The sequence below is a fragment of the Crocuta crocuta genome, unplaced genomic scaffold (genome assembly GCF_008692635.1).
Source record: "Crocuta crocuta isolate KB4526 unplaced genomic scaffold, BGI_CrCroc_1.0 scaffold101, whole genome shotgun sequence".
Lineage (NCBI taxonomy): Eukaryota > Metazoa > Chordata > Mammalia > Carnivora > Hyaenidae > Crocuta > Crocuta crocuta.
Window position 1 is genome coordinate 3,982,038 of NW_027527956.1, and position 72,089 is coordinate 4,054,126.

A 72,089-nucleotide genomic window follows, 5' to 3' on the forward strand; every position below is an offset into this window, starting at 1 on the left:
CATAATAATACTTCCCTCAGGACAGGGAAATAGGATTCTGGACCTAACAGACCAGCGCAGTGGCCGGAAGAAACAGCCTTGTTCTGGAAGCAGTGTGTTCTGGGAGACAGATGTCCAAACCATGGAGAACTATGAGCATTTGATTTCCACTGACTATGATGATAAAGATGAAATAGCTGTTTGATAAATAACATTTCCACAATGAAAACACAGAAAGAAATACCAGAAGTAAATGAAAGAGCTATTTGTTGGATTCATCTACTTGATTACCACAACCCATAATGCTGAATGCAGCATATCCCCTGATAGGATTATTAGCAAAGGGCTCTCTAAATATTTGATGAGCTCATTGGAGCCTTACAGAAAATCTAATTTCCGGGTTATCACTAACAGCAGATTCTGGCTCTGACACTGCTTCTCTTTGCTAAGATGCAAACTTTAAAGCACTGCTCTATCTCAGCAAATTTCGACATTCTTGGCCAAGAGAAGATCAGATGCTAGGAAATAAACGTATTTATGAGGCCACCTCATGATATAGGATACACTTATCTTTATCAGTAAATTAATAGGAGGCAAAGTCCAAAACAATACGGAATTACCAAGAGAAAAGAAACCTACCTCCTTTCTCTTTAGCTCTGTTTCCACTATAATGATAGCTTTAGAAAACCTTTATCCTAATATTGTTTTCTATAATTCTAGGCATTTAATTTCCAATGTATATGCTGATATTTCTCTTGAAAACTGCAAAGTACAGAATAATTTAAGTACTGATTAAAGTCCAAAATACACGTAATCTCTTGAGTAAGCAGTGGATTACGCTACCATTATAATCTTGAAATCTCTTACCTTAACGATATTGGCTCTTCTATCATCAGTGAAAACCAGCTAGTAAAAATAGATGAGACTGAGGTGTAAACTGCTGCATGTGTACCAGAACTCAGTCCTACCATGTATTTTACTGTAAGATACTCTACACTAGGAACTCAGAGAATAGAGCAGTGCCTCGAACTTGTATCACATGACTGTGTCCAGGAGAAGGCAGACAGATACACAAAAAACCTAAATGTAAATTACTATTAATGCTTCAGAATATTCATATTCATTTGTCCTGAAAAGGCTTCTTTTTAAAAAAAAAAGTTTATTTATTAACCTATATTCATGATCATGAGATCACGACCTGAGCCAAAATCAAGGGTTGGATGCTTAACTGACTGAGCCACCCATATGCCCNATGTGAATGAAGAAAGGGTAGAGAGCGGGGGAGAGAGAACCCCATGCAGGCCCTGAGCTATCAGCACGGAGCCTGATGTGGGGCTCCGTATCACAAATCAGGAGATCATGAACTGAGCTGCAATCAAGAGTCAGTCGCTCAGCCACTGAGCCACCGCCATGCCCCCTGGAAACACCTTTGAGCTTGAAACAAAATGAGCAAAATCAACAGTGTTATAGAGGCTTGATATCTTCTTTCAATCCATAAACATAATATGCTTTCTGTAAAGTTATATCTCAATGAGATTTATGCTAGTTTGGTTACGTATTTTCTTAACTGTCCAGATTCCCAGTGCATGAAAAATCACCCTTGAAAACATGGGTTTCACTAGATTTTTTTCTGCTGAAAGATTATGGGACCATATCCCAAGTTAGACATCACACTAAGCTGAGCGATGTTCTTGCTACAACACACAAAAGACCATCAGTGCAATATTTCTTGTTTCAAGCACAGAATCAAGAGAACATACGTGTGCACATTCTCTTTCTCCCTTACCCTCTGCCTTGTGCTGGCTTCTCTCCCTCTCCCACTCATCTTCACACAAGTACTCGGACAACATTTGTGATATGAAAATTAGCTTTCAAGTCTTCCTCTCTTTCTTATCAGGGGGTTTGCAGTTTGAAAATTGCTGAGGAAGGTAACAGTTGAACTCTTGTTTCCGTTAAATGGTTAATAAGATTTTATAGTCAGTATGCAAGGATAAACTTTGATTGTGAGAGTGCATAGAATTACTGCAAACACAGTTTGCAAAATAGACTCAAACTTCCCCTGTGATGAGGACAGAGAAGCTTGACAAACAGAACACGTGAAGGCACTACGTAAGCAAGAACTTTTTTATTAGTTATTTTACTCTTTCAAATACCATAATTAAGCCAAATATCTTTTAACGTTAAGAACATAATTAAAAGAACTATTGTTCTCTCTCTCCAAAGTTCACCGTCTCATAGAAAGAAAAGCATATACGGTAAAAAATGAGTGTACTGTGTGGTTCCATGGAATGCCAGCTGATAGAGGGGCTCAGTCAGTTAAGCATCTGACTCTTGATTTTGGCTCAGGTCATGATCTCACGATCTTGAGATTGAGCCCTGGATTGGGGTCCACACTGGGCCTGGAGCCTGCTGTAGATTCCCTCTCTGCCCCTCCCCTTATTCCTCTCTCTCTTTCTCTCTCTCAAAAAAAAATGTAATAAAAAAATAAAAAAGTAAAAAGGTATACCCGGTGATATGGACAATAAAACCCAAAATAGCAGTGACTTTATCCTCCAGAAAAGGTCATTTTTTACACACACACAATGTCTTAAAACATATATGAGCTACATATGTGGAACAGGAGAAACTTAACAGAGGACCGGGGGGGAGGGGAAGGAGAAAAAAATAGTTAAGAAGAGGGAGGGAGGCAAACCATAAGAGACTCTTAAATACTGAGAACAAACTGAGGGTTGATGGGGGTGGAGGAGGGGGAAAATGAGTGATGGGCATGGAGGAGGGCTCTTGTTGGGACGGGCACTGGGTGTTATATGAAAACCAACTTGACAATAAACTGTTAAAAAATATATATGAGATAAAGATAGGGTGAAAGCGGGAAGTCTCTTCCCCACAGTGTTCCTCAGGGACCGTTTTGATAGTACCTTTAACTACCTTTACAGTCACTGACCCCATCAGCAGAAGAAAGGGGAGCCTGCAGACACATGTAGGGAGTTTCATTGTTGTGGCCTGGAAAAGTAAAGATCAATTTCAATCAGAGCGCTTTGGGAAGGAAACAAGGGCCACAGGGGGTGTAGCCTTCCATGTGCCCAGGAGGGAAGGGAATATAAATATTAATTAACTCCACTAATATTACCACCAGGAGTACTGCAGCAATGCAATAGGAGACCATTGACCTTCTCACAGTGTGTGAAAGGGGGGGTGGGGGGAACCCATTGGGGACATAGGAAATGTTCAAGACTCCTAGCCGGTCAATGGGCCAATGACATCTACTTCCTCCCTCAGCTGGTACCTGGCAACATTCTGATGTTACCTCAAGTAATGAACCCCCACAGGAAATCTGGGTCCTAATCCCCAGACCTGAAAATTTGCTACTTTGCATGGCAAAAGGGATTCTGCAGGTGTGATTACACCAAGGGTCTTGAGATGGGGACATTATCTGGGAGGATACCGTGGGTCGAGGTAATCACAAGAGAGTAGGGTGAGCTGACAACAGAAACCAGGATCAGAGCCACGCGACGCTGGCTTTGAAGATGCAGGGAGGGGCCAGAAGCCCGGGGATGCGCGTGCCTCTACAGACTGGAAAAGGTGAGGAAATGGATTTTCCTTTAGAACTTCCGGAAAGAACTAACCCACCTGACCCTCAATTTTAACAATATTTTTTAAGTTTTTAGGTGTTTAAAATAACTGAATATTTGCCTCCAGTTGTCATTTTTGGTTGGACATTAAACACATGTTTAGCAGGTTTTTACGAAATCTTACCAAACCTTCAGGGCCCATATCAAGCAGCAACTTTTCCACAAACCCTTCTCCAGAGACTTGAACAAATCTTGGAAAAGAGTAATGTATCTCTTCAGGTAGTTTGTAAATTATTTCCTTACACATTTTATATTTAATCTTTCTTCTTTTAATGAAACCTAAATAAAAATTTCTTATTTAATTTAACATATAAATTTTATTCTCTCTCAAAAGATAGATGATAGATAGACGGGTAGATAGATAGATAGATAGACTTTTTTTAAGTAGCTACTTTACAAAATGAGTTTCTTTAGAATAACTGTCCCAGTTTTGAAATTGGAAGGTTCCAAAGGAGAGCTTTAACATTTCATATTCAGTTTAGAGAATCAGAAAAAAAAATGCAAACATAAAATATCAAATAATGGCATTAAGACTATTGACTTCCACAAATATAGAGTCATAAATGTATGCTGTTTTAAGCCACAACATTTTTAGCAATTCGTTACAGGAACAGTAATAAGTGACTATATTTTGCCCCCTTTATTGGACACACAGGGCTTGTGCCACAGGTTCCTGATCAGTGTGTGGGGGATGTGCTGCGATGGCCTCAGGGTGACGTGAAAAATGGAAAACCACACCCTGAAAGGTCTCTCCTTGAGTCCATTCTCCCATTCATGTGAATGGCCTCTTTTGGATCCAGTCTTCCATTTCCCTGTTATGCAGTGAATTCTGCCCTCCTCTCACCCCCCTCTGAGGTTCAGAACTTAAAGTCCTAACCTCCACTACCTCAAGATTTGACCTTATTTGGAAACAGGATCATTGCAGATATAATTGGTTAAGATGAGGTCACACTAGAGTCAGGTGAGCTCTAATCCAATATGGCCAATGTCCTTATAAAAAGAAAATCTGGACACAGACACACATATAAGATTTCCATGTGAACATAAGACATGAAGGTATGGTGATGAGTCTACAAGCCATGGATTGCAGGCAAGCCACCAGAAGCCAGGAGAGAGTCATGGCAGATTCTCCCTTAAAAACCTCAGAAGGAATCAACACTGATGCCACCTTGATCTTGGATTTCTAGTCTCCACAACAGCCAGAAAATAAACTATTGTTTAAACCACCCTGTTTGTAGTTCTTTGTTTTGGCAGTCCTTGAGAACCAAATTGCCCTCACCATGACTCAGCCTTCTCTCTCCAGTGATTTCTCATAATTCTTCGGTCAGCTTTCAGAACCCATTAACTCTGTTTCCTTTTGCAGCCTGCCCAGGGTTGTATTAATGGGGAGGAACCCTCGGATCGCATTTTCTTCTCATCTCAGCAGAAACTGCCTGTTTACATTTTTAGCACGTACAACTTCTCAGAGAGTAAATCTGCATTTACTTACTAGTTTTTAGCATTTGACACAAAGTTCTTTTTAGAACTGATCTCATTTATTATGAGTGAAGTTTTCCTCTTAGACTCTTTTGCTGTTGTTAATAATTCATCCCTGTGTTAGAAATAGTTACGTTCTCTCTGACTTGTTCTCCGTTATTATTATTATTTTTTTGAACTTTTTTAAATCACCGTAAAGTCAGCTAACTCTGTCTCCAATGTCAGTCAATGTGAGGATGTCCCTGAAAGTTACATCAGTTTCTGTTTCACTGTGTCCCCTGTTATAATATATAATTGTATGAGAACATCAGCATAGAACTAAAATCTTTCTATCCCAGCNCAGAGTAAATATACATTTACTTACTAGTTTTTAGCATTTGACACAAAGTTCTTTTTAGAACTGATCTCATTTATTATGAGTGAAGTTTTCCTCTTAGACTCTTTTGCTGTTGTTAATAATTCATCCCTGTGTTAGAAATAGTTACGTTCTCTCTGACTTGTTCTCCGTTATTATTATTATTTTTTTGAACTTTTTTAAATCACCGTAAAGTCAGCTAACTCTGTCTCCAATGTCAGTCAATGTGAGGATGTCCCTGAAAGTTACATCAGTTTCTGTTTCACTGTGTCCCCTGTTATAATATATAATTGTATGAGAACATCAGCATAGAACTAAAATCTTTCTATCCCAGGTGTTTCTAGTCTTAACAAAGACATTGGCAAAAGACCATAATATAACACAAACTCAAAAGGATTTAAGTGTGGGAAAGAATACTTTTCACATAGGCAAGTTGGATGCCATAAAAATAATTTGTGTTCATTTTACGTTATGAATGAAAAAATGTTATGACTAAGTAAAACAGACAGAAGAATCTAAATAAATTCATCCCAGATAGTTTCTTTTAGTGGTAGCCATTTTATCATTGTGAATTGCAGGAAGTTACTGTAGTTGGAATTAACACTGTCAAAATCAAATTCATTTTCCATTGCTTGTTTGCACTAGAGAGCTCTTACCACCATAAATTTGCTTACAATATGCATGTTATGATGATGTCCTATGATTTTTGGTGATTAGGTGTTCTAAATAACGAATTTTTCGTCTCTAGTCAACATCTGTACCTGAAGTTTGTCACATTTTGTAGACTTTCGTCCAAATCTTACAATTTCTTTAGGCTCCATATTAATCACCAATTCCCCCATAAGTTTATCTCAAACAACACTAACAGATGTTAAAAATAGTAAGGATATTTATCTACATAGTTTAAAATTTATTTTAAAACATTTAATTTTTTACCCTTTTTTGGAAATATTATATATTGTTTGAATGCAAAATCTTTGAGTACACAGATCAGGACTTCTGTTTTGTTTCTTTCTTAGAATTCCTTGCATAGGGGTAGGCCCTTGGTGGGACATAAATGTAAATGTCCTAATTAACTTACCATGTCAATCTTATCTTTTGTATACACTTAAGAATGCTACTTCACAAAAATGGAATGGCTTTAGAAAAGTTGTTTTGTGTTTAACAACATAAAGTCCCAAAGGAAAGTTATATTCCATTTGAAACTTCATATTCAGTTGCAGGCCATCAGAAAAACTTATGAACATTAAATGTATCATAGTAGCAAGATTACAGAAATGGTTTCCTATAATTTTCATATATTTACATTTCTTAAGGTATAAACTCTGAAAAAGCACTTCTGCATGAAAATGAACATCTGTTAGTCCATCAAAAACCACTTATTGAACATATACAGTAGAGGAAAGAATGCTAATATATCATTTTAATAGTTTCAACAGTAATTTTCTTGACAGATGCTTCCCCAGGAGAATAAATATCATCTCTCTTCTGTAGTTAGATAACCTTGCTACATGGGATGAGTGCCGTGGTTTCCCTGTGGTACAACACAGGTTTCCCTGTGCTCAGGTTTTGGTTTTGTGTTTGTTTTTTTCTGAGAACATCAATTTTCCCTTTTACCCTGAAATAACATCTCAGATTGTGACTGATGGGATGGCAGAAATAATCAAACGATGACATTTTCAGCATCAAATGAAGCCGTAATTCTCTAAGTTCACAGATAATTCTGCAGAACTGTTTTTATACAAACACAGTAATTTTCTACTTATGTAAGTATATGAAGGCAAAAATGAGATGAATGTGAAAAGTATTATTAGCATCACATGAGTCATATATCATCAAAATGTCGCTTACAAAAACATCAGTGCAGAGATATGTCAAGTGAAAGAGATTGTCACCTGCCAGTCATCAACCATCAGCCAGTGGTAGAAGTAGAGGGGAAAGCAGAGTCTTGGAAAAAGCTATTATTATCCTTGAAAAGCAATTTTGTACTTCAGAGTGACTACAAAAGGGGTTGATTGTGTTAATTTTATCATCTAACGTGATTGATGATAGATCTACAGCGTTGTCAAAACCTCAACAAGCAAAACAGTTAAACATTTTTAACTACTGACATAATGCAAAGTAGAACAAAGCAAAAACAAAGGCCAGAGACATCGGGCTGCTGCCTCGAGCCTCCCTGTTCAGGTAGAAAAAGGGAAAGCAGCAATTTATACCCCATTTCAATTGTCCTCCGGAAACATTTGACAGCAGACTGTAAAATGAGGTAAATGCATCAGGGGTACACTGCACTACAAAGAGGCAGCAAGAGGAGAGAACAGGTGGGAAAAGCATGAGATTTAAAAATTTGGGAACTGGTTCTAGTTTCTGGTCTTCACCCAAAGTGTCCCAAGCCAGAGGGTAATAACTTGCATCATTGGATCATTCCCAACAGCCAAGATATGGAGACATCCTAAATGTCCATCGATGATGAATTCTGGAAGGGAAAAAATAGTTTCAAACAGAGATGGAGCCAAACTATTCGAGACTCTTAAACACAGAGAACACACTGAGGATTGATGGCAGGGAGGGGAGGTGAAAGAGGGGAAAATAGGCAATGAACACTGAGGAGGGCACTTGTTGGGATGAGCACTGTGTGTTGCATGTAAACGATGAATCATGGAATCTACTCCCAAAGCCAAAAGCACACTGTATACACTGTATGTTAGTCAACTTGACAATAAATTATATTTTAAAAAATGGGGGCACCTGGGTGGCTTAGTCGGGTAAGCGTCCGACTTTCGCTCAGGTCATGATCTCGCGGTTCGTGGGTTCGAGCCCCGCGTCCGGCTCTGTGCTGACTGCCAGCTCAGAGCCTGGAGCCTGTTTCAGTCTGTGACTCCCTCTCTCTCTGACCCTCCCCTGCTCACGCTGTCTCTCTCTCTCTCTCTCTCTCCTAGAAATAAAAAAAAAAAAAATGAAAGAAAGTGTGGTACATATAATGGAATATTGCTCAGGCATATAAAAGAAGGAAATCCTACCATTTGTCACAGTATTGGTAAATCTGAAGGATACTATGCTAAGTGAATAAGTTAGACATAGAAAGATAAGTAAGTATTGTATGATCTTGCACTTATGTGGAATCTAAGAATGTAGAGCCCACAGAAACAGAGAGTATAACGGTAGTTACTGTGGGCTGGAGGGTGGGGGGAAAAGAGATATCAGTCAAAGGGTGAAGACTTCCAGTTATCCGATGAGTAAGTTCTGGGGATCTAATGTACAGCATGGTGATTATAGTTAATCATATGTATTGGATACTCAAAATTTACTCAAAAAGGAGATCTTCAGGTTCTCACCATCAAAGAAGGCATCTCTGTGAGGTTATGGACCTCTAACGAGCTTGTCTGTGGTAATCATTTCATGGTGGGTACCTATATCAAAACTTCTTGCTGTGCACCGTAAAGCAATATGATTTTATCTGTCAATCATACCCCAATAAAACTGGACGAAAAAGGCACCATTAGGTAAATCATTTAACGTGTTATGTCTTTTGGCCTAGGAGTTAGGAGAGTCAGAAGTATTTTGAAATGATTTATCTTGTTATCACCATTCTTTGTGGCCATGGGAGACAGAGCAATTTAAGAAATGAAACGTGAGCCTATACATAAAGAAGGAGCATATTCACAACATAATGACGCTGCCATTAGAAATTTCAGAACCAGCCCCATGCGGTGATATGACTGATGGCAGCTGACTGAATGATTGATCTGGAACTATTTTTGTTTTTAAAAAAATTTTTTAATGTTCTATTTATTTCTGAGAGAGACAGAAAGAAGAGAGAGAGAGAGAGAGAGAGAGACAGCATGAGCAGGGGAGGGTCAGAGAGAGAGGGAGACACAGAACCTGAAACAGGCTCCAGGCTCTGAGCTGGCTGTCAGCACAGAGCCCGATGCGGGGCTCGAACCCACGAACCATGAGATCATGACCTGAACTGAAGTCGACTGAGCCACCCAGACCCCCCTGGAACTGCTATCTTTGGAGTCGAGCTTAGATTTGGTTACTGGTGTCCCCTGATTGTTACCCTTGGTGAGTCATCTAGAACCATCCTTAAACCATCCTTCTTGGTTTCCTCTGACATAAAATGTGAATAACAATGATGAACATTTTGAGTACTTTTGAGGAAATGTGGAGATAATTTATTAAGGTTTTTAGTACCGTACATGACGAGGTAAATACTCACTGAATTAGCCATCATTATCATGATTCTTTAATTGGAATATGTTCCTTGGGATTTTGTTCTATGTAACTGCTTCCCATAAAACTTTCTGTGATTCTGAAAATGTTCTACATCTACATCTACACTGTCCAGTACAATAGCCATTGAATCCATGGAAATATTGAGCACGTGAAACATGACCAGTGTGACTGATGAACTGACGTTTTTATTTTATTAATTTAAAATGTTATGTATGTATGTATTTTGAGAAAGTGAGTGCAAGCAGGGGAGAGGCAGAGAGAGAGGAAGAGAGAGAACTCCAAGCAGGCTTCACACTGTTAACTCAAACCCCCACAGGGGGCTCGATCTCATAAACCGTGGGAACATGACCTGAACCAAAATCATGAGTCTGACATTTAACTGTCTGAGCCACCCAGGCACCCCTTTATTAACTTTAAATCAAAATGGCCACATGTGGCTTCTGGCCGCTGTATGGGACCTGGGTAGTCTGGAGTCTGTCCTCATTCACACTGTCTACCTGGGTGATCCCACCTACGTCTGCAGCCTGGGCATGGTCACCTGCCCCCAGGCAACCCCCCAACTCCATCTCTCCACAACAGAGTATCTAATATTTATGGGACACTTTTTAGGCGCCAGGCATTTCCGAGAGCTCTGCGTGTGCTACCTCATTCCAGCCAGGCAGCACTCTTGTGCCATAAATACAATCATTCTAGCTCTGTTGCAGATGAGAAAAACAGGAAGGAGCAGATTCACGTTTGAATGAGAAGTTGAACAAAATAACCTTCATAGCTAATGCAGTGATCAGGGCATATGAGCCAAGGTAAATGCTTTGCCTAAGGACATGGTTATTTCGGACAAAGTGGGGACCAGAATGCAGGCGGGTTTCCTGCATCAGCACAGTTATGAAAACCTCCACCGGGAAACTAGAGATGCGAAGAAAGTTTACTTAGGAAATAGGGGAGGAAGGGCAGGAAGGATGTTAAAAACTGAAATCAACTTTGTTAGGGAAAGTGCTAGTAAAGGAAATTCTGTGTGACCAGTTCCAAGTTTATAAAGGATCTCTCTCTCTCTCTCTCTCTCTTTCTCTCCCTATCTCTCTCTCTTTATAATACACACACACATACACACACACAGAGACACACACACACACACACATTTTTAAGTTGCCCTCAAATGGGACTTTTCAATGTGAACTTTAAGGGAATCAGGTTAGTAATGAGACTTTTCTAGATTGTCTAAATGTTCATCGAAACTCTGAAGACTCTTTTAGCTCTCTGTACGGGATGCCAGACTTTAATTTGACTTTCATTTGAGTAATGTGCAAAGCATGTTTGAGAAGAAGTCAAAGAAAACCAATGAAAGACGAGAGAGAGAGAGAGAGAGAGAGAGAGCGCAACATGATGTTTATGCTTCCTTTTGTTCAATTTTAGAGAATAAAATATCTCTTGAAGCTACTAGAAAAGGACATGTAAAAGGTCATTTCTCAGCCAGTATATTAAGACTATATTTAATCTTTAAAACATCAGAGAATATAATTTTCTTCTAAGAGCTTATATCTCTTTTTTCTATCCCCAGAGCACGAGTATGTGCATTGATAAGAGGTTAAATGTAATAAAAATAATTAGACATTTCACAATGATTTGACTCTGTGTCATAATCATCTGACATGCACAAGGAAGCAATTCAAATTGGCCAGATTTACCAACAGAAAAACACCAGCTTTCTTTTCTAGCAAACTATGAATTGATTTAAAATTTTTTTCAAATGTCATCAAATCTCTTAACTACTATTTAATTTAAAAATATTCTATCATTATCATTGTAAGACACATGATAATTGTGTCTAGAAATATTTCTTCAGAATGAGAAAAATATCCATATTCTGGCAAGGAAACCATGCCTGTAACTACAGAAAAATGAGTTTTCTGTTATTTATGCAAATATATGAACTCCACACCTATAAATATCTCAACACGTTTTATATTTTCACACATATATTAGCCAAAATGAGCAGTAATCTTTTTTATAAGGTTTATTTATTTATTTTTTGAAAGAATGAGCATGAGCCGGGGAGGGGCAAAGAGAGAGGGAGTGAGAGAATCCCAAGCAGGCTCAGCGCTGTCGGCACCCGGCTCGATCTCATGAACCAAGAGGTCATGAACTGAGCCGGATCAAGAGTCAGCCGTTGAACCAAGTGAGCCACCCAGGCGCCCCGAGCAGTAATCTTTTTACTTGTGAATGAGATGTTGGTCTGTTTTACAGACTGCAAAAGCTGGGGAGCATCACTTCCCAGCCTGGACTGAATCCTGAGACGGAGCTGGAAATGGGGGTACAAAGCTACCAGGTTCGGATTCACCGTATTTGGGAACACTCCGAATACACTCAGAGAATGTGCTGTGTTCAGAACTTGAAAGACACGCAGAATGAGATCATCCTGGTGCCTCTGCTTTCGTGCTGCTTCTCTATTCCCCCCTTGTGTAAAGTCAGCACACCAACGGACCCTATAAATTCTCTTTCAGGAGGGAGGCCTTTTGACCACATCCATCGGTCTGGAGAAGCTGTCCCTCCAGATGCTCATGACAAACTAGCTACCTCTCTACGTCTTTGACCAAACTTAGAGATCGTTAATAGCAGAAGGGGAATGTCACTCACCTTCCAATCCCAGATACCTAAATGCTACATTGACAGCCACTGTTTAATTCAATTCTTCTGGGGAAAAACCACAAGTAGATGGGACAACGCATGCATGAATGAATATGAAATTGTCATGTAACACGTAACTTCGGCTTTGTGTGAAAGAATTAGAAACCCAAATTCTTCATAACCTGTCTTCTACTGAGGGTTTTAGACCCTTCTAGGATTCAAAGACAATTTAGAAATTGAAGTGCATTTATGTTTTCAACCTTGCTTTTAGGGAATCTCTATTATTCCATTACGATTGATTTTTATTCCTCCGTTGAGTCTCCATTACCCCATCAAAGGGGCCACGGCCAGGTCTTCTCAAGTCATAATCAACCAAAGCATCATTATCACTCAGAAGAAGGTGTGTGTTGGAGCCGAACCAGGCATCGAAGCTGCGATCCGGTGTGTGATGGGGTGAGGTGGTGACTATGGGATGGACTGAAGATCCGCAGCAGCAAAAGGGAATAAACGAGAAGGAAAAGTGCTTCCTGCCTGAAGAGCAGCGTAAGTGGATGAAACCTCTCTCTTCTTTCCATGTTTCCTTCTATACTTGGCTCATGACACGTGAGATGCTGATGGAGAATGCTCCAGAACTCTCTGCCTTATAGCCTACTGCCGGGCCTGGGATTACAGGGTCATGAATGAACTCAGTTCTAAGACTACTTAGGCTGACGTCCTACCACAGAATACATTTCTGCTAGATTCAAGAGCTCCAAATTAAAGAATGTTTATGGAATAAAAACTGCAGAAGACATTCTCGATTGGTGGGGAATGACTTTCTAAGCATCAGTCAGTGCAAGACTTCTTAAAAGATAAATAGACTTGACCGTTTTTTAAATGCTTTAATATCAAAAATGATCCAAATATTGTAAAAGGAAACAGAAATTGGAGACAGGCAGTTTGTACAAGTATAATCGACAAATTCTTGCAAAGAGACATTGTAAGATCAATAAAGAAACCCATCATGTACTCATTAGTCTCTCCAGTGTACAAGGCAGAAGTCACGCTGGATCTTCCCCTCCTTCCGCTGCTCCAGGGCGATGCATAACCCGGTTCTTTCCCCCTCCGTCATGCCTGTGTCCTGGCGGGTGCTGCCATGTGGCAGTCACATCCCCTCCACCATTCTGAGGTCCCTCTTCCTTCCTGGGACAGGTGCCTAGTGCCTCTGATGGCTGACTTCTTTCTTTTTTCTTGAAGAGCTTACTGGTTCATTAATTCCTCTCCAAACACATTACCGACATGGGTGGCATTTTCTACAATTCCTCAGATTACAATTTATTTTAAATTCGAGGCACTTGAATATTTTCGACAATGCAGTGGTACTGTGGTGTGTATGCGGATTCCTTTTCAGAACTGAGGCCTTCGTTCTTCTGCTTCTCAATTTGGGCTGCTGACGATTTGTGTCTGGTTTCTTCTCTGGAATTTGCCCTTGTCCCGGGGGAGTTGTGTTACTCAAGGCTACATCCTTGGGTGAAGGAAGCCCGCACCCAATGGCTGGTCCAAATGGGTGTAGGAGGGCCTGGTCTCTGTGCCTTAATTAGGGACATCCCTCAAGAGCCATTTCAGTGCGTGACTGACTCTTGTCCCAGCAGTGGGGAGTTCCACAGGACAGTGTTAGGTTCTGTCTGGACACTGGGGCTCATTAGTGATCCTTAGGGGCCTTATACACAGTCTCAGGTTTTTACCCCCCACCACTCCATCCAGAGGAATGCAAGTTGTTTCCTTATGGCACCTAAACTTCCAGAAGCACCTTGTTTATGTTCTCCTTCACTCCTTGCTGCCTTCTTCCACTAGCTCTCCCCTTTGCAGGGATTATTTCTCCCTGTTTTCTACCCTGATCCCTGCCCCTCCGAGGCAGCATGGGAGTTAACACGGTCTTTCAGAAAGGGCTTCCTCTTTCTAACTCTCAGACAACCGTCCTGGGATCCATCTTTTCTGGAAACTCTTAACCAGTGACTGAGCACGGTGGTGACCCCAGGAAGGGCCATTTCTGCCCTGAGGCTCCTGGCTGGGATGGCCATGGATTCAGCTCAGGCTCCTGGAAGGGGGGGGGTTCCTCCCTGGCCAATCCTGCCCCCGCACCCCGTTTCCCCTCGTAGGCGTGTTAGATGTGAGACCAGCATCCTCATCTGGAGGTTTTGCTACTATTGCCTCCTCTCACGTTTATAGCTCTCGGGCATCCCTCCCGAGCCCCAGCAAACCCACAAGCAGCTTGCATTCCCGACTCATCTCAGCCTCTGCCCCCCCCCGCCCCCCCGGAGGACACAGAAGGCAAAATCTGGCACAGCAAGGGACAGATAATAAGGATCCATGTCATTTGTGGTTTGAATAAATCAGAACCACTAAAACCACAGCTGAGAAGAATCCAAAGAAGGCAAAGAAAATTCATGAAAGAAACCCTGTTAAGACTTACCAGGAATCAAAATAATGTGACTTTGAGACAACCAAATTACCGAAATTGCATAAAGTTCTCCCGCTGCTTCCCCGGCGTGGGGGAGGGAGCTAAGCTCTCCCACATTTAGCTGTTATTCCGGAAATACAGTTGTGCTTTTCACACCACACAGTCTGATGTCATCGAAACGGCGTGGGAATTGGAGACTCAGATATGCGGTTGGTAAGAATCTCACAAAAGACCCTGAAAGGGACTCAGCTCCCTCTGGGTTCTGTCTCCATCTCTGTGTCTTTGTGGCCCTCTGTCTTTACATCTGTCTCCCACTGTATCTTTTTCTACTACTCTCTCAAATTTTTTTTCAGACACAATGCATTTAGTCCTGAAATTTAAAAAATTAAATAAAACATGGGGCGCTTGGGTGGCTTAGTAGGTTGAAGTCTGACTCTTGATTTCCACTCAGGTTATGATCTCATGACTTGCAATCTTGTGAATTTGAGCCCCAGGTCAGATTCTGTGCAGATAGAATATAACCTGCCTGGGCTGGTATTCTCTCTCTCTCTCTCTCTCTTTCTCTGAAAATAAACAAATCAACTTAAAACAAACCAAAACAAAGGAACAAATGATTTTGGTGATTGGATTAAAAAACTATTTAAATTTACATTTCTTTCAGTGTTTAAGCTTAAACCCTTCCAATTCATTTAAATAGCATCCTTAATTTGAAAGTTCTCAAAAGAGTCTATGTAGCCAAATTTTCTATGTAGGTAACTCTGAAGGAAATGTGCCCAAAGAGCTTCCCCTGTGTGAGGAACTTTCACTTCAGTGACCTGAAGCAGTTAATGAGTCTTTCTGAAAATCCTTGTAGATTTGGTGGGGAAAAAAACCCCCGACTTTAAAATAAGAAGGCTTTAATTTAGAAAACTCAGATCTATTATTTAAATAATCAGAAGACTTTCTGAGCCTCATGTTTCCTCATTTTAAAATAAGCCTGAGAAAAAGAATATGCACCTCACGGAAAGGTTACAAGCTCAAGCAAGACAATCTGATAGAATGGGAAGGTAAATGTCAGTGAAAGATGATAGATTAGAGAAATCCTACTTAATTCAAAAGTCAGTGCTTCAAAACAATATTGTAGGATAGGTTTCAAGGTTTCCTGTTTTCTTTAATTTTTAATTATTTATGATTAAGTAATTCAGGGAACATATAACAAAATGTGAGGGTGGGTGTCCTGCAAAGTTCAATAAAGCCACTTGATTTTTCTGTGTCCTTAATTTTTTCCAGGTATTATGGAAGTAGTCCTGCAGTTTAGAAACAAAACAAGACAAAGAAACAATCAACTTGATAAGGAGACTGAAAAGAAAGAAAATGTTTAACTTTAAAATATTTTCAGTATGAAGTTTGGTGAGTTCCTTATAGATTTTGGATATTAACCCTTGGTCTGATATGTCATTTGCAACTATCTTTTCCCATTCCGTCGGTTGCCTATTAGTTTTGTGGGTTGTTTCCTTTGCTGTGCAGAAGCTTTAATCTTGATGAGGTCCCAATCGTTTATTTTTGCTCTTGAGTCCCTTGCTTTTGGGGATGTGTCAAGTAAGAAGTTGCTGCGGTGGAGGTCAAGGAGGTTGTTTCCTGCTTTCTCCTCTAGGGTGTTGATAGTTTCCTGTCTCACGTTCAGGCCCTTTATCCATTTTGAGTTTATTTTNAATAAACTATTTGTAAAAAAAAAATATTTTCAGTATGAGAAGCTGTTGCTATTGTCTTAAAAAAGGCAAAGAAAAACCACTAGACAATCTTCACTTGATATTTTTTAAACTTTCAAACAAATCATTTTTGAGGACAAACTTATGAGTTCATTGACTCCTGATTTTTATATGTGATATATCGCATTTATTATAAATGTGTATGCTATATATGCAATTTAGTATAGATAGTAGGCCATTTAAAAACATTCAGGTGATTTATAAGATTACTTTCTGATATTTCTGTATGGACACTTACAAAAATTGGGACTTTGTAATTTTAGATGATTATAAAATAAATACAGATTTGGAATTAGCTTTCATAAAATATTGCCAATAATGATTATAATTTTATTTAGATCAATTGTTTGTCAGACATGGAAACAGAGTGACAGCCTATACAATTTACCTAATTTAAGTTTATAGGTACTTTCCAGTCATGCATTGTGGGGTGTGTGTGTGCGCACGCACGTGTGTGTGTGTGTGTGTGTGTGTTGGTAGATGTGGGAGGTGTGTTTTGTGAGAATATTTTTGTCTTCTTCAGCTTACCTGCTGTAACGAAGTACTGAAGACTGTGTGCCATTTATTCTCACCGTTCTGAAGGCTGGGCAATCCAAGGTCAAGGTGCTAGCAGATCAGATTCAGTGTCTGGGGAGCATCCCCTTCCTGGTCTGCAGCTGGCCACCTTCTTGCCCTGCGCTCACTGTGCAGAGCATCTTTTCATGTTTCTGTTGACTGTCTCTTTAGGGTATTTTTTTCCCTATATTTGCTTTTAGAAAAATGTCTTCTGCCCATTTTTTAGTAAGATTGTGGGTTTTTTTTTGGGTTGAATTGTGTAAGTTCTTTATACAGTTCAGATATTAACCACTTATCAGATATATCATTTGCAAATATCTTCTCCCGGCCAGTAGGTTGCCTTCATAAAATTAGTCAGACTGACAAAGACAAATACCATATGATTCTACTGATAAATGGAATCTTAAAAATTAATAAACAAACAAAAAGTAGAATCAGGACTATAAACATAGAGGGGCACCTGGGTGGCTCAGTCGGTTGAGCGCCCAACTTCAGCTTAAGTTATGATCGCACAGTTGGTGAGTTTGAGCGCCGTGTCAGGCTCTGTGCTGACAGCTCAGAGCCCAGAACCTGCTTTGGATTCCGTGTCTCCCTCTCTCTCTGCCCCTCCCCTGCTCACACTCTGTCTCTCAAAAATGAATAAATGTTAAAACAAAACATTAAAAAAATTAGAACTATAAATGTAGAGAACAAACTGATGGTTGCCTGAAGGGAAGATGGTGGGGGATTGGCAAAATGGATGAAAGGGGCGGGGAGATATAGACTTCCAGATATGGAGTGAGTAAGTCATGGGAATTAAACGCAGAGAATAAGGGATACAGTCCATGATACTGTGGTAGCGATGTAATGACACAGATGGTAGCTACACTTGTGGTGAACACAGCATCTTAGATAAACTTGTCGAATCACTAAGTTGTCCGCCTGAAACTAATGTGACGTGGGGTGTCAACGACAGTCAAATAAAACCGAATCTAAAAACACAGAAAACTGAAGAAAATCTTTTCAAAATAATTTTCCAAGGCCTTTCAAACATTTAGTGAAATTCCTCCCATACATACTCCTACTTTTTTCTTTTTTCTAATTTAGTTTTAAACTTACATCAAAGTAATATATGTACATAATTCTAAAAGTCAAATAATACTATGCCTTACCAAAAAAATAGTAGTGATTTCTCTTATACTCTTCTGCCTTTCTGTTTTATTGAGTCAAAAAACATTGATAGAAAATGTCTAGAATTACAAAATACAATGTTGTAAGCTATTATACGACACTCTCGAGACTTTTACATTTTTCCTTCTTTGCAAAGGCATTTGTTTGACATTCTCAACAGTATTCCCATTGTCAGTCTTATTTGTAATATCAGTGCTATTGTCATAGTGTTCAGAATCTGTACTTTTGTATTTAAGTGTAGTTGACACCCACTGTTACATTAGGTTTCGATGGACAACTTAGTGATTTGACCAGTTTATCCATGATGTGTTCACCACACGTGTGGCTGCCATCTGGCCCCTTAACATCGCTGTCACAATGTCACTGACCATATTCCCTATGCAGCGCCCCTGATTCCTGTGACTTATTCGTTCCCTAACTAAAAACCTGTATGTCCCTCCGTCTTTACCCATTTTTCCAACCTTCCAACCCCCTCCCCTCTGGCAACCATCAGTTTCTTCTCTGTGTGTATAGATCTGATTCTGCTTTTTAATTACAAGTTCCTAATTAAAGGGACATATCCTAAGAATGGTTTCTTTAAATAAATGTTACTTTGTGATAAGGGACTCTGTTAGTTAAACTCAAAAACTCGAATAATGTTATCTATGCCTTTTAAGAATGCTGTTAATCCATAAAATTTTTGTCTATCTAATAATTGTATTTCTTTGTTTATCTAAGAATTACAAAGCAAAGTATAAATGGTCAAATCAGCAATTTAACGATTTTGAAATCATTATTATCTAAGATATTTGAAGGGTGCATTCTAAATAAAAATTCCACCACTGAAGTTGAAGAAAAGCCTAAACATAACACCTAAATAGTTTATGAACGAGTTCTGCCAAATGTTCAAAGAACAGATAATTCCCATCTTATACAAAGTATTTAAGAGCAAACAACGGAAAAATACCCAGATCATTTCCTGAGACTTAAATAACCATGGTATTTTGCCAGAAAATGATAACAAAAGGAAGAAAACTACAACTCAGTATTAGTAATAAGCATAGATGTACAATCATGCATAATATTTTACCAAAATACTAAAATAAAAAACATTCCATGATCCACTAGGATTTAGCTCTGCAATCCAAGATAGTTCAAGTCAGACAATCTGTTTTTGAAATTTTCTACATTGGTAACAGTAAAAAACATGATAATTTTAGGTACAGAAACAAAACAAGCAAAACATTCCAAATTATTTCATTTTTATCACATCTAAGAAGGCTTCTTTAAGACATATGACAAAATAACAAATTTTAAAATTGAATGAAAGAATAAAAGTTTATGAATATTTGAATAAAGAGCAAAGGATGAATGTATGTATTTCTAAATACTAGAAGACATGTATACTTAAATCGGAATGAATTCAATACCAATTAAATTGTGGTGGTGTTGATATGGGAATAAACAACAGGAAAGAAAACAGGCTAGAAACAGAGTTACATGAATGTGTTGGAATTTGGTTTATGATTCCAATCATTAAAATTGCATTCGACAGAAAACCCAGCTAACACAAGAGTAAATGAATTATGGTTAATATTTCAGCACTGAAAGCAGTGGCTTAGTGATGCCACCAGAATCGAGGCTCTTTACTTCTGTTCCACCATTAGTCTTTGTCCGTCTTTGTCATGCGCGGCTTCGAGATGTCTGCAAACTCACACTCATATTTTAAGCAGGAAGATCTTGGCAGACCAAAAGCCAAAGGGGGCATGCTAGTTTGATCCACAGATCAATCTTTTGTGGAAACCCCTTTTCAGTGACTTCTGCAAACATCTCCTAGGCAAGAACTGAATCATCTGACCATCTAGCAGCAGAGGAATCAAGGCAAGTGAGTGTATAAGCCTCCCAACATCTACAGAAAATGAAGCAAAGTGCGGAGGAGACTGTGGTCAGCTTCTGTGCGGCCAGTCCTCTGGCAAAGCAGGCAGAGTTTGGCATTCATATTAATGGGGAATATGAAAATTGTGTTATTTACAGGATCGGCTACTCATATTTAAATACATAAGGAAGGTTAGAGTCACCCATCACTCCATTTAAGAACATTCCAGATGGAAGGCAACTGGGTGGCTCAGTCAGGTAAGCCTTGGACTCTTAATTTCAGCTCAGGTCATGGTCTCACGGTTTGTGGGATGGAGCCCAATATCACTAACAGCAAGGGCCCTGCTTGGGATTCTCTCCCTCTCTCTCTGCCCCTCCCCCACACTCCTTCTCTCTCAAAAATAAATAAATAAACTTAAAAAAAAACCTAGAGAAATGCATATTAAAAAAAACACAAACATTTCAGATGGATTTACAGGATCACAAAACAAAAATATGAAAATATAGGGAGGGGGAAAATATTGGCATGTTTGAAAGTTGGGGCTAAACAGATCTAAAACAAAATGTAAACATAAAACCCCCAAAGGAAAAAAAAAATACTGTTTCAAATTTTAAAATTGCATATAAAAATATTATAAGTAAATTGAAAAGTAAAATCAAAGGTTGGGAGAAATTATTTACACATAAATATCAAAGAATTCATATGCAAAATACTTTCCAAGCCCTATAGATTTTTATGCAGAAACAATGAAGTAAAAGAAATAGGCAAAAGAATTGGATACTTGATTCACTCGCACATGGATAAGAAACCTAGAAAAAGATGCTCAGTCTCAGTGATAATCAGTAAAATGCAAAGTAAACAACGGGACATAATTATCTCAACTTCCAGACTGGAAACATTAAGAAGCTTAAAGTCAAAATTTGTTGTGAAAATGCAGTAAATGCTGATGGACTTTTTAAATGTTATGTATCTTTTAGTGGGAAGTTTTTCCTAGCCTATTAAAAGTTTCTCAAAACCAAATATCATTCACATACCATGCAAAGATCTGAATATTGCAAAATTTTATATTCACTTAGGAAAAAAATACTTGCACAGATACAAATGATGTTTACAATGATGCATATTGCATGATTGTGTGAGGCAGAAAAAGTTGTGAATTACCTGAATCTCTACCGGGAGAGGAAGAGATATCTCGAAAATATATGAGGTTCTATACATAGAAATAGGAAAGACCTCTACAAATATTATTCATTAAGTGAAAATAAGCAAGAAGCAATGCAATACCATTTCTATTTGAAAGTTAAAATATGACAAGTTACATAGGTAGATAGATGATTGATAGGTAGATAAAGAAATATATGTCATTATGTCTACATGTACTTGAAAAGATTTGCAAGGTTATATTTCAATATGTTGATGGTGGTTCTTTCCAGGCAAAGACTGAGACAGGGGTAGATGACTGAGGCTCATTTTCTCCATCATTGAGTAATCTCTCCATCACTGAATTTTTGTTCAATGAAAATTATCTATTTACAGAAAGAAGCAGGCTAGAAGACATATAAAAGAGGCTGGCGTGAACACAAAATATTTTTTTTAATGTTTTAATGTTTATTTATTATTGAGACAGAAAGAAACATAACATGAGTGGGCAGGGAGAGGGACACAGAATCTGAAGCAGGCTCCAGGCTCTGAGCTGGCAGCACAGAGCCTGATGTGGGGCTCGAACCTACAAACTGCGAGATCATGACCTGAGCCGAAGTTGGACACTTAACCAACTGAGCCACCCAGGTGCCCCAAAATAATTTTTTTAATGTTTATTTACTTTTGGGGGGGCAGAGAGAGAGAGAGAAAGACCCTGCGAGTGAATGGGGGAGGGGCAGAGAGAAAGGGAGACAGAATCTGCAGCAGGCTCCAGGCTCTGAGCTGTCAACACAGAGCCTGATGTGGGGCTTGAACTCACTAACCATGAAATCATGACCTGGGCCAAAGTCAGACGCTCAACTAACTGAGCCACCCCGGCACCCTGAACATAAAATAATTTTTAAGTGAACATTTTCTCCTGGCACTTTAATTGTGATAGAGAGAAAGGTGAATACCATTTATGATTTACATTTCCACATTTGGGGCCATCACCACTGCGGAGCTATGAGACTGAAGTCCCACCATATGCACAGAGAGGCAAACATACTGCGCATATTAAACAAGATGAATTCGTTCTTAACACGAGGCTACCTCAACCCAGAATGGCAAAAAGATTTCTACCCATATAACAGAAACCAAGAACTTCTCTTATTTTCACTTACAAATGTTAATATACTCTGAGAATCAAAAAACCACAAAGGCCAACAACTTGGATCATGGACCTACAGAATGAAGGCTGTTCTAGAAATGAGGTCACATACAAATCTGTTGTAACATATGTTTTACTGCACTGGCCCGGAGGCACTGAAATTATAGTATTACCCAAGGGCAACTTCATTTCATGTGTCTCAATGCATCTAGGCAGTTGAGAAACAAGGAAAGAAAATCATGTGTTAAGTTTTTCTAGAATTGTTAAAAGGATGAGACTCCACTTGGTATTGCGACTGTACGACTAGCAGAGAAAATGCACAACCATCAGCTCTGACTGACAGTGAAATGTGGTTAGTGTACAGTAAGTGCCATTGGTGTACAATTCTGTAAGCAGAATTTGGTAATACTTCCTTAACTACTCTAACTAGATGTTAGAAAGGGGAAATATTGAAACTTGTCCACAACCTAAAGCAAAACTAGAGCATACATTCAAGTTATTAAAACTGCTTGGAGCTTCAGAAGAGGTTATAAATTATGGAAAATTTGAAGACAAATGATGTCAATAAATGTTGAAACGATATGTTCCCCAGGTCAAAATTGGACAAGCCCGCAGGCCCTTCTTGAAATATTTTGTTCCTGTTGAGCTCACATTGCTTAGCTCTTGTTTGGCATTTGACAGCATTTTGTTGATTGACTGAAGTGTCAAGATTGGCTTTATTTCTGCCATTTTGTTTTAGCTGTAATTGAGCCAAATAAGTTAGTGTTCAGAGAGAAGAAAAGTCACCGAGGTTGTAAACTCAGGGAAAGATGTATGACAGCAGACTGGTGCACTGGAATTTCCCAGGAGCTCCTACAGTTCTGGAGAAGTGGACCAGAGTTTACTGTGAAACTTAGCAACGGTAGAGAAACTTCTGCTCTGGCTGAGCCATCATTCTCAAAAGTTAACTTTCTCCTCCAGCCGAGTCCTGCTGGGCAGTCTGCCCTGTCATTCTGTAGAACATGTTACTTTTCCAGTATCTTTTGTTCAGCCACCTTGGGATTGCCATAGCATTCCTCAATGCTCTAAGGAATAGGCAGTGGAGCCTCCAAATGTGACGAGACATTAGAGCTCTTCATAATGGGTTCACATAAGATAATTATTTAGTTTTTTTAAAATTGTTTAATGTTTATTTATTTTAGAGAGAGAGAGAGAGAGCAGGTGAGGAGCAGAGAGAAAGAGGGAGACACAGAATCCGAAGTGGGTTCCAAGCTCTGAGCTGTCAGCACAGAGCCCGACATGGGGCTCAAACTCATGAGTGTGAGATCATGTCCTGAGCTGAAGTTGGGTGCTCAACCGACTGAGCCACCCAGGCACCCCGATAATTATTTACTTTTTAGGAGTTTTAAGTCCGTGTGCAGCTTAATCACCTATAGATGTTTAAAGAATCATCAAGCAGCATGTCCATGATGTAGTCTCAAGTGTAACTAAAACATTTTCTGTAGAGCCAAACATTCATTCTCTGAGATGGGAGTTGGTATTATAGGCTCCACGCACACTATAACTAGACCTATTTCCAACTTTGGTGTTTATATCTCCCACAATGGCATTTGGCACCATTTCCCTCAGAGATTATTCCCTGGTTCTACCAGTAGGCTACAAGGCCAAAGCCCCCATCTCAACATTTGTTCATACCGAGTTCACATTGGTTTCGCTTTTCCTTCAGTCTCTCTTGTAAAACTTTTTTAAAATGTCTTTTTTAAGTTATTTCTGAGAGACAGAAAGTGAGTGAGTTGGGGAGGGGCAGAGAGAGAAGGGGACAGAAGATCCAAAGTGGGCTCTGCAATGACAGCAGCAGGCCCCGTGTGTGTGTGTGTGTGTGGCGGGGGGGGCTCAAACTCACAAACCGCAAGATGATGATCTGAGCCAAAGCTGGATGCTCAAGTTACTGAGCCACCAGCCAGGCACCCCTCTCTTGTAGAACTTTTTAACTGCCTAAGGTTAAGGTAATAGAAGTATGCTGGAAAAAGGCAGTCACTCTTTCAGAATTATAATTTATGAAGTCTATGCTGGTTGGAAAATAAACCCACCCTTCCTTCCTTCCTCCGTCCCTCCCTCCCTCCCTCCCTTCCTTCCTTCCTTCCTTCCTATTCATATCATGCTCAGATGTCGTTCATAATCGACCTCCTGAATGATATAATGGTCATCGCTGTCAGTGTGCGTGATATTGATCATCTTCATTACTTTCTTAGTATATTTCATTTCAAACTATTTGGACAAAGGTACCTCATTTTAAGAAGTTGGTGGTTTAAATAGCTAATATAAGCTGGAATGTTTATTATTGTGTGTTTTAAATAATATGACAGATATAATCCACAAATGAGGGAAAACAATGGCTTCTTAGTCAAAAGAACAAATCAGTGAGCATACAACTAGACATAGCTTTTACTTTGTCTTAGGGTAATATGAGCAATGAAGGTAATAATAAAAGTGGGATTTGTTGATACAAAAATAAAACTACTACTTTTCTTAAGTGGAGTTGGGGAGGAATTTAATCAAAACTATACAACACTGATATATTGTACTTGAAAGAAAAAACAGTCCGATAAGATATTTATTAGTCAAACTCATGTTCATGAGAAAACTGAGAAGCAAAGAGGGTAGACCCGTGAAATAGGCGCATTGTCAACACGGTCTGCTTCTTAACTAATTAGCAAATGAGTCCAAAGTGGAATGTCAGCTTCAAATGAGCCTCTTATGGCTAATTTATCTTGGACTTCCTGAATAATTAATCAAATTCATATTAGGGGAAAAACAGAATGTTAATCTACATAGAAAAATAATTCGGTGTCATTTTTTTCTATTTTACATTGTTCCATAGTGTTGAAAGTAAGGATTCTGTAAGTTGATGAAGCATTTAGCTGGCGTGAGTAACATATGATGTCACTGTGGCATATGATATATTCCTGTCACACGTAAGAGAGAGACTCAGACAAAAGAGTGAATGGACACGCAGAGCCCCCTCTGTTACAGACACTGAACAGAACATTCTGGCAAATACACTCATGAGCGTGGAGCCTTCCCATGCATTTCATGTGTCAGGTTAAGTTATTGAATACACTTGGGGATACACTTGGGGAACTACCAAACTCATTTCGTTTCTGTTCATATTGCATCAAACCTCCAATCATATCTTATTGTAAGTCACTAAAATCCTAAAAATAGGACATGAAATTGATGTTAGTTATCTCCTGACCAGTAAATTCACAGCACGGAAGGACAGTCAGGTAAATAATACCTCTTCTCCCAAAACAAGTAATAATAAGCTTCCATCTTTCTTCTGGTTTATGTGTTCACTCTCTGTGACTATATCCACATTAACAAGATGAATGGCAGGAGTTAATCTATAGAGAGAAGAAGAAAGAGAAAGAACAAATGTTCCTTCTACCTTTGCTTTTCTCTGATTCTTTGGGATTTCCTCTGGAGTCCTTTTTACTTTCACGTAATCATCCCATAAGCGTTCATTGAATCCCTGCCATTGAGGAAATCTCAAATAGATTCTGAGTAAACAAAGCTTTGGGAGGTGTGGCATTTAGTTATTCAGGTCTAATCAAGCCATTTGAGTCAATTTTGCGATATCTCTGAGCATCTCTTAAAATTGTATACATAGCAACTGGACATTGCCTATATAAACTGTTCTGGGAGACGTTAAGATTTCGAATGACATTCTGAAAAATGTCACCAGGTGAGCTGATTGGGTATGAAAATCAATAACTTCTGGTGTCACTCTTTTTGACCCAGAGTAGCCCCTAGTGCTTGTGTAGCAGCACACCTTGGGGCATGCTGGATTACAGTAACCTAGCATATGATCCACAAAGGTATCTTGGAAATCATTCATTTGCACGCGGCAGAAATGCCAAAGAAAAACTCACTTAAAACCTAAAGGTCATGTATTCCTTCCATAATTTGAAAGGTGGCAATGTTTTCAAGTGCTATTTGGTCCAGTACTCAGACACCCTCAAAATTCATGCCATGACTTGGTTTTTTGCACATAGTTCACCCTGGGGATTTAAATGACGTTCACTGCCCCAGGGCTCTTCCTGAAGGGCACATGCTTTTTGAAGCTTCGCACCGATCTTACTGATAAGACCATTGTAGAAGAACTTGCAGTCCAATGAAAATGGATATTCTGCTTGTTTTGAGTCAGAATGACCTGCTTGTCTTGAGTCAGATGTGGGGAGGGTTGGTCACCGAAGGAAATTTGGAGTCATGTCACCAAGAGAGATGGGAAGTAGGCTTTGGGTAGCAATAAAAACATTATTCTATCAAAAAGGGTTACATGTTAGTTTTTTTTACTAGACCACACCACACTCTGTCATCTAGTTACCGGGTTTTATGTCCTTTCTACTAGTTACATGATCTGCTAGAAAGCAGTCTGTTTGAGGGGAGAGATCATGCCTCACGTTATCTCTCTTCTTTGAGCATGGTGCTTGATGGTGAGTGAGAGGGAAATGATTATTTATTAAGTGAATAGATGGATGAGGGATAGAATTAATGAATGAATGAGAATAACATGGACAGAGCTTCGACAAGGGATGCTGTGATAAAATAAGAAATCATAGGAGGATTAAAGCTGCATTGGGGCACCTGGGTGGCTCAGTCAGTTAAGCGTCCAACTTCAGTTCAGGTCATGATCTCACAACTCATGGGTTTGAGCCCCACCATCCGTCTCTGTGCTGACAGCTCAGAGCCTGGAGCCTCCTTCTGATTCTGTCTGTCTGTCTGTCTGTCTGTCTCTTTCTCTCTCTGGCCTTCTCCCATTTGAGATCTCTCTCTCTCTCAAATATAAATTAAAAAAAAAAAGCATTAAAAAATTTTTTTAAAGCTGCATTTAAGAAAATAATACACCCTGTCCGGTAGGGCTTTGCCTTGCACGACCCATCTTCCTTCACACATGCCTCCCCCCACCACTCAAAGGGAGCACACACCCTTTTTTTAATGTTTTNCGAGATCTCTCTCTCTTTCAAATATAAATTAAAAAAAAAAGCATTAAAAAAATTTTTTAAAGCTGCATTTAAGAAAATAATACACCCTGTCCGGTAGGGCTTTGCCTTGCACGACCCATCTTCCTTCACACATGCCTCCCCCCACCACTCAAAGGGAGCACACACCCTTTTTTTAATGTTTTATTTATTTTTGAGAGAGAGATAAAGACAGCGTGAGCAGGGGAGGGTCAGAGAGAGAGGGAAACACAGAATCCGAAGACAATCTCCAGGCTCTGAGCTAGCAGTCAGGGCTCAAACCCACAAACCATGAGATCATGGCCTGAGCTGAAGTCGGATGCTTAACCGACTGAGCCACCCAGACGCCCCTCACACCCTTAAGTTCTCAGGCCAACCTCTACTTTCTCTCGAACAACGGCCCCAGTGTTTTAGGAAAATATAAACGAAAATGGAAATGTTTAGTCACAGAATATTTGTAGAGTTGATTGACCTTATGAACAACCCTGGGATACTGAAGTCAATTAAATACTGTACTCAATCTCTCTGAGAGATATAGGCTGTCCCAAAAAGTAATTAAATCCAAAGTTCTTATAATTTCCCCAATAATTTCCCATCCTAACACCTCCCCTTAGCTCTGAATGAAAACATACCTTTGAGGGTGTCTTAGAGATGGAAGGAGTGGGAGCTAATGAGGAAAACAAAGAAAACTACTTTCTTCTCGATCTTCACCTTGTTCCCTTAGGTAATTCTATTCTTATGCCTCTGATGACCTCCTTCTCGTTCTTTATATCCCAGTGTAGCCATTTCCAAGCTCATTGGCAGCTGAAGACAGCCCCCTGTAATCCTACATAATCCCACTCGTGTAGGCAGGTACCATATTGAGAGGAGTACATCTTCTTCCATTCTCACGTCTAGAACCTTGTTGACGGGAATCCTGTATCCTGGATCTAAAAAAAAAAAAGGAACAAGAAACATGGCTATTCTAAACAATTAGATGGGAATCAAAGGGGAAACAAAAAACTATTTAGAACTGTCAAAAACGTCTCTCCTCTTATGAGTAAATTGTTTTTGAGCAATTTTTCCAGAGTTTTTAGGATGTTTTGTAGTTATTTTCAGTCCTATGTGTAATTACATATACCAAAACTCTATGTTCAAACTTAGCAATAACTCTTAACACCCAGCAACTCTGTAACTATTTTCAAGCTTTAGATATGTACCATGAACTTTGTCATAGATTACCTCCTTCTTGGATGGATATAAATATAATCATACGGTCCCATCTCTAATAGGGAGCTGTACACAATTTTCCTTTATATTGTATCCCAAGCCCAGCACTTTGCCCTATGTACTAGCACCCAAACTGATCATGAGAAGGGACTCAGGTAGGTCTCTTTTAAATTGCCATTGCTGGCCAAGAACTTTCTGTAGCTAGGTTAGGAAGTCGGAGATCTTTCACCTGTATACTTTTGTATTAAAATATCTAAGATTGTCATATTTCTGAAATTTGGTTTCAGAATTATGATTTTTGAAAATAGTACTGAGTATAGAAATATATGAATAACCAACTAATAATTGACTAGACAAAATAGCTTTGTTTACAATTGGAGGATTAACTCTCAATTTCATGCTTAAAATCAGGCAGGTTTCTAAAATTACTGTGATTTCTAGATAAATCAATTAGTCGGGTTTATGACAGCCTCTGTAATCATTTTTCCTTCAGAGGATTGTCATCAAATTGTTTTGCTGACACAGCATTTTCCAAAGTCAACACTAATGCTAAATGTTCTCAGCTGCCCCATTGTTTGAAAATCAATGTGTGTACATTATTTTTAACAATCTCCGTCACCCATTTTTTCATCAAAATTGAGCTGAAAATATCACTGATGGCAAAAGAGAGAAGACTTAAGCAGATGAGGAGGGTTCTACTGTCACATAATGTCAATAATCTGTAATTTCTTTTTCTGGTTTAGCAGAGAAAACTGAAAGATACTCTATCCTCTCATTTGCTATGTCTAGCATGATACCCAATAAATAGTGATATTCACTAAACATCCATAGTAGATATAACAAAGATTTCAATGAAAGAAACATGTGTAGTTTATAGGCTTCATGACATCCTTACTCTATGGCTATGGCAAGAAACTCACACAATGTTATTATTCATTCGTTAGTTTGCATCTAGAAATTCTGAAGCTTGGTTGACTGATCTGCATTTTCCACAAAAACTCCAGGAGATGTACTTTGAGAAACAATGACCTGTAAACAAAATTATATAGTTAGACACACTGTGAATCATTTAGAAGTCTAGAAATATTCAACCTAATGTCAAATGTGATATAATCAGCTGGATTACATTTTATCAAGATTCTAGCTCATTCACTCTGGGAGTAAACATTGACATCTATTGTAGATTAGTGGTGCGATGTTTCAGGTTCCTCCCTTTAATGACCCTTTTTTAAAAAATAACCCTACTAATATAAAATGACCACTGCAGAGGAGAACCAAACGCAGCTTTTTAGAGGTTGAAACAAAATTATACATGGAGTAATCTAAAAAGAGGATATAGTGTTATTCTGACTTAAGGCCCAGACTCTCTCTAACCACGAAATCAGTGATATTATATGCCAGACAAAAACCAAAAGAGAAGTCTCTGAGCTGAGCTGTTTTAAGACATCCTCCTCTTTATAACACTACGATCCCTTTTCAGGGACTGATGCTATTTGTGTCATGCACCATCTGTATTGAGTTGATCTTTTTCACATATCAGGACTGTTGGCATGAATTGAAAAAATTCTGAGTTCCTCCATTATTATTCAAATTTCATACTTTTAAGTTCAAAGTCTCCCTGACCTGTGTTTCTAGTGTTCTACTTTCCCATTTGCATAGATATGGTCAATTTTCTTCTTTAATGTCTTCTTGGTTTTGTTATAGCATGCCCTCCCAGCGTGCCAATGCTCCGAATTCAGTCATTCCATTCAGTTGCAGCATCTCTAAATATTCCCTTTTCCTGAGGTCGACGACAACAGAAACGGTTAGGGAGTACCCGGGCTAGGGTGGGAAGGAACAACTAACAGGTTGAGTACGATTTAGACAGAGGTCCTTCTCATGGAGAGAAAGAAATTTGGGTCCTCTCCTGAATCAAATATCATCATCCTTACTTCCCGTATATAGCACCTTTTAGTTTTATCATTTTACCATGTTATGTTCAAGATTTACAAGAATACTATTCCAACTTAAAAGTCTCAAAAGAGAAAACAGAGTCCATGGTTGAATTTATGTTCATTAAAAAGTCAAAGCCTGGAGTGATGTATAAGCTTATTGTAAAAAATATGTTATTAGAACATTAAAAGAAAGAACAATGTGAGGGTGATCTCTTTTGACAACATCTGGGGTGTGTGTGTGTGTGTGTGTGTGTGTTGGATTTATGCCAGGGGGCTTGTAGAAAGATTGAGGTTTTATAGAAATTATTAAAAATGAGAAAAGAAAAACAAGTTTTTTTTTATTCCTAAGGCTATCTGTATCTTGAGAATTATGATCACTAGAATGTATACAATATTTTAATTAAATGTTTGGTTTTTTTAATGTTTTTTTATTTATTTCTAGGAAAGAGAGAGCGAGACAGCATGAGCAGGGGAGGGTCAGAGAGAGAGGGAGACACAGAATCTGAAGCAGGCTCCAGGCTCTGAGCTGGCAGTCAGCACAGAGCCCGATGCGGGGCTCGAACCCACCACCGTGAGATCATGACCGAAGCGAAAGTCGAACGCTTAACCGACTAAGCCACCCAGGCGCCCCTTAAATGTTTGTATTTATCAGTTAGATACAAAATACCCTTCTGAATGGGATATTAGCAATGAAGAAAATTTTGGAGTGACCAAAGTCTGATATCTTCATTTCATGGTTAGAAAAAAGCAAAAGCCCAAAGATTAAGCTGCCTAAATAATATCACATCTGGGACATAGGTCCCACATTTTTTAAACTTCAAGAATGGTGTTCTTTCCCCCCATTTGATTTCTATAATCACAGATCCAAATACATGGTTTGATTTTTTCTTTGAGCAAAAATAAAAATGATATAAAATAATCAATTTTTTGATCATATATCTATCATCTCCATGATGAGAGTTATCCAGGTATTAATTAATTCTACCTGGAAGTTCAAAGCCACAGATTTTTGTATATTAGTATATATCTTTGGGCCTCCCTGAAGGTACAAGAGACAACATTGCAATACAGTAGGAGACAGTTACCTGCATTCCAACAAGCGGGCACAAGTTAACTCACTCCTGTTTAGTTGCAGAACTCTGAAGAATCCCTTCAAAGATCTCTTTTCCCACACTGGTACAGTCTTCCCACATAGAACCGGAGCTCACCTGTTACTTGGGTGAATGAATCAAATGTGGAAGAAGGGACGACACCAGTTCCAAGCTCTCCTCAATGTGGACTGATGGCCATGTTCCATCGCTCCCAGGCACTGGAGCTATGGGAGCATGAACCACCTTGTAAGAAGCTCAGCTACTCTGCTAGGCAGCCCACGGCAGTGACCACAGAGAGGTCCAGTGCAGTTTTCCACTGCAGAACCATCACATCAAAACCCTTTGCTCTTAGGAATCCCAGTGAAAGGCTGAGCACCATGTTTCACAAACTGGAGACACGCAAGTAAGGAACAGAGGGAAGAGAGCCATTCAATATGCTTTTAAAGGAAGTGTATTTAACACCTTTCACGAGAAGGAATAGTGCACATGAAATAAGATACCAGGTTACCAAGCACGAATGCAAGAAGCAGAGGTTAAGAATTATAAAAGAAACCTAAGAAGAGAAAATAATTAAATTCTTATGAATAAAAATATTTCTTAAGCAAAAGAGACCACAGTATACGTTGACTAAAAATTGAGCACAACTGAAACATGAACTACTAACTGGAAGATTTTACCGGGAACGCAACTAAGAGATGAAAAGAGCACACACAAGAGATGATAATTTCTCAAAAGCAAGTTCAAGCTCTGGAAGCTAGATCTGCTAGCTCTAACATATACCTCAGAGAAGGCTGGAGAGGCCATTTTTAAGAGATAATGGCTCAGTTTCTCAGAACAGAAAGTCACAAATCTTCATTTTGGAAAAATCTTCAAGCATAGTTGCCAAATTAAAGTGACAGTAAAAATAACAGCAGATACAATGAATCTAAAGAAGGAGATAGAGAATATATTTACATCAACTAGAGGGAAAAAGCAGGCTGACCAGCAAGAAATTGAAGTGAGATGGATATCAGAATTCTTGTCAGCAACATCAGAATTGAAGATATCTGTGTTTAACTATCCATCTGTGTCTCCCATCTATCTATCTATCTATCTATCTATCTATCTATCTATCTATCTATCTATCTATCTATCTTCTTTCATCTGTCTGTCTATCTATCTATCTATCTATCCATCCATCCATCCATCTATCTATCTATGATCTGTCTGCCCATCTATAACTTTATGAATCAATATATATTTAGAAAAAAAAACTGCATTAAGTTTCTATACAAAACTATATCGGGAGGCGAAAGGTGAAAATCCAAGAAGACTAGAAAGTAAGATTTTTGTCTTATTTGGAAAGAGGTTGGAGATGGTAGTTTGTTTTAGCACTTGCAATAAAAATTCAAATTTGAAATATGTATTAAATATTTGAGTGACCACAAAAATAATAGTAGAATGTGTAATTTCCAAACTACTGAAAAAATTAATGACAAGAGCTAAAAAAAAGCTAAAATAAAACATAGAATCACACCATCAATCCATCTGAAGCTTAAAAAAATAGAAAAAGCAGAAACTAACAGGACACATGACAATGAAAACAGAGAAATATATATGATGACAAAAAATTCAAATACATTTGTAATTAGAATAAATAGATAACCCCCATAAAGATATCTAACAAATCAGCTAGATAAAAACAACAAATACAATATCAATAAGTTAAACAAATCAAATGTGTAAGGAATCTCCAAGTGACAGAAACTAAATAGTACCAAAATATTAGAAAATGGAGATCCAACTCAGTACACGAAAAATACACAAAACAGCTGTTAGGACAGACTATTCAAAGAGTGGAGAAAATCCCAATGAAATTTTAGATACATGCATATATATATAGATTATAGAAAGGAAGGGAGGGAGGTAGAGAAAAAGGAAGGAAGGAAGGAAGGAAGGAAGGAAGGAAGGAAGGGAGGAAGGAAGAAAATCAGAGATGTATTAATATTTTAATCCAAAGTGAAGTATCTGGATAAGGTTCTCAAATCCAAACCCATGATACTTCACAAACCAATGATGTGTGGAAAAGCAGACACTTCCACCTCCTTCCTCTCACCTCTACCGCCTCTAGGGAAATGGATGGGACTCTTCACTTGTTTCAACGAAATTAAGCATTCACTCACCACTGATTTTCTTAGAAATCCCAGGTGTATTAAGAGACTCCAGATACTCATTACTTTCTTGCCACGGAAACACTGGCCCCTCAAGAGTCATTTCACTGAGGTTCAGGGACAACTAATAACAAGCAATGAAAATAACAAATTCAAAGTATGCCATTTCTAGGGGACAGATCAGATATAACACCAGACAGCACGGGCTCTCCAGATCAGAATGTGCACATCACAGAAACCACATGTGGTGAGAGTACTTACACCAGAAAACTGGCAACCACAACCTATAGGAGCTTTCGGGTTGGGGGGGGGTGAGGGAATCCAGTTGTTAAACATTTCAACACACTACTGCTTATAGCCCACAAATTCTTGTTTCATTTTATTGGAAAATATAGATATATTTATAAAAAGTTTAATGTTTATTCTTGAGAGAGAGAGGGAGAGAGAGAGAGAGACAGAGAGAGACAGAGAAAGTGAGAGAGTGAGAGAGAGAGAGAGAGAGAGAGAGAGAGAATGAATGGAGGAGGGGCATAGAGGGAGGGAGGCACAGAATCCAAAGCAGGCTCCAGACTCTGAGCTGTCAGCATGGATCCCCAAGCAGCGCTTAAACCCATGAACTGTGAGATCATGATCTGAGCCAAAGTTGGACACTTAACCAAATGAGCCACCCACGTGCCCCAAATATAAATAAATTCTTAAAAATTGAATATTATGTATATAAGTATACTGATTTAATTAATGAATGATATCAATAGTCATTTAAGCATTGATAATTTGTCTGTTTCTAATTAAATTCAAAGCTTCTAATAATTTAAATTTAAATAGTTAATTTTAATGCTAATGAAGAGAAACAATGGAGAACAACTATACTTCAGAATCCCATTCTTAACAGAGCAGCGCATCATTTAAAGGCACTATGTCACCAAGAAGGACTGATGTATACATTTGCACATAATTAGTCTTTTTAGTAGGACTGTAAATTTCAAAATAATTGGTCAAGATTCAGTTTTTCCTGATAGGTTGTTTTTTCTCCCAAATGATGCCATCCTCTTCCCAGTGCCTTGCTTGCTTTTCTTAGGCTTCTGTGGCTGAACTTTGGGCAAATGTTTCCTCTTTTTGTTAATCCTTCCTAAAAATAGATATTTCCATAGCCTGGGAACTGTTCTTTCTTTTGAAAGTAACTCTGTATATGTCTCCTTTGATACCACTGTCGTGACTGAACACTCAGAGGGAAATAATGGTTTGCTTCACATCCATGCATGTGAAGAAGCTTGACCTTTCTCCTGTTAGGAAGGCCACCATTATAACGTAGTCATTCACATTAGTTTTGTGACTCCAGAGTAAAGTTTGGTCTTTGACAAATGCATAATTTCATTTGTCCAAAAATGTAGTACCACACAGAACAGTTTCACTGTCCTAATATTCCCTAGCTCTCTGTTCTTCCCCCACCCATCCCTTCTGTTCCACCATATTCCCCCCAACTCTCTGGAAACCACTGATGTTTTTTACTGTCCCTAGAGTTTTGCCATTTCCACAAAATCATAAGATTGGAATCATGCAGTAGGAAGCCTTCTCAAACTGGCTTTTTCTCAGAAAGCAATATGTGTTAACATTCCTCCTTGTTTTTTCTGTCTGCTTAATCTATCAATTATTGAAGACACTGCTGAAATCTCCAATAATGTCATGGATTTTATATTTATCCTTTCAGTTATCTCTATTTTTGCCTTGCATACTTTGGCACTCTACTATTAGGACCATTCATATTAAGGAATATTTTTTCTTCTTGATATTTTGAACCCTTGGTCATTGTGTAATGCCTTTCTTCATCCCTAATATTTTCCTTGTTCTGAAATCTGTTTTGTTGGAAGTTAATATAGCCACTCGGCTTTCTTCTAATTAATTGTGGCATAGTGTTTCTTTCTCTATCCCCTTACTTTTAGTCTGTTTGTGTCTTTATATGTGAGGTGACTTTCTTGCAGACAACATGGAGTTCAGTATTTTTCTTAACCATTCTGATAATCTGAGCCATTTAAGTGGTGTGTTTAAGCCATTTATATTTAAAGTGATTATTGAGGGGTACCTGAATGGCTCAGTCAGTTAAGTGTCCAACTCTTGGTCTTGGCTCAAGACACGATCTTACATTTCATGGGGTCAAGCCCCATGTCTGTGCTGACAATGCAGAGCCTACTTGGAATTCTCTCTCTCTCTCTCTCTCTCTCTCTCCCCCCTCTCTTTGCCCTCCTGCACTTGTGTTCTCTCTCAAAATAAATAAATATTTTTAAAAATGATAAATGTTAAAGTTATTATTATTAATATAGTTGGATTATTATCTACTATGCTTGTAAATGTTCTCTATTTCTTACAATTTTTCTTTATTTCTTTTTCCCCTCTTGTTCTCCCTTCCTTTGGTCCTGGTTGAGTATTTCATGTGATTTCATTTTCTCTCTTCTCATAGTATGTTAATTATACTTCTTTTTAAGAAAAATATTTGGCAGTTGCACCAGAGTGAGCCAAGTAATCAAAACTAATATAAATCAACTTTTAAATGATAATTTATAAGTAGCACAGATATAATGGAATAATTCCAATCCTTCCTCCCACATCTTACAACAATGCTCTTATTCATTCCACCTGTCCATATAGTGTAAGCACTCAATACATAGTCACTAGTACTAGTCTGAGCAGTTATTTATTAGATTCACTAAGAACAAGAAAATAAAATTTATATTTTACCTTAATTTATACCTTCTCCAATACTATTCCTTTATGTAGGCACAAGTTTCTGACCTATATCACCTTCTTTCAACTGGAAGAACTTTCAATGTTTCCTAGAGAGCATTTTTGCTGGTGATGAATTCCTTCAGCTAAGTTTGAGAAAGTCTTTATTGTTCCTTCCTTCTGAAGCATAATTTCACTGGATATAGAATTCTAGGTTGATATTTGTATTTTGTTTTAACACTTTAAATATTTCACTACACTCTCTTTTGGCTTTCTTGGTTACTGACAAGAAGTACAGTTTGATTTTAACCCTGTTCCTCTACATTTTGTCCTGGCAGCCCATGTGGCCATTAAAATCTCTACTGTTTTGCTGTTGCCAGTTTTCTTTTGGCGGACTCCTTCTACTTATGGCACGTAAGGTATTCGGCTCATATTTTGGCCAAGAATATCTCCTCAGGTGAAAATGGTCCATGGTGTCCACTCACCTAATAATGACTGCTTATCCTTTAGAATTTAAATTCATCTGTTCCTTGATCACAGCTCTCTGATATCTTTAAAAGCTATAACTATTATAATTTTCTTTATTTTGTTGAAGCAGTGATGACTTGCTGCTACATGCTACCTACTATATCTCATTTAGAGTTGGCAGTATATATACACATTTATACATTCAATAAATGGAATATAAAATAATTCAAAAGACTATGTGTAGATGACCTTTAGTAATAATACCAACGACTCTATGCATTCAACTTGGCTTGGGAGGCTCAGTTGACATAAGTGATTTAGAGTATACAGTCTGCAATCAAATGGGCCAGAAGGGCTATGACTTTTAGTGATTTTGCAAAAATGTATTTGTAGCATGTGAAAGAGGAAGCATCTGCTTTTCCTCCGTGAGTGCCTGGAAATGTGCTTCCCTACCTGAGCACATTACTCCTGCCATTTAATGCAAAGAAAGTCAATTACAAAGAATGGCAAATGGCTGGTTTCAGTGATGATCTTCCTATCCTCAAACATACTTAACTTTTAATTAGACTATTTCCAATTTTTCTTAGTAATACCATTAATACATAATAGCATCCGGGCCTGATTAGTGGAAATATTCCCATCATTTAGGGAGGAGTTGTAATTATGATCTGGTCTCATGGCTATCATTTAGAAAATTGCAAACACAGTTCATTAAAGGGCACTTTCATCAGGTGACTTATTTTCCATCCAAGGGGTTGTTCACAGCAAAGACAAGTCTCTGATGTAAGTTTACAAAGGAAACCAAAATAGCCTATTATTGTACAGCCAGGCTACAGTTAATATCATATTCACTAGAAGTGATTCAGAGAATACTAAATGTCTACAATGAAAAACTGCTTATTGTTTATCCAAATACCATTCAAGTATGTTTTCAGGTACGCATGATTTTAATTATTTTATTATCATACTTGTTTTTTAATGTTTATTTATTTTTGAGAGGGGGGAGGGGAAGGGGCAGAAAGAGGGACCAGAGGATCCAAAGCAGGCTCCATGCTGACAGCAGCAAGCCCAATGTGGAGGTTGAATTCACAAAACGTGAGATCATGACCTCAAGCAAAGACAGACTCTCAACTGACTAAGCCATCCAGGAACCCATACTTGGTTTGTTTGTTTTTAAAGCAGCGTTACTTGAAATCATTCATCATTTGTTATTAATGTGTTCAAGCATGTCACAAATTGTGGAAATGTATGTATATATCCACATACACATATATACATACATATATCTATATAATTGTCATTCAAAAAGACAAGAGAAAACACAGTGACTTGGTAAATTAGGAAAGTATAATGCAGAGGTGAAAGAGGAAATGACAAACAAATAGTAAACATAAATAAGACAGGAGGAAGAGAATATGTCAGGACTTTGTTAAAGGTAATGGGATAGATGCTATTAAAATGAATTTATTATAAGAACCACACTAAAATATATTTTACAAAGTAGAATATGTAGGGATGAGCACTTACTTGCTAAAACAAAAAGGAGGAGATAAATTGCAGAGTGCAAGATGAATATTAGTTCAGGATTAAAAAAACTATGAAGTCAAATGACAGTTTAAAAAGCAAATTACTAAGAATTCAAATAAAACTTGAAAAATAAAATTATACTGGGATATTTCAATATATCTCAGTCCACTTGATTAGACACAAGAAAGTACAGAATCAATAAAGTAAACGATCCCTAGTATGTGTATAGAGAATTTTCATTGAAAAACTAAGGACATAACATGAATGGAACAATTAGAACAATTAGAAAAGTATTTATATATTAGGAACCCCCCCAGGTAAACCCCACACTAAACCATAAAAACGATAAGAACAATATTGGCTATATGCTGTATCTTATAACTCTATACATACAGAAATTAATAACAAAATGTGACAAATATATAAAGATGTATGTAAAAGAATGTTCATGGCAACATTTTCCCACTGAACTGGAAACAAATGAATCTTTATCAATTAAAAAATGTTTGAATAGACTAAGCAATAGCTAGATCATGAAAAAGATAAAAGTATCCAGCTATAGAAAATAATAAATGAGATCATACTAACCAGTTTGAAAGATTGCCTCAATTTATTGTGAAGTTAAAACTCAAACTGCAGGGATGCCTGAGTGGCTCCATCAGTTAAACATCTAACTCTTGATTTTGGCTCAGGTCATGATCTCACAGTTTGTAGGATGGAGCCCCACATTAGGATCTGCACTGGCAGTACGGAGCATGCTTGAGATTCTCTCTTCTCTCTCTCTGTCCCTCCTCGGCTCTCTAAACCAATCAGTCAATCAACATTAAAATCAATTAAACTGAGAATGTCCTCAAATTTTATCTATGTGGTAGCATGTGATAGGATTTCCTTAATTTTTAAGGCTGAATAATACTCCATGTATGTGTATACCACATTGTGTTTATCCATTCATCCGCTGATAAACACTTTGGTTGCTTCCACAGCTTGGCGATTGTGAATGACACTGCAGGGAACATTGGTGTGCAAATATCTCCTCAATATAATGTTTTCAATTATTTTTGACATATACCCAGAGGTGGAGTTGCTAAATCATATGGTAATACTATTTTTGATTTTCTGAGGAAATACCATATTGTTTTTCATTTCAAAGATACAATTTTACATTCCCACCAACAGTGCACAAATGTTCCAAGTTATCCATATCCTCTCCCACGCTTTTTTTTTTCTAAGATAGTAGCCACTCTAATAGTGTGAGATGATATCTTGTAGTTTTCATTTTCATTTCCTTAATAGTTAGTGATGTTGGGCATCTTTTCATATTATCATTGGCCATTGCGTATCATCTTTAGACAAATGTCTATTCAAGTCTTTTGCCCATTTTTGAATAGGGTATTTGGGATTTTTGTTGTTGAATTGTAATTCTTCATTTATTTGGAATATTGACCCCTAATCAGATATATGATTTTCAAATATTTCTTCCCATTCTGTAGGTTGCCTTTTCATTTTGTTGTGTGTCCTTTTATACACAGAAGTTTCTAAGTGACGTCCTATTCATCTATTTTTGCTTTTGTTGTCTGTGATTTTGATGTCCTATCCAAGAAATCATTACCAAGCCAATGTCATGAACCTTTTCCCTGTGTTTTCTTCTAAGAGTTTCATGGATTTAGGTCTTAGGTTTAGGTCTTTGATTTAGTTAACCTTTATGTGGTGTAAGGTCTCGGTACAACCTTACTGTTTTACTTGAGGATATCCCATTTTCCCAAGGTCATTTGTTGAAGAGCCCATTCTTTCAAACTGAATGGTCCTGGCATCCTTATTAAAGATTATTTGACCATATAAATAAGGATATACTTGTCAGGTTTCTGTATGCTTCCATTACATGAGCTATCTAAAGTGGCCCAAAGTGATAGAATCAGAAAGTGGAAGAGTGGTTGCCATGGGCTGGAAGAAGGAGGTTATAAGGAGTTATTGTTTAATGAGCATAGAGTTTTAATTTTGCAAGGTAAAGAATTTTGTGGAGATCTGTTGCATAACACCGTGAATACACATAACACTACTGAGCTGAACACCTAAAAATGCATAAGGTAGTAAATTTTGTAATGTGCTTTTGCCAAAATTTGATATAAAAACAAAACAAATAACAAAAAAAATAAAAATAAAGTGCAGAAAAGTATAATATGATGCAGAGAAGTGCATATAATATGATTTTTATCTTATAAAAAAGGACCTAACATTTGGTGTGTGTGCATGCATATATGTGCACTACATATGGAGTAAACTGGAAGTAATGAGAGATAGAGTTACAGACAGAAATAGAGAAAGAGAGATAAATAGGAGACAGGGAGAGATTATGACTATGAGCCCGGATATAAGTATGGAATGGTCTACACCTAGTTGTTAGCACAAGGAAACATATACAAGCACTGCACCATTTTAAATGGAACGAGTTTTGGAATCACTTAAGCTTTCATTAAAAAGGAACAATTAATAAAAATGTGTGCATATTGGAATAAGTGAATTGGATCTGTAATATAATAACATAATATATCTCAACAATGTATTGATTAGTGAAAAAGCAAATTTTCACATAAGAACAACGAAAGTGGCATAATACCAGTTAGATCATCTGAATGACTGTTCTCTATTCATATTTTATGAGATAATGTTACCGTCCTGATTCCACTTGTGTTTAAAAATTCTTTGGATCATCATGTAAGGAAAAGAGAACTGTACCATGGTTGAGTTAAGCCAACTGAAAGTCAAGTAATGTCATGGCATGGGGTTCAGATGCCTATTTCTCTGAAGTTCATGGAGAGATAAGGAGCAGAATTCAGCCATCACACAGAGAACATGGCAGTGTGCCCGGATTCATTTTCTGAAGTGAAAATTTATTTCAGCATCTCTTATATTAAATACATTTTGTTAATTTAATTTTTGGTTTTACTCTTTTTGCAAATGTATTCTGTTTTATAATTATATAACTGTAAGGAGTTTATTCTCTTTTTGTATGAACACATTTAATTAATATGGCCGTCCAAAAATGTTGCTACACTGGACGTCAATGATGCTGTTTCCCTTAAAATGGGCACATAGATTACTTAATAACAATACTAGTAAGAAGAACTAAATCTATTACACGTTTAGTTTGAAGGCAGCCAGTGAATTAAATGTTTAATTATCTCATTTAAACTCACCACGTCTAGTTTTTTCCATTGGAAGAGCCGTGGCTTAAATACATTGGATTGGATGGGATCGAACTTTGGGAAGTGGAATTGTGTGCTCCCAAAGGTTACTGCTTTTAATTTAATGAATTACTTAAGTGATGAAAATCAGGGTTTTCTAATATCTTTTTTTTAAATTTGTTTTTATTAAAAAAATTTTTTTTAATGTTTTATTTATTTCTAGGAGAGAGAGAGAGAGAGAGACAGCGTGAGCAGGGGAGGGTCAGAGAGAGATGGAGTCACAGACTGAAACAGGCTCCAGGCTCTGAGCTGGCAGTCAGCACAGAGCCCAACACGGGGCTCGAACCCACGAACTGCGAGATCATGACCCCAGCGAAAGTCAGACGCTTAACCGACTAAGCCACCCAGGCGCCCCTCTAATATCTTTTTACACACATCTCTCAAAGAGTAGAAAACGTGAGTTCTCCCAAATACAGCTAAGGAGGCAGAGGAGATGGAGGAGGGGAAGAGAATGTGGTTGCTGATTGTGGTTGTTGGTCCTTGGGCTAATTGAATGAGCCTAGAGAAGAGAATATCGTGTAGCATCTGTTTCCACTACTACCAAGCCTCTGACTGTGATGTTGACAATGAGGCTGGACATTATATTATATTCTGTATTGGAAGACAGATGAAAAAGAGAGAGCCCCATTTCTTTGCTTTCCATGTTGTTGCGAAGAATTGCACACTCATTAGTATTCCAGGGAGAAATGCTATAAATGCTATAATTGAAGATGAAATCACATAGAACTGTAGACAGGGAAGAACCAAGGCCCACTGAGGAAATTAGAGAAAGCTTTTCTTTTTTTTTTTTTGTTAATGTTTTTATTTATTTCTGAGAGAGAGAGAGAGAGAGAGAACGACAGCATGAACAGGGGAGAGTCAGAGAGAGGGAGACACAATCCGAAACAGGCTCCAGGCTCTGAGCTGGGAGCACAGGGCCCGACATGGGACTTGAACCCACAAACCGTGAGATCATGACCTGAGCTGAAGTCAGATGCTTAACCGACTGAGCCACCCAGGGGTCCCTAGAGAAAGCTTTTCACAAGGAATTATGATTGAGATTGTTTTCAACAATAGCACTTCCCAGGAGTTGGGGAGTGAGGAGAGTGAGATCTCTCTCTCTCTCTCTCTCCTGCTTTTGACTTGGTACATAGCTATTTTGTTATTATCTTCTCTACATTTATTTCTTACTACTCAAGTAATGCCCCTGTTTAACTAGAGCTTCACACTTTATTCCCACATAAATGCATTTTGTTACCAAAACTGGAAAATATTAAGTGTTCAATAAATAGTTGCAAAATCTTAGCATCATATATATTACTTTCATAGGAGATCATCTGAAACTTGAAAAGATAGTAAGATCACTTGCATTTAATGAAGGTGGAATATAGTTACTTTATTATTTTACAACCTCCTTGGATGATGGAGTGTCTAGTACCAAGAAAAGCATTCCTTAGTTCTACTTATGAAAAATACCCTGACTTGTTATCCTTTGTCACCTTCCGTCTGATGCCTTTATCTACTTCCTAGCAAAACCATACCTCTCAACTCTTCACAAAGCAATGGGGTCCCATATTTTAAGAGAGGATTATGGTCTTATGGCTCCAGAGTCTTCCCTGCTTTAGTGTGCTACTTACTTTTAGTTTAAATCCCTAACAGTGCTGGCTTTGATCAGTGACATTTGTAGGATTGGTGAAGCGTTTAGTTTAAAAGAAATGGTTTGCTTTATCAAGTGTTTAAGAACTTCTAATGTCAACATTTTCAGGGATACTAAAAATACTCTGACAGAAAGTCATCATTTGGGTTTATCATTCTAATACAAGTTATGGCTATAAAATTATATGACTTCAATTTCTGGGAACAAATCAACTTGCATGTACAAATGAGTCTTATTTACCTCAAAGAGGTCACATCGAGAAGACACATACTTACTCAATCATGATATCACTACACTAAACCTTTTCTTAATTTTTTTTTTTTTTTTTTGCTTTTGGAATTACTCAACTGAATCCTCAGTGATGCTCACCAATCTCTTTAATTATCTTGAGTTGACTCTCTCTCTCTTATTCACAGTAGCTGTTCTAAAGTCTTTCCATTTTCTTCTGCCTCCCCTAAGGCACTTCACTAGTTTACTTTCAAATGATCTTGCTTCCTATTTTATTAAAATATAATCTTCACATGTAATTTCTTTTACTGACTCCCTGCTTCACTAATATATGCTCTAGTAATTCTTAACCTGTTGGATCGTGAACCACACTGAGACTCTAATAAAAACTACTTTAGAAAAGTTTTGTATATAATGTCAACCCGTAATGTTAAAACCAGCTGCTCAAAGGTCCCCTTTGTCATGTCCTCCTTCTGTCTGAAAGAATTATATGCTGTTTGGAATTTTAAAGCCAAATGTCTCTGTGCCGTTTGACTCAATCCTTCACTCCTGAAAATCAAGATATCGATAGTAAACTCATGATCCTCACACACAAACACACTTCCTTCTGATTCTGCCTTTATCTTGATTACCAAGATTTTGGTGCCCCTAGAAATGCTGTGCCTCACTCATCACCCAAGTTCTTGCCCTGTCTTCTATGTCTCTTTCTCAACTACAGTGGTGCAGCATCTACCAATGGACCCAAGGAGGCAACTTTGGAGCCATCCAAACTCCTCCTTTTCTTCTATCTCAGATACCTGATGAATTATCAAGCCTGTTCAACATCATGCAAGTACCTTACCCTTTGCAGTCCTCATGGTCACCCTGAGATTCTCATCATTTCTCCTGCGGACTTTGCTTATAACTCAGTAATTGCTCTCCATGTTTCCACTGGAGTTATGTCCCAAAATGTATAATTTACAGGAGCACAACTCAGCTTCACATACCCTAGCACATCTCCATCACCAGGACAAAATCTGAATGACCTGGCTTATTCACCCATTTATTAAACCATTCAAGGTCTGACCCTGGCCAATTTCTCAGTACACTTTTATATAAGCTTTTCTCACTTTTCAGTTATGATATAATTTACATATAAGTCTTATGCATATGAGTCTTTGAAAATGATACACTCATATAACCATCTCAGTGAAGAAATAGAACATCCCCATCATTCCAGAAAGCTCTCTTATGTCTCTTTCTAGTTAATTCTTCTCTCATCAGCCAGCATCCCCACTCCCTCACCCTAAGACAATGACTGTTCTTGATTTCTATTACTGTAGATTAGACTTATTATTTCTAGAACTTCATATATATGTGTCTGGCTTTTGTCCCGGACAAAGTACCAGGAAGAAAGAGACTGGTGAAGATCCAGTGGAGTGATCTACATCTGATCCCCAGCTGGGTTCAGGTAGGTTCCAGCAGCCACAACAGCAGTGGGTAAGAACCACTCCACCTAGGTCAGTGGTGGCTGGACCCACCAGCAGTGTCAACATCAGCAGAACCTCAGCGGTGATCTGTAACTACTGGCTCCACACTCAGTGGCATGGCAGTCCATCGGCTAGCACCCCCATCACCAGCCAGATATTATTCCCAGGACTTCCACCCAATAGCAAAAAAAAAAAAAAAAAAAAAAAAAAAANCCTTGACCTTCCTCCAGCATTAGAAAGCAAACCAGAATCAACTTTCTTGAGCCCACTCAATGCACCTGCAGAGCCTCAGGGGCACTAGGAAAGTGATGCATAACAGAATGGTATTTCAAGGCCTTTGAAAAACTAAATCAATGCTGGATTAGAACCCTACAAAGTATACCAAGACCTACAAGTCAACCTCGAATCGAATGAGTTGCTGCTAAAATAGCAGATTTAAACAGATTACCAGTCTACCAACATTGCATGCAGAATGAGCAGAATACAATAGAAAAGCAAATGTCGTACCCAGACCAGGAAAAGCACATGAACAAGAAAAGACAACTTATGCCAATATCAGAAAGACGTCAGATGTTAGGGTCACTGACAAANCAGAAAAGCAAATGTCGTACCCAGACCAGGAAAAGCACAACATGAACAAGAAAAGACAACTTATGCCAATATCAGAAAGACGTCAGATGTTAGGGTCACTGACAAAGGTTTTCAAGTAGTCATCACTAAAATGCTTCAACCAACAATCATGAGTTCTCTTAAAACAAATGAAGAAATGGAAAAACCTCCACTGGAAATCAAAGTCGCAATAAAGGCCCAAAGATCGGACCTAATAGCCTCTGTATGTTAAGGTGTCCTCTCATAAATCTAGGAGTGAGAGCCCTGGGAAAGGGGAGCCACAGCCACAGGCCTTCAGAATTGCATCCATTTTATAACACATGGCTGTAGTAGTGTTAGGAGAACCACTGGACAGGGCAGGCTGGGCTGTCTCATCAATGAGAGAGGCCATCTTGTCAGCTGTCAGGTGCCTTTCCAGGTAAGAGATTGGGACTTCTAAGTCTCCATTGTAGGACAGTGACCTATTCATGAAGGTGGCTGAGATCATGGGGAAAAATGGCATGGCCTCAAGTCCTGTGCTGTCCTTTTTCGACAATGGAAATTCTTGAACATTTTCCCACATCATGACCCACTGGAGATGAGGATGTCAGGTCTGAGGGCCCTAATTTACCCCTTGGTGAGACAAAGTGTTTGCACCTGGGCTGAGTGACATACAAAAATTGCACTCAAAATGGAAAAAGCCTTCAGGAGTGGGGGACGTCCTGAAGTCCAAATGACTGAGCGCCAGTGAGATACCAGACAAGTGTCATTGCCAAAGGCTCTAATCAGATTTCAAATTGATCATGGCCACTTACAGCTCCATGTGAAATCTTAGGAAGATAGAGCTCACTGTGAAGTCAGATGTGGCTTCATTTGGATGTCCGAGCTTTGTGACATTGTTGTCCCAAATCTTTAAGTGTTCTCTTAAAATATGTGAGAATACGCTACCCTTATACTAATTACTTCATGAGGATATTTTAACTCTATATGTTTGTCAAACTCCTGATATGTTACTAGTTTTATAATAAGCCATAATATATGTAAATATATTTTCTTAGAGATCTGCCAACATAACTAAGAGGTATTAGTTAAATTATTGATTATCACTAATTTTAGTTAATTAAAGCATTTAACTTGAAATTAGTGTTTTCTAAAATCCCGGAATTGCTTTCTTTACCATGTTTCTAATTATTAAAGATGAGATTATCTCAGTTATTATAAGAGTAACTACAAGCAGCCCATTTTCTACTGGTTGCTATATGCTCTGCATTTTGTTCAGAACATAATTTTTCCTGTTTTCAGCATTTCCCAGTCCTAACCAAGACAAAGGTGGGGGTTAGGGTGGGGAATAGCCTTTATGTTTTTAATTGCATCTCACTTAGGTGTAGCTATGACTAAAGTCAGAAATATGAGTCTAACAAAACTTAATCAGAAGTTTAAAATGTCTAACAGGGCACCTGGGTAGGTTAGTCAGTTAAGTGTCTGACTCTTGATTTTGGCTCAGGTCATGATCTCATGGGGTTTGTGAGATTGAGTCTTGAGTTGTCTTCCTTAGGATTCTCTCTTTCTCTGCCACTCCCATGTTCTCATGCCTGCATGACCTCTCTCCCTCTCTCTAAATAAATAAATAAACGTAGAATAAATAAATAAAATGTCTAACAACAAGAAGTTTTATTATTTTTTTAATCAACTCACTTTCTTATGTAAAATTCTGCTTGAAAAATCTGTTTATAAAAACATTTTGGGATTTTTTTTCTTAAATGAGTGAACAGATTTTGTTTTTATATTTTAGTGGGATTAGTCAGATTACATTTCCCTACTTTAAGTAAGAAACACGTCAAAAAATTATTTTAACTGGGCATTCTAAAATTTAATTCGAGTCCACTTTTCTTTTGAATTCCCTTAACTAGATGCCGTGTTTAAAAACCCAATTAAACACTAAGAATTTCAGTTCCTTAAAACCACCAGCCCAAAAGTACAACTTGAACTGAAATCTAAGCGACCACATTAGGGTTTAAAATAAAATGTATCCTCTCCTTGTTATGCAACTAAAGGTCAGCACCACGAATATTTATGAAACCTCAGCTGCACCGAAGTAAAAATACAATCAGGCTAAGTGGTTCCAAAAGCTCTAAAAGCAAAATGAAGCTGTTTCTTGCTGGAGTTTACTGGGATTGCACATTCTGTGATGTACCTAAGAGCTATTCCAGAGATATTGAAGACAATTATAGAGATAACATTAAAAAAACTTCACTAAAATATTAAGCTCCTCATCATTTACATCTGCAATGAACCAAAGTATCTCAGAATTGGAGTGGAACATAACGATCTTTTAATCCAGTGGTTCTCAAGGTTCACTGTGTGCCTCTGAATCCCCTCGGTGGTGAGAAAACACATACTGTTGGACCTCACTCTTGGAGTCTCTTCAACAGTAGGGCTGGGTCTGGACCCAAAATATGCATTTCTAGTAAGTTCCCAAGTGATATTATGGCTGGTGTGTCCAGGAACACACTTTCATAATGATCATTCTAGAGAATTAAATGTGAAGATACCTATTAGTTCTAAGATAAACCCCAGGCTCATAGTAAGCCCTCAATAAATGCTACCTAGCTAACAGAAGTGGTCAAAGCAAAAGCAGAAGAAAAGAAATCAAAGCAGCAGCACAGGAGAAGAGCGTGTATCCCTTGCCTTTGAACTGAAGGAAAAGTAGAGCCTCTCCTCTGTATACCTTTCCTCTCAGCAAGTTGGTTTTGTCACTAGTATTTTCTACAATAAGAGAAATTGCTTCTTACTCTCTGTGCTGTGGCTCCCTATTCTTCCCTAACCATCCGTAAGAAAGGTTATGGACTGGGAGAAAAGGGATGATTTGAGTTTCTAATATCTCAATGATTTTTTTTTTTTGAGAGAGAGAGAGAGAGAGAGAGAGAACCTCAAGCAGGCTACACACTCAGTGCAGAGCCCAACACAGGGTTCATCCCTCAATCTCATGACCCTAGGATCATGACCTGAGCTGAAATCAAGAGTTGGATGCTCAAACTACGCAGGTGTTCTTCAATGACTGAAAAAATTTTTTTTCTAAAAGTAAAGCAGGAGAATGAGAAAAACGGGAGTGGAGTTGGAGAGGGCCATATATCTTAGTTCAATATCATATAATAGGCAGAGTGTTGGGTGATGACAAGACCCAGGAAATGAACAGAGTGTGAGTTACAGGAAGGCATGGCCTCTATTTTCTTAACCAGTCACTATCTAACAGAATTAATTTATGGAATGAATGAATTAGGCAACCAAACTTGATTGAAATTGGTAAACACTGAATTCTACGAGGTTAGATGGAAGAATATCTGTGTGCTGATTGAGAACGCTATAATGAGCCAGGCACAACATCACTGCTACATGAAGAGAAGTGACCAGAAATGTGGACAGTCCTCAAAAGATAGGCTAAATCGATATGCAGCCAGATGGTTCCCATTCACATCAGTGAGTGGGAAGACTAGATGAGCAATGGTCTAAGAGGAAACATGCAATTAAATCAATAAGTACATCTGTAAAGTCTCATATCAGATGTAAGAAGACGATGTTGTGAAATGGAGTACCACCATCACCTCCACTGTCTGATGCACTGAACACTTACATCCTCCACCATGCCCTACAAATTCCCATTTTAGAATTTGTGTTCAACAAGTGATATAGTGAAGAATAAGGACTTTTTGACTGGGGACAGGAAAATATTTTCAAACTCAGTAAATTTCTCACTAGTCACACAGGAAAAGTAAGGTGAGGAGCAGGATAATGATAATAAATGAGATAGGTGTTATCTACAACCCAATATAAAGATTAAAATTAAAAGCACGATTAAATATCCCATGTTTCTATGGACTGAATATATGTATCTCCCCAAAATTCATATGCCCAAGACTAAGCCCCAGCGTGATTATATTAGGAGGTGAGGCCTTTGAGAAGTGATTAGGTCATGAGGGAGTCTGTGTCCTTTTCAAAGAGGCCCCAGAGAGCTCCCTTGCTCCGTCTGCCATTTGAGGATGCATGGAGAAGTGGGNCACCAGAGCTGCTGAGTCCTTAATCTTGGACTTAAGATTGTCACAGTCTCTGGAACTGTGACAAATAAATTTCTGTTGTTTATAAGCCACTAAGTCTATGGACTAAAACATACATACACTTAGAGGTAACATTCTTCAGCATTCTTTAATGTTTTAGCATTTTAAATTTGTTTACCTAAAACATAAAGAGCTGACAGGGCACAGTGTTGTAAATCAACACACATCAATATTTATTGCTTCACAGAAGATTCTTTTCTCATTGAGCTTATCAAGCATTAAAATGTATCACATCATAAAAATGAAATAAATTGCTCTAATCTAAAATGTAGCTCTTAAATTTCCCTACCAGCCATTTGAAAAGCTAAACTATCTGCTTTGGGGGAGTATGAAGCCAGAATTTTAAGAGTCATCTAATGAACTCAACTTGAATTTGTAAAGAAAATTTGTTAACTCTCTATTAAAATTTTTATTTCATTGATTGCTACTTACAGAACAATAAAATACCACTGCTTTTCTTTGTTAACATATTTCATTCTGATGCAGGGAGGTCCTCTGTTAGGAAAATCTCAATCTCTTCTTGAGATGGTTGATCAAAGAGGTAATTAGGCTAAATTCAGATGTGCTTTGAGTGATAAGTAATCAAAAATGACATGAGAAATTAGGCTAAAACTAACACAGAGGAAACATATAAAATAAAAATCCCTGGAATTCCTCTTTTAATTTTAATATTTCTTTGAAATGGTTCAACTCCTATAAATTCATGCAAGACCACTAAAAACATCTGACATATACTGAATTACACTTGAACTTAATTCAAAAAAGGAATCATTAACCTCTACTTATGTTTTAAAATCTTTCATCAGTTTATTTATTTTTTGAAAGAGAGAGAGACAGAGACAGAGAGAAACAGAGAGACAGAGAGCAGGGGAGGGGCAGAGAGGGAGGGAAGGAGGGAATCACAAGCAGGATCCATGCAGTCAGCACAGAGCCCGAAGTGGGACTCAAACTCACAAGACACGAGACCATGACCTGAGCCAAAATCAAGAGTCAGATTCTCAACCGACCATGCCACCCAGGCACCTCTAGGAATCATTAAACTCTAAATGTTGAACAAAGCAATGACAAAATGATAGACCTTATTGGAGGAGCTGGGGGAGGATGAGGAGGAAGAGGAGGAAGAGGAAGAGGAAAATTCATGCTTCTAAGCCTTTGAAATTGTTTTTACAAGCAGTATGTTATTTAATATTCATAGTGTATCCTGAGTAGAAAGAAGATACAGATACAGTAAGGGACAGATAACAGAGTCCCATTTTAAAGATCAAATACATGACTGATTGACTCAATGATTGATTCCAGCATTGACAATGTTATTTATTGCCAAAGAGAGGATTCAATACTCTTCTCATTGTATAATACGCCTAGCATTTGTTTATATTTGTGACAATGAGGTATAATATTGAGCTCTGTTTTTCATGCAACACACACCCAAGTATGAGTTTGATTCTATACGGAGTGCTCATCTGCCAGGCTTTATGCAAGGTCCTAAGGAAGCCAAGATAAAGAGGAAAATTAGAGATCCTATTTCATTTGGAGGTGACAGGCATCAAACAATGCCAATTGTTGTCCGAATAAAACATTCCAATATGTGTGTGTTTTATTTAAGGTTATTTATTTATTTTGAGAGAGAGAGAGAAAGCATGAGCAGGGGACAGACAGAGACAGAGGGAGAGAAAGAATCCCAACCAGAGGCTCCAACACTGTCAGCACAGAGCCCAATGCAAGGCTCAATCCCACAAACTATGAGATCATGACCTGAGCCAAAATCCAGAGTTGGATGCTTAGTCAACTGAGCTGTCCAGGTGCCCTGGGTTTAATCTACTTGGTTTAGTATATGTGCATATTTACAAATGATGCATATATAATTTACATCTGTCTTTCGCTAACAGTGTCCCTGAGCCAAGTCTCCAAACCTCTTTGTCTTAATGTGTTCACCTGTATAATGGAGTTAATAAAAATGTCCCCAGCTGTTGCAAAGATTAAGTGGAAACATCTATTACATCATTGTACACTATCCTGAACCCTACCAATTTTCAACAAATATTGTTAACACTCCGTGATAATGATTATTATTACTCTATGTATAAATATAAAATCCATTCTTTCATAAATAAGATGAATTGAAAGTAATATATGCACAATTGTTTTAGATGAAAATACACATTTATTCAGGTGCAGTTACAGTTTTATATACATTTCTCATTGGACTGTGTTTTTTAAATCGCAAAGAGTCTTTAAGAATCACTAGCAAGCCATTAAATTATACTCAGGTTAATTTAAGATGTGAGGTAAATTTATGTGATGTATATAATGGGTTCTCATTCAAGTTATTACAAATGCCAAATTAGAGACCACTGACCCATCACTCCCAACAGAAATGTAGGGCTAGGTTCCTGTGAGCTTCTGCTCACATTTTCTCCATATATCAACATATAAACTTGTTTTACATACGTTTCTGTTTAAAGACAGTTTTTTAATAAGTATTGTTGATTCACAAATGCCAGCCTTCTTGAGCCTAGGGACACTAAGCATCACTTGTGCAGAATATTTGGGTGCCATTTTAAGTGCATATCACCAACCAAAAACACAAAAGTGAGAAAAAGTAACACTAAGAAACGAAGAACAGAACACGTGTTTACAGCGTAAGAGCTGAAACAGAAAGGTAGGCTGTAGCTCTGTGCACTCACTGCTGCGAATGTGTGTGTTGGGTGACTCAACGTTTTTACTACTCTGTACACACCACAGAATGATCACAAAGCACCACCACTATTGATTGGGGGCCTACAAATAAATTTTCTCAAGGAAGTGATTTCACAAATACAGAGTCTGTGAAATGAGGATCCATCATTCTTTGTTGTCGTCGTTTTTTTGTTTGTTTGTTTTCTCTAAGTAAAACTTGGAGAAATTTAGAAAGGGTTTGGATAACCCCCAGTTCCATTAAGTGACTGGAGAATCCTTGTTCCTGGAGGGACCATATAAAACTCCACTGCTAACAGAAATAGAGTGTGCACTTAAAAAACAGTTTTCATTGTATTTGAACTATGATTCCTTAAACTGGTGTTGGTGGCCATAATCACCTGGTTAGCTTTTTAAAAATGTGCATTACGAGCCCCTCAGTCATTCTGCTAGAGTAAATCTTTAAGGATAATGGGAAAAGAAAAATTTTATTTTAAAAAACACAGGCAGATTTGGGGATTTGGGGAGGGCATAATTACAAAAGCATCTCAATAGCTCATAAAACACTGTGGTCTTCAATAAAATGCATCAGTTATAATTACAAATCATCAAACAATGTCTCCTTGGTCATTTTGAATTGTTCGAATACTTAAGGACAGATCTGAGCCTGTTAGTGTAGTCTGACATGATGGCCCATGTTAGATTGTTTTACATTATCATTTAGAGTTAAAAAAATCCTAAAACAGTTCATTCATCTTTAACAAAAAAGGAAAACGTTTTAACACAGGGAACAAAACAGAAGTACTGTTTCTTGAGACTTGATACTTCCATTTGATCAATTTATGCATTATGGGATATATGCATATTTCTGAATATCTCTTTGTGGAATATACATATATTAGCTTAAAAAATAAGCTTTATTTCAAATTCCATAATGTTGGGGCACGTGGATGACTTGGTTGTGCACCTGACTCTTGATGTTGGATCAAGTCATGATCATGATCATGGTATCGAGCCTCACATCAGGCTCTGCACTGAGCGGGAGGCCTGCTTGGGATTCTCTCTCTTTCTCTCTCTCTCTCTCTCTCTCTGCCCCTCCCCGGTGCTCTCTCCCTCTCATTCTCTCTCAAAACAAATAAGTAAACATTAAGCAAATTAGAACAATAAAACTCTATACTATTAAATCCTGAGTAGTATCTCCTATTTTCTCATTTTACTCTCTAAGCAATTATTTTTTTCTCTTCCTTCTTTCTTTTCTTTCTTTCTTCCTTTCTTTTTCTAATTTCTAGGTGCATTCTTTTGTAGCAAAATGAATCATTCTGGTATAATATAAAAATTAAGATATGCGTATACATGTGTGAGCTAACATATGAGCTTCTGTTCATAACACAATCAAATATATAACTCTACCTTAAAATTTAGCACTGATATGCTTGTTAAATTTGCTATTAAAGCATTTTATTAATTTTTTACCTGCTAGGAAATACCTTAGAATTAGGTCAGCTTGGCTTCATATGAGTGATTTATAGTCAAACTAAAATATCTGTGATTACATTCTGTGTATCAATATTTAATAAGAACCCTCTCGGTAAAACTTGCCTCTCAGTGCAGTCTGACTCACTTGGCCTCTGTATGTAGCTTAAAGTAAATCTACTGTGTCCACTCGCACCTTGTCCCCGGAGAAGATGATAGATTCTTCCAGAACATTAGATTATGCCCCCCCCACCATGCTTTCATAAATGTTCCACAGCTGATAGGAAACAGCATCGAGCATCAATGAAACATTAGCACTGTAACGATTCTCTAAGGTGGTGGTTTTAGCATTCATTTTTGTCCGTGAAATCTACCCTTTGTTGATATAAAAGGATGTCTATCTTGGAAACCCAGCCTGCATTCAAATGAGAGAGTAAAAACAATTAAGCACTGGGCTCTATCATTTCGGCACCCGCTTCTCCTGCGTGGCTAAAATATTGAACATCTTGAACCGCACGGTGCCTGGAGATGCGCCATGTGGCTTGGAACCAGTCAGCAGATCTGGGACCTGCCAATGATTATATCCTCTGAATTCTGTCCCAGCCATTCTGATCCGTCCTAGGGAAGGTTATTCTTGCTTAGGACACAATAATCCATAAACCGTAACTTTAAGAATTGAGATTGGTCAGCGGCTCAAAATAAGACATGTTTGAATGACACATAATACCTGTTTTCAAAGGGCAAGACGCACAAACGGGAACGTGTAAATAACAAAAACGTGACCGTAATGGGACGGTTAGAAGCAGCAGCACTGGCCGTTTCTAGAACCTGCTGGTGACTGGCCTCGTGCCCGGCTCGTGGGGAACAACTTTACAGGTTTTCCCATTTAATCATCACAGAGGCCCCTTGTGGTAGATACCATTATCCTTGTTTTAGCAAAAGACAGAAGCAACATTAGATGTATGTACAAAGAGCAATGACAGCAGTGAGCACCGAAGAAGGATTGACTGACAGGAAAAAGGAATTTGTCACCAGAAACACTCTCGTAAAAATATCCACTGACCATTTTTTAAACGTTTTAGTTTTTTAATGTTTTATTTATTTTTGAGAGACAGAGCATGGGCAAGGGAGTGACAGAGAGAGAGACAGAGAGAGAAGAATCTAAGTGAGCTATGCGCTAAGAGTAGCAAGCCTGATGGGGCTCAAACTCACAGGACTGTGAGCTCATGGCCTGAGCCAAAGTCAGACACTCACGGCCCAGAGCCACCCACGTGCCCCTCCACTGGCCGTTCACAGAGTAGATTTGTGCCCCTGTAGGTTATCACAATTTTTACAGACTTAAAAACTGAGGTGCATTGATGTTATTGGTTACCCCAAACATAAAATCTAGAAGACCGAATTCAAACCCTGATGTTCTTTCTGGTATAGAACTTCCGCTCTTTCCTTAGCACATGGCCTCTCCCATGGCACCACTTTATAAATCCTCAATCTGTAAACTTTTGTTTTTTAAAGCTTGGTTTTGCGAAATGAGAGATTATTACTGACTCAGAAAAATTGGCCTGCTTGGTCGGTTTCCTCGATGCATGACCTTGGAGACTAATGGAAGAATCTTTCCATGATATTATCCTTGAAAATCTCCCCCTCAGCTGTTTCAAACACTAAACTCAAAGGCTACTCACCCCCCAGCTTTCCTTCTCTCTACCTGTACAGAAGTGTGGTTTTAATGAACAGAAAGAAGGAGTTACTCTTTTTTTTTTTTACAAATAGTTTATTGTCAAATTAGTTTCNAAGGAGTTACTCTTGAGTATAGGAATATTTGGATCAAACCATAACAATTAGTCAAGTGGCTATAAAGTTTATAATGGTTAAGTGTGACACATAATGAAAGAAGAAGAAAACAGGAGGGAAGGAAGAGAGTATTGACCTAAACGAATTTAACTCAAAGTAGTAACTACTACCAGTATTTCTTAGAAAGAAGAAAAAAAAAAAGAAAAGAAAAAAGAAGAGAAAAGGAGAAGAAATCTCTTTCAGGACAGAAATATGTTGGGAACCATTCTGAACTCACTAGTTGAGAAAACTCCTGATGAGGTTAAGGCAAATTTGTAAGATCTCTCGCTGTCAGATGACAACCTATACCCACCCCCACTTCATTGTTTCTGCTTGAGCACTAACCCCCAAGGCACCTTGTTGATTGATATTTGGAGTGACTTTTTTTCTGGCCTTGATATGCTGATTGCACCTTGTGAAGGAACCTGTTGTAGGAATTTCTTCTTTTGTGATTATGGGAGCAAAAGTGCTTCCTGAAAACACCTGTTTTTCTTATACTTCCCCTTAAGCAAACAGGCTATTGACTTCTGCCTGCTCACAAAAAACTAACTTTGCCTTTGCTATGCTAAAAACATTGTCTTCTATTTGAATGCTAAAGATACCTTCTTTCCCCATCGGCTAAGCATCTAAATCCCCTACATCAATCACTATTGATAAAGATTATGTAGGAGTCTTCTACAAATCTATGTTCTGGGAAAGTTGTACATATCAAAGAAATTTGTCATCAGAAATCATTGTCTAAGGCAAATGCCATTTCTGTGCTGTTCCCCATACACTTAACCATAAATAAACCTAAGTCTCAGTCAGGGCAGAGATGCCTGCATGGTGACCAGAAAGATTCTCGTGGTTCTCTCACTCTCTCTCACTGACACTGTCCATCCTTCAGGAACCCCTGGACCTGTTGGAGCTGGACTCTGGAAATTTCCAAGGGGAAATGTCTGTTTCAAATTCTAAATGAGACTAAGAAGTATGCTTCAAAGGAAAAAAAGGCTTTTGCTGGAATTATTATCTAGGTTATTCATATTTGTGTGTTTACTCCATTATTAGAACTACAATTTCTGCATAAAATACCTGTTTCCAGTAATCTTTTATTTATGCTCTCTATTCATTAGTTCCTTGCTTTCTGTAATTGAAACTGCACTCCCAACCATCTGTCAATGCGATTCACGCCCTAATCTCTTTGGCAGGTCCTTACTGACTTCCACACAGGATTTGTACACGGGCCAGACGCTATCAGAGTTTCAAATGAGAAACACCATTGGCAGTGTTATCAGGGCATCGTTATCAGTAGCCATTATTTAAATACGGAATGTGTTGAGAATATGTTTGCAAAGAGCTCCAACGTGTAAGATCTTTCCTTAGATGTTGAGCCACCCGAGGAAGCAATCAGATGTTGTGATCATGAAAACCACGTTATGATAAAAATAGAGAAAAACTCTGATCTTAATCGTTGTCTGAGATAAGAAGATCAGGTTATAACATGTGATGTTTACAGTGAGGACGGGTATTTGTGTATGTAGGAGTGTGTGCATGTATGCATGTGTGTATATTCCACGATGAGAGAATGACCAGAAGAGCCCAGCAACATGGCATCTAAGTGTGCTTGGAGTACGGGTCATACTTACTGAAGAATATATTTCATCTGTTAAGAGGAACAGGTTATAATCACATCCAGCTTTTGAAGACAACAAATGTTTTGATATTAAACAATTCATCTATGACATCACCATTATAAAAGCTTACAAAGCAGTACTTATTCTTCCTCTTCTCTATTACCTGGGGTGCAGCCTCGTTACGAGGGTCAGCCAATAATATACTGTAATTCAGGACTTTATATACTGTGGATATTTGTAAATATTTCATGTGCCTTAGAGAAACACACAGGTTTTCCATAAATGTTTGCGGACTTTATTGTTTCAAACACCTGTATCCTCACTGAATGTTTCTCTCCACTGGTTTCCTCAGTTTGAAGGTGTGTTAATCTCTCCAGTCATGATTTAGGAGTGGTTTATTTTTCTCTTGTTGTTCTATAAATTTATACTTGATCCATTCTGAGACTATATGATTAGAAGAATATGGTATTAAAACTACTTTATATTTCTGGTGAAGATGAATCCTTTTTCATTATGTAGTGACATATTTTTTATGTCCAGTAATCTTTTTACCCTAAAGCCAGTTTATCAGATAGGAATCTATCTACACTAGCTTTCTCGCTTGGCATTTTCTTGGCATGTCTGGTTTCACTGTTTTACTTTTAGCCTCTCTGTATCCTTCTGTTTTAGAGAGATCACTTATAAATAATTTATAGTAAGAGTTTTAAAGCCAATATATACTACTTATTATATGTATCTTGTTTCTCTCCTCCCTTGCCTTCTTTTACATCTTTTTAAAAAGTTATTATATTTATACTTATTCACTTTCTTGTTTGAAAGTTATACATTCTCAGGGCACCTGGGTGGCTCAGTTGGTTGAGCAGCTGACTTTGGCTCAGGTCTTGATCTCACGGTTCATGGGTTCGAGCCCTGCGTCGGGCTCCATGCAGACAGCTAGCTCAGAGCCTGGAGCCTGTTTCAAATTCTGTGTCTCCCTCTCTCTCTGACCTTCCCCTGCTAATGCTGTCTCTCTCCCTCTCAGAAATAAATAAAAATTTTTAAAAAAATAAAAGAAATTTATACATTCTCATTTCTATTACATAAAATATAGACTGCTGTTTGACTTCTCAAATTTTAATATTAATCAATATCTGTACACTCCCCCAGGACAATACGAGACACTGAGAACTCTCATTCCATTTTCCATTTCTCTGCTTCTAACTTAGATACTAATGGTGGTGTGTATTTTTTTAAGTTTATTTGTTTACTTTGATAGAGAACACACAAGCAGGGGATGAGGAGAGAGAGAGGGAGAGAGAGAATCCAAAGCAGGCTCCACACTGTTGGTGTGAAGCCCCGCACAGGGCTTTAACCCATGAACCACAAGACCATGACCTGAGCCGAAACCAAGAGTCAGACGCTTAACTGACTAAGTCCCCACGGTGCCCCGGTGGTGTGTATTTTAATTCAGTACTTGTTAAATTTCATGCAGTTAAAGTAACTTGGAGTTATCTGTTTGCCACCTTCTTCTTAATTTTTTTGGTTTTTCACCCAGAGATACTACCAAATCAAATTTTGTCAGTCTAAAGTAGACCCTTTCACACTGGCTTCAGAACAAAGCTCCCATATTCTCTTTTATTCATCCTTGGACTTCCATAAAATAGTATCAGATATTCTCTGGTCTGTTTGTCCCCCTTCTCCCTTCCTTTTACATTATCTTGCCTTTCCCTTTGCTCCCTGGGAAATCCCTTTTGATCCAGCTTATGTCTCACGAATTCTTTTTTCAACTATGTCTAATAAGCTTTGAAACTACTATAAGGAGTTTTCATTAGAGGTTTGCATTACTTCTTATCATTTAATTTGAACTGTATTTAATCTGCATTATCTCCTATAATTTTCACTTTAGATACATTTGAACTCGCTTTTTACTTCTCTTAACACATTCTTTGTTAATCTGTGTCTTTGTTTTTGCTGGAATATTTAAAGGTTACTTATGTGCCTATTTTTGATTCTGTTGGATAAAATCACAAAAGATCTATTTGTAGAAATAACAAGAGGCTCACAATGAAAGTATAGTACTTTGTATTTTGAGTTTACTACTATTGGTTCCCTGGGGATGTTATTTCAGGACAACCCCAAGCCATGTTCAAGTTTTGAGTTTTTCCAAGACTTTCCAAGGCATACCAAAAAAAAAAAGCTCAAAAACCTGTAAAAGCGTGTGGCTTAATCCAGTTTGCCCTTCCCCAAAATGTGTACCTCTGGGTGTCAGATGGAAGGGGGTTGCTATTTACCAGATTTTCCTCTTAAATCTGACCTGAGCTTTCACTCAACATCTCCAGTCAATGAAGTCACCAAAACCCTCCACTCACAGGCCAATGCTCCACAACAAAATTGCTTTGAGTTCTCATTCCACTCTGTGGCTCTCATCTTATTCACATTTTCTTGGTGCTTCATCTCTGTCTTATCAGCTTGTAGGGATTTTGAGAAGATTGATACATTTCATCCAGACTTATACTTGTTCCCACTTTTCCTAGCTCACCATTGACTGAAGCACATGTTGACTATATTTCCAACACATGACATTTTAAGGTCATTTCTATGGTTTGTCTCAACTGTAACAAGTCTTTGTTGAGAGGTATGATCTGAAAATAAATATGACCAGGTTCACCTTCAGGTATTCTGGTTCTGAAGGTCTGTAGTCAAGACTGGGCATGTGTAATTTTTTAGAGATATCCCCAGGTGATTCTGACATGAGCTCCCTGACCCCCAGCCCCACCACCAAACTGGCAATTTGAGAATGCCTAGCGCAAAGTATACATTCTTCACAAAAGTCTTCAATGTCTCCAAATAGAACATGCTTGATGCAATAACCATAACCCTAATCTACAGCCATCACTCACAGCTATAAACACAAATAATGGGACCTTCGACATAGGCGGCTTCATAGTTTGAAAGGCCCAGGGAGGATTACAACGTCCACCCTTCTGATGTAAACATCATTCATACCTTTCTATTGCTGCAGACTGCTTTTTGCAGGTAGGCTGCACTTTTAGAAGCCAACAACACAATGATAATGTTATTTCCTGTCTGTAAAGATGACTAGCTGCCTCAGCTTTCCAGTATTCTTAAAGTATCATTTTTATTATTCAATTGCTTTTTATTTCAAATGATGATATGTTCATAAAGAAGACAGAAAGGAGATCTTTAGCCAATCTCATGTCTCACTTGAACATAACTTCACAAAATAAATGGAAAGCGTAGGCAGTTTCTATTACTCTCTCCTCCAGACTGTAATCAGCTGGGGTGAGGGGCACACATATCACACAGTGATTTCACAAAAGAGACAGAGACCCCACCAGCTCGCATTTAACGAAAGCATGGACATTTATAACAGATCTAAAATCATCTCTCACGCACAGAGAGTTATGGCAAACTGAGCCAAAGGCGATGGAAGGAAATGATCTTCAGAACATCTTGTTCCCGCACTTTTTCCTCACTCCCACAACCACTTCAACAGAAGAGCACTAACTCATTTTGGATGAGCCACACCCTGAAAGCCCCTGTGTTTACTCCAAGTCTCATTTAGGAAAGCAAGCTGAAGAGGGAGAAGCAGATTATATCCCAAAGAAGCAGTGGCCGAATGAGGAGTCGAAAGTACATTTTTATCCTCTCCTAATGCTTCTCAGCACCTCATACTGTGCTGTGTCATCTCTGATAAAGTGTCCCCACTCTGAGGACAGAGCTCACCAATGTTCTTTTCGGCAGTCAGCACCTACAAAATAGGACATCGAGTTGGCTGCAGAATGACACCTCAACAGTCATCCTATTCACCCAGGATGTTAAGAACAATACATTACTTATGATAATATTGATAATGGCTCCAAATGTACCTCACTTTTCAGACATATGGCAAGACCAAGAGTTTTATACCATTTTCTTTTTGAGAAGTCAACATGATAAGATGCGTTTCATGTGACACAATTCTCAAAGTTATGAGATACATTCTTTCAACTTGCAGGGATGATCTTTAAGAACATCTACAGATATATTTCAAGTTTATGTAGCCCTGATACAGAGAAAAACAAAACCACAAACAGGTATACCCAAAGTAGTAGGAAATTAGAAAGATGGTTTTACCAAAACTCTACTGTAGAATTCATTTAAATAGCAAATTATCCTAGTGTAATTTACGTTGGAAGGGATGGTGACAAAGACATAGCTTTCTGGAAAACACAGACTGAGGTCTGTAAGCTGATTAATGGGATTTGTAGAAATTTCATTGGTATCAGTGGAAACACGTTGATCAAAGTGGATGGTCAACCTGGCAATAAATGGTGTTTCAGTGTATTCGCTATTTGGAGAAATTAAGGAGATACTTACAGTTTATAAAGCCCCAAAGGAGTTTAAAGACTGCCACCCAAATTATGCCTTGGTTGCTGCTGTCTTCTCCCTGGGTGGGAGGACTTTCTAGTTAAGCTGGCCATAAGTCTCAGGTTCACCACACTGTAATGACTAATACTGAATTTTTTTCCTGAGTTGATGGGGTATACCAATACCTTTCAGGCAACAGCCACAGAGATATAGACTTACACAGAGCATAAAATGAAGGAAATGCAAGGTGTCTACTGGCAGACACTGGGAGAGCCATCATTGGAACTGTGGCTGGTTTGACTGGAGAAAGACAGGTTCGGGTACATAATACCATTTAAGAAAGAATGTCAATACCTGTGCCATTCTGCAGTTATTTCAAAGCCTAATGCTTCATGTGATGGTGGAGCCTTTGGGAGGTGATTAGGTGAAAAAGAAAGAGCCGTCATGAATGGGATTCATACCCTTATAAAAGTGACCCCAGAGAGATCCCTTACTCCTTCTGCCATATGAGTTTATGTGGAGAAGATGGCTGCTTATGAATCAGGAAAGGCAATATCAAGAGAATGAGAAAATAAGCCAAAGACTGGAAAAAGTATTTCCAAAAGACACATCGTACTAAGAACTGCTATCCAAAATATACAAAGATCTCTTAATACTCAACAATGAGAAGATAAACAACCTGACTAAAAAATTAGCCAAAAATTAACAGACACCTCACTAAGGAAGATAGACAGATGGCACATAGCAAATGAAGAGATGCTCCACATAATATACCATTAGGGGAATGTAGATTAAAACAACGAGAGACCACTACACACCTATTAGAATGTTCAAAATCCAGAACACTGACAACATCAGATGCTGGTGAGGATGTGCAGCAACATAAACTCTCATTCGTTGCTGGGAGGGGATGCAAAATGGCGCAACCAATTTGGAAGGCAGTTTGATGGTTTCTTACAAAACTAAACATACTCTTATGTTCAGTAACAGTCATGCTTCTTGGTATTTACCTAAGGAGTTGAAAATGTACATCCATGCAAAAACCTGCACATAGATGTTTATAGCAGCTTTATTCACAATTACTAAAGTAGTGAACAACAAAGATAGTCATCAGTAGGTAAATGGATAAACTATCCTACTTGCTGACAATGGAATATTATTCGGTGCTAAAAAGAAATGAGCTATCAAGCCATTAGGAACAAGGGGGAATCTTTAAATGCATATTCGTAAGTGAAAGAAGTCACTTTGTAAAGGCTACAGGATGTCTCATTTCAGCCATATGACATTCCTGAAAAGGCAAAACTATGAAGACAGTGAGAAGAACAGAGCTGTCCCAGGGCTGGGTATCAGAGAAGGATGAATAAGCAGAGAACAAAGGATTTCTAGAGTGGGAAAAAGCACTCTTTATATAATCAGGGTGTTTACCCGTCATTACACATTTTGTCCAAACCCATAGAATATGCAACGCTGAAAGTCAACCCTAAGGTAAGCTATAGATTTGGGGTGGTTCTAATGTGTCATTATAGGTTCAGTCCATCATAGTAAATATCCCAGCTGGTGAGTGATGTTGACCATGGGGGAGACTATGCATGTGTTGGGACAGGAGATACATGGGAAATCTCTACACCTTCCGCTCAATTTTTCTTTAAACCCTGAAACTGCTCTAAAAAAGGAAAGCCTTGAAAAATGCAGTCTTGACTTAATTTTGCCCTTTTACTCTCTAACATTCCACTACTAATTCCGTATAACCCTAAATGAGGTAAATGCAAGGCAAGAGACACCGTGTCACGTTCCTCCTAATGTACCAACAGGGAGTAAAAGTAAATATGTGCCTCGCATCTCAGAGCCGCCCTGGTGCCGACAAGTTTAACTCTATGGGGTGCTTTTCTTGTCTTCTTCTTTGTCCAGCAACCCCGGCCTTTTCCAAGTGAATGCCCCCACAGAACTTGAGCAGGCCTGTGAGGGTATGACCTTCTTAATTTAAGGAATAAAATTAACTCTGCTGTCCATGGACTGATACCCACATCACTCGGATGTGTTTGTGGATTAAATGAAACATAGGTACAGGGGCATTAGAAGCGACATGGGGACAAATAAATATGAAGCGTAATGTCAATTTCTTGGTTACATTTACTATTTCTGGGCTGGTAAATAAAACTATTCACACCAACAGAAAGGTTGAGGACATATTCTTGAGCTTTGATCTATCCACATTTTTAATATGAATCGAGCCCTCAGGGATATCAGCCTGTTGTTGAAATTACCCATCATGTATCCATTTGCCCTCACATTTAGTAGAGAGAAAAATATTACAAGCTTGATGAAAAATGGGTACAGTCAGATGTCCTTTTTACTAAATATTTGATCAAGCACGGTAAAACTGTCAGAGGTAATGGGTGGCAAGCATATCCATTCACCACAGGCTGTAGGAAGAGGTATTGAATTTGGCACCACGGCAGGATGAAACACAGCTTCAAGGAGACGTGCGCATTGCTACCCCTGATGTTTACGGGGAAACTCATATTTTGTTATGCTTGTCACCAGTTACTTGGCTCTTCTTATTGTTTAAAAGGGAAAGATACAATTCCTGCTTCAGATTAGGAAAAGCAATCATAGAAAGATAAATTCCCAGTGTACCTCTGGCAGTTGCCTCAGGGCAATACCTTTCGCCACTGACGTCACATACCCAACACAAGGGTGAATGTAGGGCAAGAATTGGTTGGACTTACACCTGAGGAGACCAGAATTTGGTGTGCCTCAGGCAAGGTGGCCAGATGTGACAAATATAAGTATGTGGCATCTAATTCATCAGAATTGCAGGTTAGGGGAGCCTGGGTGGCTCAGTAGGTTAGCATCCCGACTTCGGCTCAGGTCACGATCTCACGGTTCTGTGAGTTCGAGCCCCGCATTGTCAGCTGTGCTGACAGCTCAGAGCCTGGAGCCTATTTCAGATTCTGTGTCTCCCCTTCTCTCTGCCCCTGCCCTGCTCACGCTCTGTCTCTCTCAAAAAGTAAACAAACATTTTAAAAAATTGCAGGTTAATGTTTTGTAGAAATATGTTGAAATATTGTGCGGAAAGCCCATCTGATGTTTGGGTGATTGCTCTACCAAAAAAGTATTCATATGTAATTCTGAAATTTAAAGTTAACTGAGCCTCCTTTGTTTAATCTTAGCAGTTCCGAGAAGAAAGCGATAGACCATTGAATGAGGAACATTCGGAACATTGGATCAATGACCACAAGAGGACGGAAGCAAAATCGTACATGAAATCAAGTATACATCGACACATATGTGCACAGAGTATCACCTAGTTTTAGGAGAGCACACGCAGTCAAACATTTAAGGTTTATATTCTGTATTCCACTACTCACTATACAGATAATACCAACCACTTACATCAGCTGCCTTAGTCCGTTATGTCTGTAATGTGGGAGCAATGGTAATAATAGTAACAGTTTGTCTGGGTTGTTGCCATAAAACTATCCAAAGAAAATTCGTATGAGGCAAATTATTGTTATGTTTCTTTTCATTTTGGTGAGGACTGGAATTCCCTGGTGATTCCAAAATATATTTCTGTATTGTTAAATTATATTTAAGTATGTACTACTAGTGTATTGACTGGCAGAACAGCTTTAGTCCCTTTGAAGTGGGGAACCTGACGACTCTTGAAGTTGTCTACATCTTAGTGGAGGAAAAACCCAGAAGGTGTTTCAGTCTGTCCTGGAAGAAGTCATAATTGTACTGAAATCTTAGGCAAAAGGGGGAGCAGACAGACAGGTGAGACATGAGAAAGAGAAACTTGGATTATCTTTTGATTTCTACCTGGTCCAGTCTTTCTGTGACTATTGAGCTCTGTGTATAGGTGGCAAAATGACTTTATAGCATAATTGTATTCTTTAAGAGACCTAAAATAACCCATTTTTAATATTTATTTAATTTTGAGAGAGAGAGAGAGAGAACGAGGAGGGGAGGGGCAGAGAGAGGGAGACACAGAATTCAAAGCAGTCTCCAGGCTCCCAGCTGTCAGCACAGAGCCTGACACGGGGCTTGAACTCACGAGCTATGAGATCATAACGTAAACCAAAGTTGGATGCTTAACTGACTGAGTCACCCAGGCGCCCCTAAAATAATCCAATGGAAGCCAGAAATCTACCAAGAGATTCACTTCGGTCTGGGTCTTGAGTTCCGAAGCCATGCAAGAGGACCTATCCTGTGCCATTGCATCAATCTAGAGCAGTCTAAGATTTCATTCCGTTTTCCCAGAACTTTACATGATCCTGGGGCTGGGCATCTAGCAGAGTTTTCAGGATTTGCTGCACATGAGCCTGCTGGGAAGCTCTCATGGACAAAATTTAGGAAAATAAAATATTTTACACAATGAAGGTGTGGGTTATAAAATGATCGCCTTTAATATTCTTTCCAAGTGGTATTGTGATTTCTTCTTTTTTAGCATTTTCAGTTTCTGAAGTGTGTGTGTGTGTGGGGGGCATGTGTGTGTGTGTGTGTGTGAGTGTGTGTGTGTGTGTGAATGGAATTCTTGAAGATAGAGGTCCCAAGTCCATATCAGAGTCACATCTGAAAGTTACATTCCTGCAACATCAAAGGATCCCACTCAGACAGCCAAAGTAGCCAGAACTAAAGAAATGAAGAGCTGGGCATGTTAACTTTGTTTACCTAAAGCCTGAAGAACCTCGCATAAGAACCTAAAATGTGGTGTTTTACAGTTAAGATGATGAACATAATTTTCACTTCTTATTCTTTAAGATGTATGAGTTTTTAATATGATTTTTAGCTAATATTCATCTACTTATGAATTTGGAGAAAACATTGAAATATGTATTTTCAGTGTACAGGTTTTCTTGTTTTGGGTGTTTTAATATGGACATCATTATTGTTAAAGAGTGTGAAAATTAATTGCCACGAATATAATTGAGGGTAGAAAGAAAGGTTAAACAGAAACAGTTATTTGGTCACAAAGACATTTCTTAGTATTTCAACTTTGATAGTCAATGTTAACATCCTCTGACAGGCACTAGGCTAAAGTATTAGAGCATTTTTTTTGAACTGCAAACCAATGTATCAGGACTTTTATTAAAGAAAATGAGTAGACAATTCACCAAAGAAGATATACAGATGGTCAACAGGTATATTAAAAAGTTCTCAGCATCAGTAATCATCTAGAAAATGCAAATCAAAACCAAAGTGAGATATCATCTCACACCTGTTAGAATGGCTATTCCCAGAAAGACAAAGGATAATAAGCATATGGAGAAAGAAACCCTTGTGCACGGTTGGTAGGAATGTAAATTGGTGCAGCCATTACATAAAACAGTACGGGGGGATTTTTTTTCAAAAAATTAAAAGTAGAACTACCATATGATGCAGAAATCCTACTTCTGGGTATATATTCAAAGGAAATGAAATCAAGATCTTGATGAGATACCTGCACTCTCTTGTTCATTGCAGCATTGTTTACTATGGAATATATATGGAAACAACCTAAAAGTCCATAGATAGATGGCTGGATAAAGAACATGTATATGTAATGGGATAGTATTCAACCCCAGAAAAAAGAAGGAAACCCTGCCATTGTTAACATAGATCGACCTGGAGGACATGAGCCAAGCGACAAATCAGAGAGATAAATGGTGCACAATCTCATTTGTATGTGGATCTAAAATAGTCAGATTTGTGGAGGTAGAGAGTAGAATGGTGGTCGCCAGGAGCAGAGGGGTGGGGGAAATAGGCACGTGTTGGTTACGGGGTACAGCATTTCAGTTATGCAACATAAATGAACTCTGGAGAAAGAAAATATACGACGGCAACAAGTTGACAATACTGTATTGTATGCTTGAAATTTGCTAAGTGGGTAGATCTAAAGTGTTCTCACCCTGGAAGGAAGGAAAGAAGGAAGGGAGGGAGGGAGAAGGAAAAGAGGAAGGAGAAGGGAGGGAGAAAATAAAAGTTGCGTGAAGTGATGGATATGTTAATTAGCTCTTGATGGTTATTACTTCAGAATGCATCCTTATTTCAAAACATTATGTTATACACCTTAAATGCATATAATTTTTATTTGTCAATTACATTTCCATAAAGCTGGAAAAAATAAATGTACTGAGTTGTGAAGTGCAATTTGAATTTAAATAAATTCAATAACATTAAATGTTCGGATGACAGTACTTTATCATAAATATATTACTAAGTATGAAACTATATGTTGTTGCATTTGTGTATATATATTTTACTGTATATAATATATATATATATATTATATATAATCTGTTGTCATCTTATCTATTCTAATTAGGCTGTAGACCCACAGAGGACAAGGCATTTCATTCACTCTTGTATTCACATTGAGACACTTACGAGTTATTTAATCTTTGGATAATTATTCCTTTGACTTTTGAAGTAACTGCCTAGGTAAATTTTCAGCAACATGAAACTTTTCATTTTACTAGCAAACAATTATGAATTCCAGCTGGGACTTCCCTTTTAAAATAAATTGTGTCTACAAAATAACTTGAATGCATATTATATGAGGTAGAAAATACTTAGCAGCGTATTTATGGAAAAATACCTCTGGCATACATCTAATTAGTTATTCTTTTATGAAAAGAGATGTCCTTTATGTCTTAAAAACAACTAGGTAATGAAAGATGAATATTCTTTACTAAGAAGCATGATTTTTTAAGTCTCACGTAAATAAGGGATGTCACCTCCTACCCAGTGAGGGAATTGGCATAGAAATTGAAGGATTTTGTCTCTTTTCATGAGAAAATGGCTTGTAAATTTTATCTGGAAATCATAACTTTCATTCAGAACATCAAGTTCAATATTTGAACTTTCTGCAAATGGAAATTTGCAGTAAGACTAGAAAGTGGGTACCTTTTGTTTAACAATTCCTGCTGAATTTCTGTGTGCTTCCCATTTTTAAAGAAGAATGGTATTGTCTTTTTTCCCTTTTTCCACCCCATTGTGACCCATTTATTACTAGATCATTTCTGAGAAATTCAATTTCTCCCCCTTTTTATCAGCTTATCGCAGCCTTGGTTAGTAGGATTAAATAAAAACTATTTCTCTTTTATTTTTTCTTATGCCCTCAGAAAAGGGTCCCGCTTTAGTAGATTACATGCCAACTGACAACTCATGTCATTGGGAAGGATTGAAGTATATCATGTGAGGATTTTGCAATAAACTTCACAGCAGAAAAAAAAAAATCCATTCAGAGGTATAGTTTAGTAACCTCTTGACTGCTTCCTTTTTGAAATTGCTTTTCAAGAGCTTTTCTGTTGTTGTTTTCAACTCGAGAAAGTTATTTACGTGTGATATGCCACATTTCAATGAAATCAGCCATGGGCTTTCTGTTGAGCTAGAGTGTTGTGAGCCCAGCCACACTCTCTTGAGGAACGTCATCTGAAAATAGGACATAAGAGAGTAGAATTAACATTTACTCACAATGGCAATGCTGGCTCAGATGTCTGGGCTGAGGGTGTGACTAGAAATGCAGTTTTATACAAATATGCATCAAACTCAGAATTAATTAGGGTTTTTCAGCACCTTACAGGTTGTCACACAATAGAGCGTTATCTATGAATGATGAATGGGTAATTTAAAAAACAGGACACAATATTAACACCCTTAACTTTTGCATGGAAGATTCAGGGCATCATATTATTAACACATTCACTGAATGAACTTGTATTGAATTCCAACTTTGTACAGGCACTGCTTTGGGTGATCAGACAAATCATTGTCCTTGGCGGTAAGAAGTTTATATGATCTTAAGTAACATACCTGGCTTCCGAGACTGGGGGCCCCAGACTCACCTGTTTGCCACATAAGAACTTCCAATTTAGCGGTTTTGCTGTAGGGTGGCAAAACCGCTAACAAATGAGATTAAATGACTTTACTTCGAGTGGCTTGGAATTGCCAATTTTTCTTCTACTCTCGGCCCTGCTGATTGGGCATTACTAATGTAAAGATCAGAGGATCTATTTGATTGATTGGAATGAAATTAGCAGTTTTGAGTAGGAACAACCATTCTTTCCTGCTATGGGCCCGCTCTCTGCTAGCTAATTTTGTAAGGAGGGGGAAAGGGAAGAACGAACTAGCCGTATTAGGAGACATGAGGGTATGTGCCTTACATCCCCTGTAGGAACCCGTCACTAATGCCGTAAAGCATCATAATTTATGTAAACTTCCTCTTATCCCCAGATTATACTTAGCACGTGTACTTACCACAAGATTAAAATGATCATAATTTGTTCCCAATAAAACCGAGTTCAAACCTGAAAAGAATAGTTCTTTAAAAGAGAAAACATATTAATAAAGCTGCCCTTCAACAGAAATGGGAAACGAGGGTGATGTTTATTTACATAGCTGTTTAGGTTGTGTTTTAATAGTCGGTAATTATGCCATAATGATGCTTTCATCTTTTTATTCATAATAATGTCACCTTAATTCTGAACCTCATAAATCCTAATGTATAGTTTAATGAAGTGTAAAGTGCATTTTTTAGATGGTTAAGAAAAGAATAAATGGACAGATAAAGATATTTAAAGGTCAAAAATAAGAAGACATAAATTTTCATATAATAATGTATCTATCTTCCTCAGCTAACTAGGTCGAAATTTATTTCTACTGTGACACACAAATCTTAGGAGTAAATATTTTAAGCTCTGACCTGGGTGATTTATTGCCACATTGCTCAGTTACAGCTTAGGTGGGTCTGTGGAGGAAACATGTAATGGAGAGCGAACAGAGAGCCAACAAATATGGTTAAAAGTTTAGGATGTATGGATAAAGTTATTTGTTTTTTTTTTTTTTAAGTAAAGGTATACTTTAGTTTTAAGAAGGATTTTGTCTATGTCACTCATTTATCTTAACATTTTTCATTTATTCTATTAACGTAGCACACAAAATCCTCATTCTAAAGTTTATTACCTTCATTCTTAAGATTCATGGATGTGGCAAAGCTTGGAAAATGACAGAGTTTAACTATTTACCTGATGTTTGTCTCCTTAAAATACAAAGCCTTGAGATGCACTTTCTGCTTAAGACATATAAAGATAGGAGAAGCATTTCTCCCACCCTGATGATAAGAAATCTTAACTGTTCTTGTTCTTATCAGAACACTGAGGCAGAGCAACCAAATAGCCTGGAATTCAAGAGAAGACAGATTGCCATAAAGACAGACAGGACCCATGATCTGGAGCCTGCAAAGGTCAGTGCTTGGGAGGAAGTGGTGGTCACCACAGGCATGGGGAAGAACGTGCCTACATTTGGGGTAAATTGCTATAGGCTGAGTGTGGGCTACAGTAAGGCCTTTAGAAACATGGAAACTCCAGACCCCTGGGGAATCCCACCTGCTGTCAGACCCCACGGACACTCAGGCGTATCACTGTGGGTGGGGGAGCCAAATGAAAACGCACAGGAATTGACCTCACTGTGGGAAAGGCACATGCCTGCTTTCCCTGACTATTATTTTCCCTCTTGGGAAGCAAAAGACTCAAGATGCTGAGGGAGGAGGAGCAAATCCCAGTGTTCCAAGTTTAGCAGCCAGAGGGAATAAAGCCCACCAACTTCCCTGAGCTGCTCTTCTATCAAAGAAAGAAAGGCTCTCCACCAGAGATCACAAGTAACACGGTCTGGCTGGAGGAAGAACACGTTTCTCCACCCCTGGGGAGAAGCAGGAAAGGTTTTGAACCTTCCTGGCTGGAGTAAGGGGAAAAAACAATCAAACCTTCTACTGGCTGAGGGAGCGGGCAGCTGAGATGCCTGGGCCTCCCACCAGGAAGCTGGATCCTGCAGCAGGGACTCTCCAGAAGTCCTCAGATGGAAGGTGGATAGGAACACTGAGGAAGAGAACCTCCCGGGAGGGCAGATGAGCAGAAAATGCTAACAGCTGCGGCAGAAGTGCTTAGAAACGCACTCAGGGTCACAGCCAGTGCCCTCAGCACCGCACAGCGCTAGCCCACTGTTGGAGGAGCCTGGACGTGCCCATGCGCTGAGCACACCCAGTGTGCGAGGAACGCCAAATCTAGCCGGGATCCTGACCACCTTAAAGCATCGCCGTGAAAATGAAGAAGCGTGCTCATTTCTGGGCACTTCTGTTTACTTTGGTCACTGATGTTCTTGACGTGGTTTTCAATATTCAGTCAAAAATTATGCGACACACCAAAAGAAGGCAAGGAAAAACAACTCATTGTGAAAACAAAACAGTGAACAGACCCAGCTGTGGAAAGGACCCTCGATGTTGAAACTCTCAGACAGGGAAGTATGAATATTGCAAGTGTATTAAATAACCTAGTGGCACCAGATGGACAACATACAGGAATGGATGAAGAATATCAGCAGAGAAGTAGGAATTATAAGAAAATATGGAGTGAAATGCTAGACATGAAGAGTTTCCTTGGCAGTT